General features: G+C 37.3%; 1 protein-coding gene across 4 annotated transcripts; it reads left to right on the plus strand.

Annotated features, from left to right (window-relative positions):
- The first annotated feature begins 4,426 nt into the window (after positions 1 to 4,426).
- Positions 4,427 to 59,693, plus strand: LOC139760799 (uncharacterized). 4 transcript variants are annotated; one of them, XM_071684409.1, is made up of 20 exons: positions 4,427 to 4,558; positions 6,457 to 6,641; positions 9,039 to 9,207; positions 12,349 to 12,569; positions 13,659 to 13,762; positions 15,108 to 15,275; positions 15,576 to 15,959; positions 19,347 to 19,522; positions 20,966 to 21,806; positions 21,991 to 22,084; positions 22,939 to 23,111; positions 28,374 to 28,499; positions 39,002 to 39,232; positions 49,249 to 49,364; positions 50,570 to 50,762; positions 51,278 to 51,507; positions 53,400 to 53,516; positions 54,287 to 54,432; positions 55,511 to 55,654; positions 58,468 to 58,866. In XM_071684409.1, exons 2-20 carry the CDS (start codon positions 6,467 to 6,469, stop codon positions 58,728 to 58,730), a joined length of 4,071 nt encoding a protein of 1,356 aa, XP_071540510.1. In that variant the 5' UTR covers positions 4,427 to 4,558; positions 6,457 to 6,466; the 3' UTR covers positions 58,731 to 58,866. The 4 variants fall into 4 exon arrangements, with proteins under 4 accessions (XP_071540510.1, XP_071540508.1, XP_071540512.1 ...); XM_071684407.1 differs by having other exon boundaries at positions 4,441 to 4,558; positions 6,467 to 6,641; positions 58,468 to 59,693; XM_071684410.1 differs by lacking the exon at positions 4,427 to 4,558 and adding an exon at positions 4,758 to 4,780 and having other exon boundaries at positions 6,467 to 6,641.
- Positions 59,694 to 60,948: the final 1,255 nt, after the last annotated feature.

Here is a 60,948-nt window from a genome sequence, read left to right on the forward strand (position 1 = left end):
CAAAGCAGGATATAAGGCCGTGTATGTACAGCGGAGCTATACATAAGGCAGGTCACATAGAAATGTAGGTACAATTAGTTAAATGAACGAGGCTTACAGGCATGTAAAGCCTGGGTGCTGAAGAACATCTTCAAGGACGTGAGTATCAATAAAGTATTTACAAAGTTCACACAGCGTGGAACATGGAGGACTGAAGCTGAGGATACAGAGGCACTGTATCATCATGTACTGTTGTAGCGTATGCTTATATGATACAGAGATGAAGTACAGGGAAGGGCTGCTGGCCTTATGTATACCCACCGTGGACGGGAGAAGAGTGAGGGGTGACCTGATCAAAACCTTTACGTTTTAGAATTCGCTTGGAGAGGTAGATAGTGTACAGTTCTTCGATGAATGTAAGGATAGAGCAACCAGAGATGAACGACGGCACGAAATTAAGGAAATTAAGAAGTGGATGAATGGGATAGACTGAATGAGAACACAGTAAGTGTGGACAGCATACATTATCTGGAGGCGGTGGATGAATACGCAACCTTTCTCGCATACACCCAAGAGAAAGTGAGTTCTCTGAGGGTTGCTGATAAGCACACTGATCTTGCAGACTCCTCATAGCACACGACTTCCTTGGGGGACTGAGAAACTGACAGGGGTGACCACATTGACTCTCCTGACCCCCAGAGAACTTCCTTTCTCCAATGGTCAAGGGTGAAGTCACAAAACCCTCCCAAACCCCCAGAATACGTAAGTTTTTACAGGGTCTATGGTGACCTGGCTTGAGCAGATGACCTTGTTCATTCTCTAGAATGCGAGAGTTCTCTGGGGATCAGGGTAGGGGAGGATGAACGCATGCTCTTCCTCCATAAGAGGTGAGTCCACCTGGGGCGGGAATGGGTTCGGAGATGATTATACTAACCTTGCTCAACCCCCAGAGGAGGTGCGTCCTCTTCGGGTCAGGGTGAGGGAGGCAGCGGACACTGTGGAACTCGGCCCCCTCATACGGAGTGGATCATATACCTGGCAGGCTAATCACAAGTTGCACGGTAGAGTAGAGAGTGTTCATGGAACAGTCCTGTAAAAGATATATTCATATGTTTATAAGATGATATGACCAAACCAGGCAGACCTCAGGGTCCATCCTGGGATGATTGAAAAGTGGATAGAAAGTATTTGTAGGAGGAAAAGGTTCTTAGGCAACAACGTCCCCATGACAGTGTATGTGTGAAGCATTGCCCTGCGCTGGTATACCATGACAGTGTCAATAATATGTCTACAAGAGACACTGATAACTTCAGTTCCAACAGAGCAACAGTGGGGGGTGGAGCAATAGTGGAAACCAAGCAACAGGAGGGGCCGAGTGTCAACAGTGAGGGCTGCGCGCCAGCATGGGCCTACAGAGAATCTATTTTTTAGTGGCGTGTCGACGGAAACAGTGAGCTGTATCAAGGACGTACGCTGGGTGCACTGCGCTGCATGTAAACTGCACGTACAGGCGGCCTTGACTTGTGGAGTGTGGGTCGTCGCTTAGCAAGGACTGGCGCACGCCCAGATCACCGTGCACGTACAGACCGAATTGACCGGAAGGACATGTGTAACCAGTTGATGCTCCCTTAAGTGAACTTGTACCACCAGACTAGCAGAGCCGCGACTCAGTGTTAAGCTGTGCGGTAGGAATTACAGTATACTGCTTACTTTGAAGTTTAAGTGCATGTGCTAAATTTCCCCTTACAATTGTGAATTAGGGTGTTTTGGCAATTATTAGTGGGTGTGTTAGGATGCATGCCAACATTATTTCTAACACTGTTAGTACACTTAGGTATTAAATGTAAGATTATTCGCGGCCTCTCCTTATCCTTTCGGAAAGTGAGTGGTAATACAGTAGGCGGGGGGGATGAGTATGGGGTATTACTGTGCTTGACGAATACAAAACCCTTACAAAATCGCCGATATTTGAACATTTATTTTTGTATGTACAACTGAAAATTATTTCCTGTGTTTACATTATTTGTGCAAGTTTCATGCAGTTTTATTTCATACAGTTCGTATACCAATTTATCCTAATTGAATAAGATTTTTTTTCTCAGTTGCTTTTTTTTTCATTTATTTCTTTACTATTTGTTATTTTAGCGGATCCTCGGAAATTCTTGGGATTACATGCGTTCAGATCCCTTTTTCCTGCTGGATTAGAACAACCAGGATATCGATGACCCCTACCTTGAACATTACATATCGAGTCTCTCACATCCCATGTTATATTCCATAACCATATGCTTTTGTTTCGTTAGAATATGTTGATGTAAGTAGTGGGAGTGTAGGACGGTTATTCAGCTCATTGTAAAAACAAAAAAAAACTCGTGTTTTTATTATATTAAAGAAATGTTTCCGTAATTATTCTTAGTGAAAATGAGGCACCGCTGGGAGACGTATATTACCCCAGGGCACGGCGGCACATGGTAGAAATGACTGAGGTTATAACATCCACAGAGTCGGCATATGTTAATTCTTAATCTTCCTGCCATTGTTCTGGTTGTTGCCTATCGTGCGTTTAGTCAAAACTGTTTATGTGCAGCGCTTGCCAACCTCTTGAACATGCTCTGTCGATCATACGTCCGCTCGACCATTACCGCTGAACAGATCTGGGTTAGATTCTGAACGGTGTTTTTCGACAAAGTCAACCTGTATGTCAGTCAGTCTTGCAACTTGTGATAACTGTTTGTGTTACAACGGGGAGAGGTTTCCATACGTGTTGCCTCGTTTCTCAGCTTCGTATATGTGTACCGGGTCTTTCCTCTTAAATGTCCACATACGCACATACACACCCCAGGCTAAGTTAGGTAACCGAGTGTGCGTGTTCAAGAGCATTAGTCAGAAGAAATGCTTTAGTCGGTGATGCCATAAAGGGAAGTATGTTTTGAGGCCAGGACGGGTCCGTAAGTGCTTTCCCTGCTGAACTGTGACTGTACATACCCACATTGTATTATTTTGTTAAACTTCATTGTTGTTTAATTTTGTGGCGCACGATAACCTTGAGTTGTTTACACCGAATTCCACAGTATTTACTTCCTAGAATAAGAACTCACAGCTCAAACTGAGGAAGAGCAACGTGACAGTCCGATTTATTGCATTCCCGTATTCTAGCAGGTACCCTCAGAGGTTGCTGTACTGAGCTGATAATGGGGTGATGATAGCGTCGTTTTATGAAGCACAATCATATCTATTCCAAACTACCCCATGGATGCGGAAGCACTGTGGTCTTGGTGCGAGATTCAGTGCTTCATGTGAATCTTAGATATGGTTCTTGTAGTCAATATGAAGTATTTGCAGAGTACCCGAAAAAGTCATTTCGTTTGACTAGGCATTTAGCGAGGACATCGATAGGGATTGCTATCGACCTTGAAATTTTAGGTCAAGACAATGGCTGAGATGCTTAGGCCTGACATTTTGTGAAATTGACTCATTCTTTTAAATTGTTTGACATTCTTTTGTAAGTATAAGGCCTTAAGCGCGTCTTCAACTCAACGGCGCTTACTGTTTTTTATGGACAGGTGTATGTCTGAAGACCGATTCGATGAGACGACTAACATTATGGTACCAAGTGCCCTTCCTAAACCATGGTATATCGCTAGAATGGACGAGTGCCAATGCACTGAGTACTCCGTGAAAGTCATTATTCGTTTGGTCTCAGAGCATCACCTGCGATGCGAGGGACGTGCCTTAGCTCCCGAACGTTGATCCTGGTCACTGAACCGTCCCTAAAAAGAAACAAGGCTGGACACGACCACCTTTAGCTGCAACAGGTCGATCGATTGCACTGACAGATTCCGAGCCTTACTCAATAGGAAGAGCCCATGTTCAGCTGTCTGAGTGGCGCAACATCTTCCAGTCTTTGCTCATTCTTTTTTAGCTATATCTTGCATCAGTCTTTACATTTTTCTTTCAACAAGTCTCAAGAATTTTGATTATATATATTTGATTTATTAGTAAAGTTATGTTGCATTTAGAAAGCATTTCGAGTGAGATGCTTCCCCGAGGTCATGACTGAATTCTCAGATATTATTATATTGTAATATGGATATACTCCCTCCTTATATGCGGGTTTATATAATATAGGAATAAATTTATGTCTGCGTATAATATGAGTATCTGGTTTATACTAAAAATGAAATAAGTTTTATCAATGATTCTAGAAAATGAAAGAAGAGTGTTTGGAAATGAGTGAGTAAAGTACTATACTTTACCATAGGTGACTGTCATCGTGAGTGCATTCGACAATAATTTTATTGTAAAAATTGTATGTAAACAGAATTCATAGTTTGAGACTATCAGTCTCGTGACATCCAGGTTACTCGTCTACGGGTCAGGGAGTGGAGAAATAATGTAAATTTAAAAGTAAATTAGAGTGGTACAGGGACGTGTATTGTTACAAATAATCAAATGCTCTCGCGCATGCGTGCAGCACGTCATTGAGCAAATAGAGACTTTGGTACCGGCCCATCTCTGTTTTGATATTTTATTTTGTCACTGGAGGGCCAGATAACACCCTAGTCTCGTGTAATGCAAGGTAAGACATCAGTGATACCACAAGCTTAGCATGAGCAAAGTGTGACATGAAGAGGGCGGAAACGGGTCGCGGAAGTGGAGGTGTTGGTCTTTGTTTTGGTTCTGACCTCCATAAATGTTGACTAGTATACTACAACACTAGTGCCTTCTACGTATCAACCAGAAGTACACATGTGTTTAAGACGTGTGTCTGGGCTGAGCATCCTTGATAGTTACAATAACAGTGAGAAAATATTGTAATTTGGGGAAAATGTAAGGTGTCATATTTGTGCATAGTTGGTGCATACTGTGTAATGAGTGTATAATGGGTCTCTTGATTGGTGTATAATGGCACCACTGAACCTGTTATGATTATGGAATATAGATACATTCTGGATAAAGTACTGGTTTAACTCCAGCTCTTGTAATACCATTGTAGTATAACTGTTTTGCAATGGTAGAATGTTAGTAGAATGAGAGTGATAGAGCGTTAAGTGGAGCACAAAAATCTCTCTTCTGCTCTCATTTATTTGTCGATAGTGAGTAGGACCGTGATACTAGGGGAAAATTTTGAGTTGTAGAAAATTAAAAGACTAAGAAACGTGTCTAGGAATCAACAAAGCAAGAAAACGTCATTTAACTTTCCTAGGCAGCCATTATTTTCCTTTTTTGGGATGCCACCTGAAAAGCTGTTGAGGGTTATGATACGTATTACATGCTGTTGTTCACCATTGTGGTGGCTCTTATAGACTAAAACATATTCCATTGATGATTGTATCACCCGTGTATGCACAATTTAGGGTGATTGTATGCATTAGTGTCAAAGCTGATGAAATGTATGCATTAGTGTCAAAGCTAATGAAATGTTCTATGCATTAGAGTCAAAGCTAGTGAAATGTGTGTACTGTTAGAGTTTACTGTGGAGAATGATATTAAAGACGTTTAAGTAGGATCACTCTTGTGTGTACATATATATGTAACTTGATAGTGATTAGGCTGTAAGTATCATAGGGAATGTGGAAGATTTGTGTAAATGATGTTCCAGAAGGGTTAAAGTCAAATGTAGAATATATTTTCCTATGTGAAAATAATGAAAGTACTCCTAGCATGTAAAACTGGAAGTAGAGAAGTAAATTGTTCGTACATACCTGTAGTTATTAAAACCAGAATGTAATGTGAACAGAGAGTTATTAGATTTTAATTCCATTCAGCAGGGAGCTGCAAAAGGAGTGTATGTAATTTTTTGTATTGTATAGTATATTTTTTCTGAGTCTAGAATTATATTTGTGTAATGTCTGTTAGTTGAAGTTTCTTTCTCTGTTTATGAATAATTTTAGATTTTACTGAAATGAAACTTAACCTGACCTAACATTGGGCAGATTGAAAAAGTACACCAGATTTAGATGTGCATTATTTGATCTTTTCTCATAACCTGTATTTCTGACAACATGTTTGCATGTAATGTGTAGGCTTCAGGAAGTTGACTTTCAAGGTTTTGTAAAGTATATCTTTCTTAAACAGGTACATATATGTCATTGCTCTTCAATGCATGCAACTGGAATATAATTGTGACTAGTTTTGATGGTGAATAGATTGGTTTTATTTCTCAAACTAATTATAAGTATGTAACATGTAGTTGTAAAGCATGGTAAGAGTAGTATTTGAAAATTTTGCTTTCTGCAAGGAGATGCAATATTGGGAATGTAGCTCACATTCTTAGATTTAAGTATTTTGATGGTTTTTGTAATTGCAAATGCTTCTGTTATTGTAGTCTTATTAGTGCTAGAACACTAAGGAAGCTTTTCTCCAAGTTATTTATGTACATTTCGTCTGCATATTTTTCTTGTCAGAGCTTTTGTGTTGGTACTTTTCATTGTATTCTAGAAGTTGAACCGGATGTTACATAGTAATATGCCTTAGTTGTTTCCAGATGTCTTCAGGTGAAGACCGAACACACCACTGGTTGCTGACTAGTCCGGGGCCAGAAGAAGGTGTAGTAGAAGATGATCCCATGGTGAATGAGGAGCCATCCTCTGTGGGCCAGTGTCCCCATACTTCACAGCAGCTAGATGATCCGCTTGCTCCTAGCACTAGTGATACACCAGGTATAGCTTTCAAGATTCTTTTACATTTAACAATTGGTTATTGTTAGGTACCAGAATACTGTATTCTGTCGGTCTGACAGATACTCTTATTTTATCCAAACCATGTTTCATACTAAATTGTTTAATATATGACTACTAATTTTTCATTAGAATTTATTTTGAAATAGTACATGAATAACTTAGCTTATAAAACTGTACTATGATTTGAAGTAGATAGTTCAGAGCATAAAACATCTGTTGTTAAACTAGTACAGAAATGACAAACCATTGATGTCTCAGTTCATTTTATTTCTCTCACTGGGCTGTTCAAATAGAAGTGAAAAACAAACTTTTACATCCTAGACAGGCCAGAAGAGGTTATAATTGTTGTACAAGAAACTTACTGATGTAGAGACTTCTTAAAGCATCAAGAGTAATTGCACATTTTTTGCCTTCTGAACATTGATACCCCATTTCATTGTTGATCTGTTTGACATGTTGAAACTGATCTGCATACCTCATAAACCTGTGTATTGCTTGAATTAATCCTTTACCTAGGACAGTATTTTGTTCGATTGTATTTTTTTGGCCTATAATCTGTCTGTCAATCAGATTTTTACCTCATATAACAGAGTATGATAACTCGATAAACAATATGGCTTCATATCTTTATCAGTTGCAGCCACCTTCTTCTTGCCAGTCTAGGGGAACCAGACGATTTTGGAAATTATTAACAGATATAAAAGCACTATGTAGAAGCTTATTCTATGACCTCTGGCTTGTATCAGTATGTAATGGAATGTAAAGTATTATATATGCTTAACTTTATATATAGTCCGGTAATGAATCAGAATATCATATTTAGAACATAAGATTTAAAAGGCACATGTTAAATGGCTACTCACTTTGTAATCAGGCAGCTGATTGACTGCAAAAGAAGAACACTACATGCTGTGCTGCTTATGTAAGGCAGCCTTCCAAAATTTATGGCATATATGTACCTGTTAAAGGGTTTAGAACATGCTTTTGAATATCAAAGGATGATATATCACTTGGAACTTGCCTAGAAGTAATAAGAAATCAAACCAAACATTGCACATAATGATTTCAGAACAAGAAAGAATTGAATAATGGTGATCTTAATTATGATTCATTTTATTTCCTCATTAGAAATCCTGTGTCTTAAATTAGTTTATCAGAAGATGATTGCCATTATACACAATACATATGTAAGGTATAACATATAAAAAGAGCAGTACATCTGTAAAATTAATCTTCAAACGTGGAGGAACTTAATATGTGAGCAGACAGCTGAGCGTATGTTAACACTGCCAATAGCAGAAGTTTTGCTCACAGATGGCACCACTCACAGAGATATTGAGCTTTCATGGATGTGAGGGTATTCCTTTGTTGCTGTAGAGGGAAAAGCTTTTTGCAAATCTGTGGGCCAGACTTCCTTTTTACATGAAATGGCTGTGCCAAAGCAGTAATGTAAGCTTCTAGCATGAAGAGGGTTAATAGTGTTCATGAGTACAAACTCTTGTTGTTATTATCGATGACAAGACACTAGTTGTTTTCCTTTACAAAATTACTCTAAGAATTTTTACTTATGTCTTTTGTGATGAAATGGTGCTTGTTGGGATCCAGTGTTTTGTATCATGTCTTTACAAATGTGATAATGAAGTACATAATTTGTAAATCCCTGAAGGGGCATACTATGTTTGATAACCCTGTAGAAGACTTGATTTATATCCATTTTTAGTCTATATCTTTGGACAATGAGATGTTTATACTATTTTCATTTTCATTTGCGAATAGTTCTTTTCATGGGTAACTGAATTGTTTAATGATTAGACATGCTAAAATTTCAGTGATTTGTGACGTGCGTGTGTGTGGTTGGTAGTATATAGAAATTGCTTTACTACATCTTTATGATGATGGGTTATATGAGGCAGCTTAGACTTACATGTTGACGCCAGAAGAAAACATTCTCTTGCCAGAGAAATTTTTGTGCCCTTGCTAATGAAAATTTGCATTTCTGTATGAATACAGAGTTCCAAATATCTGGCCCTGAAGCACAGTGCACATGCACACACTCCTTAACTCTGTTTATGTATATTTGTATCATGGGGATCACTGCTTAAGGGATCATTTGGTTTCTTTATCTATTGGCCGATATATGGTATGCTGAACACAGATTCATACATATTTTGTACTTTTTTCATTGTACTATTATTTGTATGTTCCCTCTGTGTTCTTTATGGACCAATGATTGATTATTTTTTAATATCTTGCTACTGGTTCTTTGTTATTTTTCATCATTATTGTGTATTTTGTTTGTTGTTTAGTCAATTAGTTATTGATAGGTCAGGAAAATTTTTCATATTTTTTGTTTTATTAATTTACTTTTTTATGCAGATGAAGGTATTGTGTCATCACCTGTGAACAGTTTAGATTTGGACAGAGATTCACCATTGGGTGGAGCTCTTGATGATGAAGAAGATGGAGGTCCACCTAGCATAGAGACACAACCCCCAGACCATGTTGATGATTTGGAGGTGTCTGGCATAACTTCCACATGGATAAGGTTTGTTTTAATGTACAGGCATATTATTCATGTAATTGTTCAATTTAATGTTCAGTATGATTTTATGTCCATAAAGAATAGGTTGCTTTCTACTTTTAGCCCATTAAGTATTATGGATGTCCCAGTATGTCCATAAATACTCATCATCCATGTTGACATATTTCTTAGCATGAGAAATCTGGAAAATTTTGTTAACTTTACCTTTCCCACAAAAGGGGAAAAAAAAGATTTGGAGTAGTTGCATAACTTCTGTTACAGTGTTCAATATGCATAGTTACACCCATAATATTTTCCTTTTTGACTCTAGTTTCAGAAAAGATTGGGCAGGTTTTACTCATGCTTAGAAAGCACCAGATGAGGTGGAATGGGATGCCTTAAACCAGCTCATAAGCAGGGTCCAGGGGAGGCATTGTATTCCATGGTGCTACTTTTGGTTCCAGACCCCTATATTTGTTAAGATTATCTTTTACACAAAAGGGAGAAGAGATGGGAGTCATTGCTTAACTTTTATTGTAGAGTTTTTATTTTCTTTACAAGCATACCTTTCTCCTATGTGTTGACCTAGAATGGGTAGTTTCCTTCACTTCCATGTTATTTTTTGATTTCAGTTTTATCCCAGTTCATGACCAGGGTCTGGGAGAGACATCTTGGGCCTTGGTGCTACTTATGATTCCAGGACTTCCTATTTTCTCCTCACTTTAACACCCCCTACTCCCCCATATCCAATTATTTTCTTCGTAATTAGATTTTCTAGTCAGTTGTCCTTGTTTTTATTCTTTGTATATTTTCATGTGCTAAATTTTTGCTAAACTACCTGGTCTACAACAGTATATGAAAAACACAAGCTTGTGACATATTTTTCTCGACTTGGCATGATTGTTGTTGATGTATTCAAGCAGAGAAAAAGAATGCTTTCTGGAAATATTTAAGTTCTTGAAATTTAGGTGCTTAGAAGAATTTAAAGACTTAAGGAATGTTATTGTCCCTTCCTGTAGAGTTCACAAAATCTGATTTATCATGGTAAAATTTAGATGTGGTTAACCTTGATATGAAAACAAGAAATATAAGGTATATATAGCCAGCTGTATTATGATACACCTATATGGATTGTATTAGCGTGATTGATGAATTTCCTTTTTAGCATTACTATAATAATAACCTAGAATAATATAAGTAGATGATTTTTTTTTCATATTGATTGCTGTTTCCTGAGTTTGTGAAGTAGTGCAAAAGAAACTTATGTACTTTATTTTATATTTTTTTTAAACAGCGCTGAGTGTATTGGTGTTTTCTTAAAATGAGTACATGATAATATCACTGTTTTTCATACTTGTTCACCATTTCCTGTGTTAGTAAGGTAGTGTCAGGAACAGATTGAGTAATGGCTTCATATGCTCACAGCCTCTCTCTAGCTGTCATATGTAATGAACTGAAACCTCAGCCAAGTTATCTACAAACAATCCCCATTGACCTTTCCTAGGTTTCCCCATAGTGCCTGTTAAGTCCAGGTTCTGTCCGTTGACAGAACATTGCCCTAGTATACCACTTTGCTCCAGTTTATTCTATTCCTTCATGCTTTATACCCTCATGCATGTTGAAACCCTTAGCACTTAGAACGTTTTTCACTCTGTCCTTCCATATCCAATTTGGTCCTCCCCCTTTTCCTTGACCTCTCCACTTTTTTGTTTTTGATTTATGATTACTTCAGGGCCAATTTCTATGAAAATGTCCTGGTGTTACTGAAGACACTCCTGACTTAAATACCCTTTTTGTCAACCTCTCCTATTCATTCTCTCCAATTCTCCAAACCATCTCAGCACACCTTCAGCTTTTACTAGCTGAATGTAAAAGTTTAAGATAGCTTTAGGAAAAAGGGAAATGACATAAATGAGAAAAGGGTGGGGAAGAGGTTGAATGTTTTAGGTGCACTGAGGAGAGTTTGGAAAAAGAGGTTATTGCATCAAAGAGCAAAGGTTGGTATGTTTGATTGTATAGTAGTCCCAATTGTGCTGCATGGATGTAACATGGGCTGTAAAATGCAAAAGTATGGAATAGTGAATTGGAGTGATGTGGCATACAAGGGACAACTTGAATCGGGACGTATGAAGCAGCTGGGGAAAATGTGGAATGGGTTGTGGGGCCTGGTTATGGATAGGAAGCTGTGGTTTTGGTGCATTATATATGACAACTAGAGAGGGGATGTGTGTAAATGAAACTTTTCTTCCTCTTTTTCTGGCACCACCTCACTAGTGCAGAAATCAGGGAACAAGTGTTAAAAAAGAAATGGAAGAAGGGTAGATGCATTGTAGATTAATTATTTAAGGAAAGTGTGTGGTGTGAGAAAGGTTGATTGTGTAAAGATTGACAGGGTAAGAGAGAGAGAGATGTGGTAGTAAGCAGAGTATGTTTGAGAGAGCTGAACTTGGAGTGCTGAAACCATTTGGATGTATGGAGAGGATGAGTGAGAAGAGACTTAAGTAAGTAGGTATATGCATCAGAAGAGGAAGGAACAAGAAGCCAAGGATGAGATGGGAAAATGGAGTGAAAGATTCTTTGAGTTCTTAGGTCCAATACATGATGGAGGTGTGAAGCATGTGTGGGTTAGAGTGAATTGGAGAAAAGTGATATACATGGGAGACAAGCTGTCAGTACGCGGAACCAGATTATATGAAGCACTCAGGGGAAACCATGGAAAGGTATGTAAGGCTTGGCTGTGGATAGAGGGGTCTGGTTTTGGTGCATTATACATTACAGCTAAAGGAAAGATATTAGCAAATGAGTCCATTTTTTATTTGTTCCTTGTGCTACATTGCCGATGTGGGTAATGGTGAACAAGCATGAGAATATTTATTAATATTATAAATGAATAATAATTGTGATCATGATTCCATTATTGATGTAATGCTTTATTTCCTATGCTTTGCCAAAAGTTACACTGATTGTTTCTCATTACTTTGCTAATTATCAAAGTTAATGTTGATTTTGTATCCGTTGTGTGATATTTTGATAATGTTGATTTTGTATCTTGTGTAATATATATTTTAATTTTTGTAGTCTATCTTATGAATTAAGTGTAGGTTGTACATATCTATACAATTTTTCAGTTTTATGTTAAGAATATTTCATAATACTGTTTGATAGCTCTGGTGGCAGTCACTATGGTAACTCCCATCCTGGACTGGGCTACTCCATACTCAACACTGAGCAGCCTGACACCGCTGACTCCACTGGGCTAAGTGGTGAAATGCCGGGACTAGAGCCAGGTGATTTCGGAGTTGGTTCTGTATATGGCCCCCATCTACCAGGAACTTTGAATAGCCCAGTTCGTGAATCAGGACCTTTGTCATATGGAGATGTTAAAGGTATTCAATTCAGCTTTCTTTCTGTGCATTCTTATTTTGAAATACCTCAACTTTGCAAAATGAAAGATACATTGTAAAGGACTTTCATAGGTGCAATATCATTCATTTACTTGTTTTGCTGATTTCTTGATATACTGATGCACACAACAGAGCTGCCAACCATTATGTTTTTGCTGTAATTATTAGATTTTTTTTTTAAGATAAGTACTGCAGTACAATTTTTCATTGTAAAATATTTTTTTTTTTAAATTCTGGTCCTGTTTATGTATTGTGTATGTAATGTATGGGAAGTTCACAAGGGTGCACTATTCAATATATAGTTTATACTCTTATCACACACGCAGGTACTAATGCAGTGCACAAAATAGCATTCGGACCAGTCAATTTCCAACCATTTCACAGAAATGACTGCATAGATTGTTGCACGGTCAGTCATACTATCAGATCATATCCTTATCTTGTGTATCTTGCCTCGACCATTACTTAATGGGGATAAAATGAATGACTAAACTAAGTGGACAGACATACATTAGGACCTGTGTTAACTTAGTTCAAGGACCAAAAATGAAACACTGACTAGATCCTTTGTTGGTTTTAAAGTGAACATTTGTGGACTATCTCCTTGCAAATAAATGAATGGAGATAACAGCTTAAGCACTGGATATCACAGTTTCCTGTATTGAAAGTGCAGCCTGTATTGTGCGTGGTCGTAAGGTTCATATTGCAAAAATCCCCCCCTTTTTTTTTCTTAAGGTTGGCAGCTTTGACACAGTGAATTTTTGGGGAGCCTGAATTTACTTCCCCACATGTTTCTCACCCGAACATAGATATGCATATTATGAATGTGATGACATGCAGTTCTGTTTTTCACACAGTCTTTGCCTTGTTTTTAAAGCTTTTGAGAGGCTGCTGTCACATGCCACTTACTAATAAAAATATATCGGAATTTTTTTTAGATTATGACAGTTCCGGAACATATTTCTCAGATGTTGAAGATGCTCATTTTGTTATATTCATACAATATTGTTTTTGTTACATAATCTTGTGATGGTAGATTTTTCCATCCCACTTGTATGTTTATAACTTCAGATGAAAATGCTGTTGGTGGCATTTGTGGCCTTCGGAATTTGGGTAACACTTGCTTCATGGCTGCAGGAATCCAGTGCCTGGTAAACACACCACCTATTGCTCAGGTATGTCATTTCACTGTCTTCATTTATGTTTTTGTCTTTTTTGTATACGGAAAAGGATATTTTATATCAACATACATACATAAGCCATGGTCTAGGGGCATTTGTGCATGATAGCTGGAAGATAGATTTTTGCAAAGAAGGCCATTCACATGTGTCTGTCTCTACATATTTAAGGCAGGGTGTCTGTTTCTACATATTTAAGGCAGGGTGTCTGTTTCTACATATTTAAGGCAGGATAGACCCCCTTTTATAGGTTTACTGAAGCTTTAGGGCTATAGTTCAGGAAGGAGCAAGAAATGTTGGACTCCTGTGGAGTGAGAAGTTTCTTAGTTTCTCGGTGAGACTGTACTTCTTTTTGTCCATTGATGATGATACATCTCTGGTGAAGGTGACTTTTCACACTGAGTATAACTTCTTACCAGAGTCAGGCAGCATCAAGCACTACAAAGTCGTCACTAACTCTCCCTATACCTAGGCGAGTTTTACTGGTGGTATACCTCTGTAGTCATTGGCTACATACTTTGTTGAATTCAAGGAATACATTGACAATGCTCTTAGCAGAATAATGAGTGGTATGATATTTACAACTTTTATAACAAGACAAAGAAATTTAATGATGGAAATGTTTAATGTTTATATAAGAAGTAGAACTGAATACTGCAATGTTTTATAGTCGAAAGTTATAAAAGTAAAATAAGTTAGAGATAATTCAGAAACATATTACAAGTAAGATAAGTCAGTATTTGCATAGAAAGAAATATGGTAATATATGCCTGGCAGCAAATAGAGGGTATAGATAATGCTAACATTGTGAATCTGAATGCGCCTCATCCTGTAAGATACAAAATCATCAGATCAAAGATGACACCTTGAAATATAGTAGAAAGGCACCGATTGAAAACATATGATTGCTCAGCAAGGAAGCTAGAATGCTTGATTAATGCAATACCAGAACATAGAAATTTACATGGAGGTCCGGACTAGACTCATGATTGAAGATATTGCAAGATCAGCCTAGGATATGCATTTAAGCTAAGGTAGTAGCCATAAAACACACCATTGTATAACAGGCAAGATATGTGGTGAGTGGAGGAGTCGTTGTCGGTGGAAACAACAACATACAAGAAACAAATGATTTTTCATTTCAGGTGTACCCTCAAGCAGATGGGGTCTGGTTAACAAAAATGTATATCTGACCCAGATAGTAGCACATCTGTGAAGCTGCAAGAAGCCCATATAAAAGGTGTCCTGGAGTTATATGATTAAGTTGTAGAGATATTACATGTATATGTATATGTTTGTAATTTATATGTATTTGTAATGTTTTTATCTAACTTTATTTCAGTACTTCTTCAGCCACCACCACAACAATGTAGATACAAAGGACTCTCTAGCTGGTCAGTTTTCTCAGCTAACTCATAAAATTTGGTGTGGAAAGTATTCATCATTAAGGCCAGCAGATTTTAAAGATGCATTTGGACAACAGTGGAGAGATTTTCGGGATTATAGACAGGTGAGATATTTATTACTTTGGATGAAATTGTTCAGAGAAGGAAAAATGGCAGTTTCTGTGATCATTGGCTCCAGCTATATTACTCCTTGAACAGGCACTTAGATTTCATGATGCATCCGAAAAATGCCATAAGTCCCATTTTGGATTTTTCTGTATTTGTCATTGCTCAGATCATTCATAAACATATGTTCATGACATAGATATTATTCTCTCTTCGGGATGTCGGAGTTATAATTAAGATTGTATTATTTTGATTTTGATACTATTAGCAGTAGCATTAATTGATTGATTTTTTTTCAGCATGACTGTCAAGAGTTTGTCACACTTCTTCTTGAAACTTTGCGTAAGCAAATGTGTCTAACTGATGATGGAGGGGGAGGCATAAATCTGGATGATATGAAGAATCAGAAGTCAAATCATTCTACCTCCAATAACATTGGAATGGCTAGCAGCAGTAGCAGCAGCAGTAGTAGTAGCAGCAGCAGCAGTAGCAGCAGCAGCAGAAGTAGTAACAGTAGTAGCAACAGACCAAGTTGCAGCAGAGGCAGCCATTCATATTCTTCACCATCTTCCCCACAGTCACCTCATTGTCCTACTTCTCCACAGTCACCTCACTGTCCAAACTCTCCACAGTCACTTCATTTACTCAAGCAACCTTTAGAACTTCGCAGCGATTCACATGAGGTAAATTTGGACGTTGTAATTGTTTTGTTAGGAAATGTATGTGTCTCCCAGTTAACAAATGTCTTTCTTGGAAAATTTTAATGAAATTTACTTCTTTTGGCCTCACAGAATATGGGAGATTGATGGTAGGAATGAAAGAGAAAATGTACGACAAGATTAGTTTTGTATATTTCTATGAATTAATTGAGAGAATTTGTATGCTCTTTATACCCCTTGTGAATAGATACAGAACTGAACCAGACATGTATATATTTCTTCAAACTTGTTTGCTGTTTCCCACTAGCAAGGTAGCACCAGGAACAGATGAAATATGCTCTCATTTGCCCACATGCACTCCAGTACCCCAATCTACAGCAAGCCCAGCAGACCTTTCCTTGGTTCCATCATTTCCCTTGACTGCCTTATGTGCTTAGTTTAGCCCTTTGACGACACATAGCTCCAACTCACTCTGTTCCCTGAATGTTGCACTACCTTCTGCATGTTTGGCTTTGATAACTTAAATACATCTTTCACTCCATCCAGTCACTGTCTCCTCAGTTTTCCATTCTCTTTGTTCCCTCCACTTCTTACATGTATATCCTCTTAGTTTTGTACTCTTCCTCTTCATATGCCTAGACCATTTTAACACACCCTTTTCAACTCTAATACATGCTCATCTTAGTACCACTGCTTTTTATTACTCAACATTTCTTATTAAATCAACTCCCCTCACACCACCTGTTGTCCTCAGACATTTCATTTTCAGCATATCCAGTATCTTTTGTACTTTCTGATATAGAGTTCAGACCTTGCATCCATACAGCACCTTTTTGACAGCTGTACTGCACTCTATTGCATGTTCAACCCCCAATAACACAACTTTTTCCTCATCTGCCTTCCATCTTGTCCTTGGTCTCCTTCTCCATGTTCCTTCAACTTTAGATGTGTATATCCTCTTAGTCAGTCTCTTCTTCCTCATCCTCTACCTTTGTCTAAACCATTTCAATTTAACCAATTCAGTTATTTATTTATTTATATATCTTTTTTGATTACCCTAGGATGAATATCTGTGGAAGAGTCCTGGTGTTAACAAATACCGTTTATAAAGTTTCCTGCATTCCATGGCTTCACTACTTTCAGCCTCGGGAAAGTAGACCCCTTTGGAGAGAGAAGTTCTTTGATGAGACTGTATTTCCAGTGATATAGTCATGCTAGAGATAACTTTTTACTCATGATGTAACCTTGGGCAGGTGGAGTCCAGAACACTCCTTGTTCTAAAGTTGTATACACAGCTATGACTTGACAACTGCCCTTCAACCACTTTGTAAAATTTACCCAACCATACAGTCATGTGATACTACATTTCCTGGGATGTATGAATGACACTTTGCCATCTGTGTTCTGACATCACCTATTTCTGCAATGCTACAAGTGCAGATTCAACATATGGCAGGACCTGTCATGCCCAAGATGTAACTATAATTGTGGAGGCAGCTCTTTTTCCTTGACTTGCACTCCGCGGACTCTGGGAAATACATAGCAGCTTACAGAAGACCTGCCCATCTCCATGACCCTTGCATTTATCTCCCACACCACTCCATCCATGAATTTTTAACTGGCATGTTGAAATCATGCAACCTTGATAAAAACCTACCTTCACATGGCACCACTGACCCTCCTCCCTTCCTACTTGTGCACATGCATAACTCTCCTTACATTTTTCCTCCCACACCATATATTCTTAGCACCTTCCACAAAGCATCTGTCATCCCTGGCATGTGCTTTCTCCAAATCCATACAAATTCCTTTCTCTAAGTTATAAAAAAAATTTTTAAGCCAGTCACCACAATCCCATGCACAGATCTTATGGGGTATATTCTACAGACTTCTACCTCTTAATTTGACCATTAATTTTTTTCCATTGTTATTCAATAATGACACTGTGCAGGTAGTCTTCTAGTGCATAGGCACCCCACCTTGTACTATACATTTAGAATTCTCTCTTACCATCCAACAATTCTGATGCCTTTTTTTTTGAGAAGTGCAACTGCAAGACAACATATCATTGGTAGGGTAAGGAAATGGATTAGTTTTTAACCAATAGAAAATTTCAAGTGTTGGTCAGAAGAAGTGGACGTTTTATCAGGAGCAACACCAGGAACAGTATTAGCTTTAATATACAGTATTTTGTTGGAGATTGGGGAGAAAGAAAACTACTCACATATCTTCTGCATTTCGTAGGAGGCAACTAAGAGGGATAGAAACTGGTTTTTGGAAATCTTTCCCACTTGTATTATTTTCTAAAAGAAGGAACAGAGAAGGAAGTCAGTGAGGATCTTTTATCCACTATGGCACAGTCATTTGGTCTGGATGCTATCTTTCTCACGCAGGAAATAGTGAACATATATAAAAAATATTACAGTATTTGTGACATTGATTTCAGACATAGATTGGGAAGTAAAGTGTAATTATGATTAGGTAATCTCCTGATGATATGAGAGTAAGTAAAGTGATTAGAAGACAAAGATAAACTGCAGAAAGAATGTAACCAAATTCATAAATGGGCAGGCCCAGGAAGAACTGGGAGTGTGTCTTGTACCATAGAGTGGACGTGACATTAGATGGAATTGTGTGTTGTGTTAAAGTGAGTTTAGTGTGGACGAGGGGGCTAAGGTCTGGATACACTAAGGAGCTTGTGGAAGGAGAGGTAAGCATCTGTAAGGGCAGAAATGGGTATATTTAGGTATGTGTGAGGCTATAATAGTACTAACAGGGTTGTATGAATGTTATTCTTAGGCCCGGACTGTGAAGGAAAGGAAGAAGGTTGATATATTGGAAATTACATGTGTAGGGCCTATGTTCGGTAAAGGATGAGGTAATCATGAGGATTGACAGTGTTCAATAGAGTTTTGGTAGGAAGTGCTGCCTCTTTTGAGAAAGTTTACCTGGGTGCACTGAAATGGTTTGGGTGTAGGAAGAGGTTGAGTGAAGAAACCCTGACTCTAGAGAATCTTTCAGAATTGGAGGGAGCAAGGGTAGGAGGAGACTCTAAATATGGGAAGATGGAGTTAAGAATGCTTTGGGTCATTAGGGGCAGAACATGTCGGTTGGTGATAGGCATTCATGGTATGGAATGAAATTGATCCATGTGGTATATGGGGGGATAGCATGATAGTAATGGTCTGAACCAAGGTGAAAGAAGTGAACCATGATAAACCACTGACTAGTCTAAGGAACTTTGCTGTGCATTGTTCATTATAACTGACAGCTAGTGGTTGTATGAGGCCATTGTTAGTTTGTTCTTGAGCTGACGTCATTACAACAGGAAAGGTAATTAGGTATAAAGAATTGAATGTAAAGCATCTTCCAGAATTTACCCACACCACAATAATTATTCTTACATTTCAGGAAACAGTTGGTTTAGATAGTGGTGCTGCTTCTCCAAAGAGTAGTGTCTCGAGCAGTTCTGTAGATGCACATCTTATCAACCTTAGATTGCAGCCTATACCTGAAGAAGTCCGTGCCCTTATTCCCAACCGTATGAATGCCTCCTGTGATGATCTATCTCTTGCTGGTACCACAAGGTAATTTTGTATGATAGTGGCATGGTTAGATGTCTGATGAGTTGCCAGTTATGTGGGTACAAATTGAAATTTTCTTGTGCATCATTGTTATTGTTTAAGGCAGTAGATTTTCTGTTTTAAGTCACTTTTGGAAGTACCTCTCTGTAAATATAGAATTGTTCTTTTTGATGGATCCTTTTCATTGCCAAAATTTACTTTATTGCTGAGCCTGTCTATCTACATCTCTGACTCTCATTTGCTCCGGAAACTCCCTCAAGTGGGTGGTCACACCAGAAGTCTCCATATTAGTTGCACCTTCTCAGTGTGAAGAATATCCTCAAAAGATACATCTCGTTTCATTGAAAGATTACTTAGGAGTCAATCCTTCATGAGACCACAGAATGGCTATATAGGCATTCCAAATCACCTGGAAGAATCCTGTAGAAAATGTCTTCGAAATGAAATGAGACAGCTAGTGGGTGCTCATAGTTGAACTTATTTCTTTGCAACTAGTAGTTAGTCTCCAAATTAGGAGGCCACAACCACTAAACACATGCTAAGGGGCACTGTTGAATGCCTCACCTAAGTATAGAAAGCATAACCAGCAAATTAGTTTTGTGTGTATTTATGATGATGTAATGGCTTTCCTCAAACTTTAAGGAATCTCAAACTGTTAACAAGAGGCTTTGATGAATTGATGGACAGTATTGTACTTGTACACTTTGGTTTGTTTGGAAATTCATATTGATTCATCCCAGCAATCTTAAATTGGCCTCAGTGAGTAAATAGAAAAGCTTTGTCATTGCATTTCAGCACACTTCAATTTGTAATGTTCAAAATTTTTGAAATTTCTTGTTTTCTGTGGTACTGTCTTTCATTGTTTTATTGGCAAACTTTGCCAAGATGATTAGTGAAGTATCTACATTGCACTCCATACATCTGTCTTTGTTGTTCGTATCTGTATTGGGTCACTTGACCAGCAACAGTTTAAAACAAAGAGAATTGACCTAAATGCATCAGTATGATTTTAGGTCTGTGTAACATTTATGATAAGGAATACATGCTTATGAATATTAATGTAAAAAGTTACATGATTTAGATCAAACTGTCACAGATTGCTTTTATAAGTAACATATCTCTGCTATGATTCAGATTGCCACTTATTGTTTAGAAAGAATTCTGAACATACAGAACCTGGAGTGGGTAAGGGGACAACATTCAGGTTTTCATCAGACCTGTTGAACACAGCCCCTGATATCAAATGAAACGGCTATTAGTTCATAAGTCTACTACCGTAAGGATGATTCAGTTCACAACTTCATTGCTAGGTAACTATCCAAAAAGTGGATGGTAATATTAAAGTATTTTTATACACCAGTTATTATGAAACTTAAGTAATTATAAGGTAATTTTTTCCAGTTATAATAATACTGACAATGACTAAGATAACTTTTTTTCAACCAGTTGTCACGATGCTGAGAGTGTAACGTCAGACGTATCTGATCCAGCAGAAGTAGGTGGTAGCATCAGTATACGACGTTACAATCAGCTGGGAGGAGGAAGTGACATGTGTGATAGTTCAGACTGTGATATAAGCACCACTCACAATTTGGTGCCTACCAGTTGTCTCCATACATTACACTGTGATAGCTCATCTAGCCTCGAAAAGAATCAGCTGATTGATTCTCTTAGGCAGGAAAAAAATCAACGCTTGATGGCCAATAGACCAGAAAAAACTGAGCCTAGTGATATGGCATTTCCTTGCAGTTCAGTTTCTCATTCATCTCTGGTCAAACTAGAGGATATTATGAAAGAGACAAAAACTTCTAATGTTAATGTTTTAGTTAAAGATAACCCAGCAAATAATGAACTCCTATTTGATTCTGAAAAGTATGCAAGATATGATAAATCGAGGTTAAAAAATAGTGTGGATAACTTGAGTAAATCTGGAATTAAACGTGTTAAAGAAGTAAATTTGCTACATGACAAAAGAGGATGTCAACCAATGGTTATTGGGGGAGAATCTGATGGTGAGGAGATGGATGAAAGGGATGAGATAGCGATAAATAAACGCATGCGTCTGGATGAGAAAAATATTCAGTACGAATTAGAAAAATATCAGGTTGCAACTGCAGAACGTATTGTGGATAGTTCTACATCTACCTCCGGAAGTGAATTACGTGTAGCTCCAGCTCCTTCAGTTACATCTCAAGAACAGCGTCAAGCAGACTTAACCTGGCAGTCTTTTGTTGGTGAAGCCAAGAGTGCTGTTGTTGACACCTTTTATGGACAGTTTAAGAGCTCGGTATGTTTTGGTGGAATTTTCCACAATTCACTTCCTGTGAAAATTCTTTCGTTGCCATCTTCTAATTATGCAGATTTTCATGAATTTTAGAATTCTAACTGTATAATTCAAATTGGTAGCCAAATATATATGTACAGTGTGTAGTTATTAATTTCAGTAATATTAATCTAATATTTTTGCACAGCTTGTGTGCTCAGTTTGTGGACACACATCAATCAAGTATGACCCATTTGGAACTCTTTCTGTGCCTCTTCCATATGCCAATCAGATTCAGATACGTGAGTATTATTTCAGTCTGTTAACCTTTGTTCATTTGGCAGCAGCCAAACTTATCTTTTTTCATCACCCTGATTAACTAATTGGCTTCTCCTTTATGTGTGTCAAAGTAATATGGTATTCTTTTGATGTGAAATAGTAATAATATTGATGATCATTACTTTGTAATATATCTTTCTATTTTCTTTGTGAAAAAAAGTCCCTTTCTACCAACTTGAACACTATGCATGTTGATTTGAGGTGCTACTTTCAGTGCATACACGCATCTTTCTTGTTAATAGTCTCTTCCTTTTTTTCTTTTATCTTTCGTCATATCTCACTCAGATATACTCTGCGTGTTGAGGGTTTTTAGCATGACCATTCTTTCATCATTCATACCAAGTTAATTTTTAATGCTGTTAAAAGGAGATATTCCTTGTCACTTGATCCTTTACTGTTCCATCTTCCCATTGTTTTCTAGTTTTTTCCAAATGCTGAAGGTGTATTTTACTCCCTATAGCGATGGAGTATTTGTCATACTGGTTTACTTAAAACATAATTTACTGTTTAGGGTACTACAGTGTATGTAGATTCCCCTTTCGAATACTGTTCTGTCACAGATACCTACTTCCCATATTCTTCTTCTTATTCATAGTCTTCTTCAGTACCTGTTTTTTTTCTCACAATGTACATACTTTAAGCCCATTGATAGCAGCTACCCTAAGATATTTGATATAAGAAATATAGTTTATCTCCCGGATCAACGTTCTATGTGGCTTTCTTCCATAACTTTCTGTGAAATTATGTGGCACTTATTTGATTATAATACACACCTTTGTATTGCATGCAACTCATAATTTGTTTAATTTACTTCCAGCTGTGACATATGTTCCAAGTTGTGGTGGCGTTCCCACACGCTATCTCATTACTCTCTGCAAGGTGTCTTATGTGAGTGATCTCAAAGCTGCTCTCTGCAGGATGATTGGGTTAAATTCAGCGGAACACCTTGTAACAGCTGAGGTTTTTGACAACCACATCGCTCGCATTGTGGTAGGAACTAATTCTTTTAATCTAACAGAATAATAGGTAGCTCTTAGAAATTATTTTTGATTCATGCTCGAAAATTTTTCATGTCTGGAGTGCTTTTCAGAACCATCAAGGTAAAAGTTTTTAAGAAATTAAAGAAAATCTTAGAGCATTTTGGAGAGAAACTTAGCTTGTTAATGTAATTGAAGGAAATTATAAACACCTGCATCGAGATATTTAAGATATACTGCAATTGGTATTCAGAGTAAGCATTAGGAGGAGATAGGACTGTTGAGTGAATCAACTTCAGTGTGATGAAACGGTTGGAGTTGAATTTGTGTTGAAATGTTGCGAGGGGATTATGGTTTGGTTGGTGTGATGATTTCTTACAGACCATCAAAAATGGAAAATGTTAGGGCTTTAGTCCCTCCATTGTCTATGTAGGATGAATAAGTCACTTCATGGGGAGGAGAGGGTGTTTCACTTTCATGGCTGGAATAAGATGGTAAAAGAAATTATTAAGTTTAAGAAAGGAATAGTGGAAGTTAAGAGACAAATGTTTACCTAGATGACATCCTGATTTGGAGATTTAAGGTCCATGAGATCTTCATTAGGTATATTATATAAGAATAAGCACAAACTTGTCCTATGAAACAGAAATGTAGATGTTGATTATTTGATATATGAAAATTAGTGGAAAAATCATTGAACAGTTGGTTGTTGGTCAGTTTACGAAAGTGATGGAGAAAGATAACTAAATGTTGGTGAAATCAACTGTTAAAAAGATGCAGGTCCACAGGTAGATTGAGGTTCATAGGAGAAGCCAATTATGCTGCTTTCTGAGTCTTTGCAGATACTGGAAGCAGCGCAAGACAGAACCCTAGAGATTCTCTTTGTCATATGACCTCAGGTCATATTCAGATTGAATTCTATTCAAATTGGATTGATGAGTATGATAGTCAGAGATTTATATGATATATGAAAAGTAAAAGAAAAAGTGTGAAGAGATGAGGAAAAAATATGATAGTTGCATGGTTCATGTTGAAGTAACATATTAAGACTAGCCACCTTGTTTTGATACAAAGTAAAACCAGCACTGTGACAGCATTGAAGATGCCTCAATCATGGATTGAGTCTGCTGGAACCAAATATACATTCTCCCTGTAAATCTTCTGGTGTGTTTTTCCCAGCTAATTGGTTTTCAGGATTTCATGACTTCTGTAATTCATTGTGTGAGAGACTGTTATGGTGCCAAACACTTTTTCAGCTTGAGGTTAGGAACCCATTGTTGAAGTGTTGGGTTATGGAATTACACATATGGATTTTCCCAAGTACTTTTATATTCTGAAATTTGGAGAATATGTGACAAAGGTCCATCTTCATAGTGTCTCTATTTCTACTCAGAGGCAGTGTCTCCTTTCTAGAATTTTTTTCACTTGTGTTTTAAAGATTCATATCTTTTTTTGTCTGCTCCTGACACTGCCTTGCTGGAGGGGGTGGGTGATGCTATTTCATGTGTGGTGGGGTGACGACAGGAATGCATGAAGGCAGCAAGTATGGATATGTACATCTGTATATATGTATATGTGCGTGTGTGGGTGTTTATGTGTATGTGGATGCCTCGGGCCATTCCTTGTTTGTTCCTTGCGCTACCTCACTGAAGCGGGAGACAGCGGTTAAGTATAATAAATGAAATAACTATCTTTATGAAATCTCAGAATGTTTCTGTTTAGGATTCTTTTTGGGCTCATTTTGGGATAAAAACAGCTAGTATTACTACTGCTTTTGCAAGGGTGTCCTTTGAGGAAACTTTTCATTGCCACTGACTTGGGATAAGCTTCTTAGGTCATTCTTGAGAAGACCTTCCCATTGCAACCTAGTGGAAGCTGACAGAAGTTCTGGACATGTAACAGTTAGAGAAGTTTTGTGGCACTACCATCTCATCATCAACTTCAGAAACTATAGATTTTAATGGCCCTTGGTATTGGAAAAAGAGGAAGCAGGACCCAAAATGTCCAGACTTAGGAACCTCATTTTTGATGACTTGTCATTTGTTAAGATTACTTTAACTCCCAGTTTCTGGCATACATTGAAACAAGTGAGTTTCAAAGTACTCCAGTTTTGATTGTTTCTTGAAAGACTTTTCGTGAGGAATATCATGCCTTATATTTTCCTGGCACTACCTCTCTGAAGCAGGGGATAACAGTGCCGTTTCCTGTGGGAAGGGATAGCGCCAGGAATGGATGAAGGCAAGCAAGGATGACTATGTACATGTGGATATATGTATATGTCTGTGTATGTTTATGTATATTTGTATATGGTGATATGTATATGGGTGTTTATGTATTTATATGTGTATTAAGTGGATTGGCCATTCTTTGTCTGTTTCCTGGTGCTACCTCGCTGATACAGGAAACAGCAATTAATAGTGATAATGATAATAATAGCAATAATGGTTTGGTCACATGGAGAGAATGAGTGAGGAAAGATTGACAAAGAGGATATATGTGTCAGAGGTGGATGGAGTGAGGAGAAGTGGGAGACCAAATTGGAGGTGGAAAGATGGAGTGAAAAAGAATTTGAGTGATCGGGGCCTGAACATGCAGGAGGGTGAAAGGCGTGCAAGGAATAGAGTGAATTGGAACGATGTGGTATACCGGTTCGATGTGCTGTCAATGGATTGAACTAGGGCATGTGAAGCATCTGGGGTAAACCATGGAAAGTTTTGTGGGGCCTGCATGTGGAAAGGGAGCTGTGGTTTCAGTGCATTATACATGACAGCTAGAGACTGAGTGTGAACGAATGTGGCCTTTGTTGTCTTTTCCTAGCGCTACCTCACGCACATGCAGGGGGAGGTGGTTGTCATTTCATGAGTGGTGGGGTGGCGACGGGAATGAATAAGGGCAGACAGTATGATTTATGTACATGTGTATATATGTATATGTCTGTGTGTGTATATATATATGTATACGTTGAGGTGTATAGGTATGTATATGTGCTGTGTGTGGATGTGTATGTATATACATGTGTATGTGGGTGGGTTTGGCCATTCTTTCATCTGTTTCCTTGCGCTACCTTGCTAACGCGGGAGACAGCGACAAAGTATAATAGATATAAATGTAATGATAATAATGCTAATAATAATAATAATGCTAATAATTCAGTGGTGGCAAATGGAACCATATTGGAAGCACAGAATGCTCTTTCAGGAGCACCATAAGGATTGTAGTAGTCTTAATACTTTTTGTGATAATGATCTCAGATATAGATAAGAAAGTGAAGGAATTATAGTCAGGTGACTTCATTGATGATACAAATAAGGCGAGTAAGTGAATATGACAACAGAATCAGAAGTAGACAAAAAAAGCTACAAAATGATGTGAACATGATCTATAAATGGGTAGAAGAAAACTCAGTGAAATTTGAAGTATTTTGAACAACTGAATCATGGAAAAAGTAACAATTTATCAGTGTCTCTATGCATAGGCCTAACAGGGAAATATGACGAGTGAAGAAATTGCCAAGGATTTAGGAGTTATCATAGGTAAGACTATAATTCAAGAGGTACATCTGTGAAATAGTTTTGTCAAGCCGGATAATAAGCAATATGTTAATGAGAATTTCATGGATAAAACCTGATGTGTGACAGCCTTATTTTAAACAGTAATCATTATAGTTTATATTGCAAGAGGTCACAGTGATGCATGTGATTTAGTACTGTTTATGCAAAAGACCATGGGAAAATGAAACACGATAAGTTCCCAAGTGCACTTTCATGTAGTGATCACATTGTCTGGGGAGATACAAGAATGAGATAGAAGACATAGAACAATCAGTTGATGTACAAGGAAGAGATGCATCTGATGCCTATTCCCTTCAGGAACGGGAATGGCCATGGCAAAAGAGTCTCAGTAACCCGTGAACTGTATTGTTGCTTCTTATCCTTGAGTGCCTCACTTTAACAGGCCACATGGGGCAAGAGCAACTGTTGCACTGTGTTTCTAGAGGCTCCTACCTATTGATCCACCTACTACTCCTACATAATGCATCCTCATAATGTTCCTACCAACTACTTGTACTTGCTATTTCTACCTGTTGCTCTTGTCTGATGTTCCTTTCAGCCAGGAAAATTTCTTTCTGGATGAAAAGAAATTTTTTTTTATTCAAGTTGGCCTTTCTGAGGGACCTTTTTCTGGAGGAGTTGACAAATGAGATCTTTAATTTTCTTGAAACAGTTTTGTTAAAAGGTACCTTACACTACATGTAGATCCACTTTGCCTCTACGGTTTGCCACCCTGGAGGCAGAAGGTCAGTAATGTGCTTTATGATAACCTTTAAAGAAACTGTTCTTGCTACAGTGTTCTTGGTTGAAAATTTTCTTCCTCTTCCATACTGATATGATCTTAAAACTCATGGAACAAAACAACCACTGTGAGATATGGGTTTTGAGAAATGAAAAACTTTTTCTCTTGGGGGCAGTGTCCTATGAGCAAATACTCAGGTTGCTGTGATCTGTCTTACCTTTCAGTCTTTTTTGAAAATATTTTTTCAACCAGTGGTAACCACCATTAGCGTGATGTCCACTTCCTGAGAATAATAAGGCGATCAGTATGACAATCAGCATGATGATGGTATCATTGTTGAGTGGTGGTTACTGATTGGCAGGAGGGTAGACCAGCCAAAGCTGCAGCTGCTAAATGGGTGGTTAGGGAGCCGTGAGAGGCTTTTATCTCACCAGAAGGTAGGGGGTTAGAGTTTCTAAAACCTAGGGACCTTTAGGGATTCTTTCAAAGCTTTTGTGATACTGCCCTAAAGAGATACAGTTTTTCATTCATCAAAATTTACTTGATTCTTTGGTATGCATCGTTTATTTCTTTTTTTTAAGAAAAACAATCAGCACACACAAGAGCAGTGCCTAATATATTTGTTAAAAAGTCCCAGTGGTAACATTGCCTGATTGAAGCAGGTGTTTACTGTATGGGGAAAATGTCTTTAGAAATGAATTGCCCAAGCATTGAAGTTAATATATACACAAGAAAGTAGTAGATAAAATAGGAAATGGTAATGGAAATTGGATAAGAGAAGCAGTTTGAGATGAAATGGAAAATGACTGTATATGGAGAGATCTGAGTTGATGATTAGAATAAAGGCAGACCACCATGGGGCTGCAGTGTCAATGTGACCAATTGAAAGTACTCTTACAAAATATTCAACATGTTTATGCATACTGTGAGAAGCTAAGGTTTATGTATATATTACCTCTTTCATATGATTTTATATTTACAGGAGGATGGCTACATGACCAAATTCCTCAACTATAACCTACGTAGTATATATGCTTTCCATTTTACGCCTTCGCCACCCACAGTTGAAGAAGCTTCCCAGGTTACTACACCGTCTTCTTCAGTTGAGGTGAGGAGGTATTTTGTTCAGAGTGGTTTGGTAAGATTTTTATCTTAATATCTTTGTTTTGATACAGTAACTTCTTAAGCCCCTTTTTGTAATGCATTCATTGTATTTTAAACTAGGGCAAAGACATAATGGCACCATAGCAAGGTAACACTGTTGACTTCACAGAAATGGTAATATCAAAGTGAATTAGTGGGGTTGGGTTTTAGTAAGCATTTTTGGATTATGTGCTTATTGACAGGTGTGCCAAGGAGAGGTTATTTGATGTAAACTTTTTAAGAGAATTGGCAAACGAAATGTCTGCTCATTTTCTGATGGAGTCAGGTGTGAAAGTTTATGGCTGTTTTAGGAAGAGAGGGAATGTCATTGTGAAGTGAGTGATGAAGATGAGTTGGCTGGGAAATGAGGGCTATGTAGGCATACCAAGAAAGACTGAGTGAAGAATAGCATGGGCAAGAGTAAGATGGAAGTAGGAGAGTAGAAAAAGAGTTAAGGTGTTTAGGGAATCAGGATATACGTGTTCAGTTGAAGAGTGTGGAATGTGGATGTATGATCGAAGGTAGCTAGTTGTGGAATGTGGTGTCAGACTACTTGTGAAATTCAGAGAAATGGGCGATGTATAGACAGTATCTATAGTGAAGGAGTGTGATTAATGGGGGGGGGGGGAGAACAAAGAAAGCACCAGGATATCAGGATAGATGTGCAAGAGATAAATAGATGGCACGTAAGAGATAAGGTTAGAAAGTTTCTTTAAACTTTTGAGAAAATAAGAAAATGTTTTTTAGGGAGGTGAATTGTGAGAATTTGAGAATAAGTAGAAACGACAGTGAGGGGAATGGATGAGGAAATGATAATAGGCAAAGTAGAAATGAAATTGGGATAGTTAGCATTCTGAAGGACTCTTGAGTGTGTTGAATGATAATATGGTAGGTGTGGCATTTTTAGGACCAGAGAGCATACAGACTTAGAGGAGGTAGTGAGAGTCTTGTGGTAAATGAATCATGGTAGAGTGTTAATTGAGAGAATGGTAGGATGCACATCTGAATGGGGAAAAGAAGTGTGGATTTGGGAGAGATAGAGTATGTCTGAGAAATACGTGGATACATAAAGAGGGATAGGGTTGTGAGAGAAACCTTGCAGAAGTGTTATGAATATCTAGGGTTAGTGAAAAGTTACTAAATGCATTCGAGTTTTTATGGGAAGAGTATGGCATGTGTTTAAGTAGGAAAAGGGGAAGGTGAATGGTTCCTGGTTAAGGTTGGTCTTTGTCAGAGATACATGATGTCTCTATGGTTGTTTGATTTTATGGTTGGGCTGGTTGGGGATTTAAATACAAGAGAATTAAAGCAGTGGGTGGGTTGGTGGTATGCTGAGAGTGGGTGGCTAGGGATGGTGAATCATTTGCTATTTGTTGGTAGCATGTTTCTGAGAGAAACTGCAGAAGATGGGTACAGAGTTTAGGAGTATGTGAAGTGAGAAAGTCGAGGGTACGTGTGAACAGAAGTACCGCAATGAATTGCAACATTCTGTGGGGTAGAAGGGTGACCAGATAGTTTGATTGTTAAGTTTGAATCGGGATGTCCTGGAGGAAGTGTAGCAGTTGTTAATTTTGAATAAGGATGTTGATCAACTTTATATCCTTAGATCGTGCTGTCTTACATTTTATCAGCACCATCAGCCAAGCTAGTGGAAAGTATTCACAGGCCAACCTTGGTCAAGTGTGTAGGTTTGACTCGTGGTTGCGACACTCAGTTCACAGTCAACCAACCTGTTCTTCCTCCCTTAATGGTTGGTTGATAAAATGGGTACCTGTCTTAGGCTATGGTATATACATAGATATATTCCCTGCGTGTCGTAGAAGGCGACTAAAAGGGGGGGGAGCGGGTGGCTGGAAATCCTCCCCTCTCGTTTTTTTTAATTTTCCAAAAGAAGGAACAGAGAAGGGGGCCAGGTGAGGATATTCCCTCTAAGGCCCAGTCCTCTGTTCTTAACGCTACCTCGCTAATGCGGGAAATGGCGAATAGTATGAAAAGAAAAGAAAAAAAAAATTCGCACAAACAAGATGATCTTGATTAGAGCACTGTCTGTGCCATTTCAGCTATCATTAAAGAAGAAATTCTTTGCACACATTGCAGACCTCGTAAAGGAAGGGAACATGCTTAGACAAACCACTCACCTTCATTAGAGCTTATGGAAAAATTTCAGATTCTAAATGATACCATCATCAACTTAATCACTAAAGGGAAAACAGCAAACTAGCACACCTTTGTGACATGATGGAACACAAAACCAACAGCTACCAATTGTGGCAAACAATACAGAAAATCCACGCTTCCCATAACAACTTTGTTCACACGTGAAACTCTTCTAGCCCAGACCTGCAATGTTGCATTTCCTAAAGCACACACAAATATGCTAATGAAATGCTTTTCAAATATTGGGCACAAATCAACCACACCCCTTTACTGAAGTCATGAAAGATAGAAACAAAATCCAACCCAAAATACCTGCTCACCTATCCCTCACTCCCATTGATACTTACTGCTCATTTAAAACCTTAAACCCTTAAATGCTTCAGATATAGATATACACCATGGGAGTGACTCCTATAGACAAACAGCTGCATTGAGTTATGTGCCTGCAAGGGCTAGATGGTTTCTGAGTCGTCATTGCATGATGATTTTCTCCTCACAGTCCTTCACCCTCTCACTGTGATAGAGACAACACATACTCTTGAGTTTCTGTTTTCTTTGAAGGAAATTGAGTGGCTTTAGCTGAGTTAAAATGACCAGGCAGAAGATGATCCTGAATTACTTGATGATGACGACCTGTCAGCAGATCTGTGGGGAATGATTTTATGAACATTGACTCTTTCAGCATGGAAGGTTGACCAAGATGAAGCAAAAGGTGTTTCTAATTCAAGTGGAGTTGTTATTTCCATTGCCACCTGACTGTGATAATACTGTGTATGACTGGTGCAGATGGTAATTTTACAAGCTTTTGTAATTCGACTTTACCAGTTATAGGGACTCTATTGCCATGGCCACCCACTCGAGGGAGTTTCCAGAGGGAAAGGGCATCATAGATGTAGTAGATAGATAGATTTATAATTTTCATTTTACGAAGTACTTATCAGTGAATCACAGTGAGTATGATAAGAAAAGATTCATTATGTAGAATAGAACTATTAATTAAAAATCACTTTTCATGCATAGGTAGAATGAATGATAAAGTGTGCTGTGGCCACTTGACACTCAGGCTATACTCCTGTAGTTTGTAGCATGTTGTGCTGACACAACTACCAAAAATTCCGTGCATTAGAGTCTTAATTGTGGACTAAGTATACTTTTCAAGTGATGTTCCTTATTTTATTATGAATATCTTTTAAAGCTGGAAGGTTGAATACATTTTTTATATAACTTGACAAGTGTGAGATTCTCGTGGATGGAAAGGAAACCTGTATGAGGTTGCAGCAGACCCATACTGCATATTAGACTTCTGCATCAAATGCTTGGACTCAGTTGCAGTGCAAACACTTAAGAGATATCTTCAGGCACATGAACACAGCTCCAGTCAAATTGATTTTAAATTATTCAACATAAAGAACAAAACTAGAATGATTCTTATCGTGAAGTGTTACAAATTAGTGTGGGGATGTTGATGATATGTTGATTGGTGGACCATGTTCCCTGGAGTTCATGCATGGTAACAAGGTTGTTAGGGGTCAGACTTGTTGGGTCATTGGTTGGGTGTTTGCCTGAGGTTTACACACCTGGGAAAGTCTGATGGAGTTAGAGAGTGAGGTCATTTGGGGTGTGGTAGAGAATGATTGTAGAGTCTTAGCTTGCCCAGTATTTTGATGATTTATGAATGAATTATATTTTCCTTTGTACATGGCTTCCATTATCTGTAGATTTGTAGGGTTGTGGCAATGTTTTAGTATTATGCTATTTTCAGTAAGATTTTGACAAGTGAGATTCATGTTATATTGTTGGGAGCAGGGGGCTGGAAATCTTCCCCTCCAGTTTTTACTTTTCCAAAAGAAGAACAGAGAAAGGGGCCAAGTGAGGATTTTCCTTCAAAGGCTTGGTTCTCTGTTCTTGATGCTACCTTGCTAATGCAGGAAATGGCAAACATGTATGAAAAAATATACATACATGCACATATACATATACATATCAACATATACATATCAACATATACACATCAACATATGCACATATACATGCATATACCTAACATAAACACTTGAACATATGCATACATATACATAAACATACACAGACATACACTTATGTACACATGTTCATATTCTTACTTGCTTGCCTTCATTCATTCCTGGTGCCACTCTGCCCCACTGGAAACAGCATTGCTACCTTCTGCATCAGTGAGGTAGCACCAGAAAACAGACAAAAAGGCCACATTAGTTCATGCTTAGTCTTCAGCTGTTTTGTGCAATGCACCAAAACCACAGTTCCCTATCCACCTCCAGGTCCTACAGACCTTTCTATGGTTTACCCCAGACATTTCACATGCCCTGGTTCAGTCTATTGACAGCACGTTGACCTTGGTATACTACATTGTTCCAATTCACTCTGTTCCTTGCATACTTCTTACCCTCCTGCATGTTCAGGCCTTGATTTCTTAAAATCTTTTTCACTCCATCATTCCACCTCCAATTTGGTCTCCTGCTTCTCTTTGTTCCCTTGACCTCTAACGCATATATCTTTTATTTCATACTTTCCTCACTTATTCTCTCCATATGTTCAAATCACTTGAACACACCCTCTTCTGCTCTCTCAACCACACCCTTTTTATTACCACACCTCTCTTACCCTTTCATTGCTCACTTGATGAAACCACCTCACACCACATATTGTCCTCATACTTTTATTTCCAACACATCCTCCCTCCTCTATACAATCCTATCTGTAGTGAATGCCTCGCAACCATATAGTATTGTTGGAACTACTTTTCCTTCAAACATACCCATTTTCGCTCTTCAAAATAACGTTCTCTCTTTCCACACATTCTTCATCACTCCCAGAACCTTCGCCCCCTCCCCCACCCAGTATACATAAATACATATTTCATGTCTTTCTGCAGTTTCCCACATTAGAGATAGCATCAGGAGGAGATGAATAAGTCATTGAGGAAATCACCATTTGGCCCCACTCTAGCTTCCTCCTTTTGGAAAGTAGTAATACAAGGTGGATCATTTCCATTTTTCCCTCTCTCACTTCCATTAGTTGACATGGAGGAGTTTTGATTTACTATACTTGCTGGTATTTCCCACCTTTGCTATATAGAATAATTTTATGAATTTTTCAGACATTAGGAATTTCAAACAAATTTACAAAGATAATTCCAAGCAGCATGATTATCCTTTTGTCACATTGGGCCAGAGAGCCAGAGTTTTATCCTGTTGTGACATGTCCACCCATGCCTAAAGCCTACAGAGCTGTAGGGGCCAAATGTCTTTCTTCAGTCCTGGCCCAATTTCACTGTTGCACAACACTGTTGGGTTTTGTAGCCTTTTTAAATTTCCAGCAGTTTGTCTTGTTTGAAATACAGTGAGAATGGCATTGAAAGATAAGAATAATGTTAGTGCTGCAGGAAGAGAAAAATGTACTTTATGCCTGAATAACAAATTAAAGATATCAAAAACTGAAAAAGTGTATGAGATAATTCTGTTGTGGCAGAGTTTGGCTGTAGCAGAACAACTGGTAGTGACATCAAGCACACAAAACTTAAAAATAGGTTTATTTTGGAGAAGAAAGGGATCCCTGCCTGTAACTTCAGCAGTAGAAGATTTAATCTGGTACATAGGCAGGATAACTGAATAATGTTTAAATGGTATTTGTAATGTTTTTAGGGTTGAGTTGCAGTCAGCAGCTGAAAGGTTAACTACATATTTGGCTGTTCTATTTTTTATGGCAGACATTGGTTGGTTATATTGTTTCCTTATCTGGCACATGATAGTTAATCAAAAAGTGTTAGTAGTCCCGTATTGTTGATATTGCTAATGTAAAACCTTTCTGTAAGAGTGAAATCAGTGATTGCTTAATCCTTAAACCCTTAAATGCTGTGTAACTTACAGAAAGTTCATTGAACTAGGGAAAAATAAGCAGTCTTCAGATTTTTTCCCCACTTTTGAATGAGAGAAATACATGTAAAAGCAAAGAATATGTGAAGAAGATGAGACAAAACATCTTATGTGGCCATGGTATGATGGTGAAGTTAAAGCATTGATCTCCTGGGGAATGGTGGACAGTAATTGGAGGGTTTTTGAGGGTGTATATCGTTGACTTCTTTTTTCCCCCTATATGAAATGAAAGAAATACATGCCAGTGATACTAGTACATACAAAAAAGTGAGCTAACAAAATTTATATGGCTGTAATGTAATGCTGAATTTTATATGTATAGGAGAGGAAGAATACTTCCCATGTATTCCCTGCATGTCATGAAAGGCAACTAAAAGGGGAGGGAGCAGGGGGCTGGAAATCCTCCCCTCCAGTGTTTACTTTTCCAAGAGAAGGAACTAGGAAGGGGGCCAAGTGAGGATTTTCCCTCTAAGGCTCAGTCCTATGTTGTTAATGCTACCTCTCTAATGTGGGAAATGGCAAATGTGTAGGAAAAAAAAATTCCCAGGAAAATTGTGGAGGAAGAGTTTTAAAGGATGTGCTGCTTTCAAATATTCTGTGTTGTAATAAAATGACAACAATAAATCTGAAAGTAATGGACATGAATAAAAAAAGATGGCTAATATGTTTTATATAGTTGTAGTGTAATGCTGAAGTTGACTTGTAGATCCACCTGGAAAGCCATCGAAAAATGGCTGTGGAGAATGGGCTTCATATTTTAAGGCGTCACTTGAACTCCCACTTACACAGCCTCCATTGGGAAGAAACCATCAAGTGTTCATATTGGCATGCAGTTCAAAAAAGTCCATGAAGATCATTGCAACATATATGACTCCATGCATATACTAGATAAATACTTATGGTACCCCAGAGTGAATGGGGTGCATATGACCAGCACTCAGTGCGTAACTGTTTATCATGGTTAATAATTTATGATCTTTTTTTGTCATTTCTTTTTATATGCTTATGTTCATAAGTGATTGCACTAAAATATTATATGTAGCAAGTAGTATATCTTCTTCAAATATCACCATTACAGTGAGTTTATTGAGATGCAAACTACTACTACTACTATATATCATGTAGATATATATATATATATATATGGTAATTACCAATTTGACACTTTTTTGTTCTTGCATGTTTGGGAGAATGTGTGGAAGGAGAAAGTTGAGGGTAAATGTGAATAAAAGCAAGGTTATTAAGTTTATCAGTGAAGAGAGATTAGAAAATAGGAGTGTGAGTTTGAATAGAAAGAACCTGGAAGTGACATGTTTCAGTTACCTGGGAGAGGATATAGCAATGAATAGAACCATGTGAGCTGAAGTATGCCACAGGGTTCTGTGGTGAGTGGGCTGAGGCTGTAGGTGCATTAATAAGAGTGTGGAAGGAGAGGTCGCTGATTGTGAGGGCAAAGATGGGTATGATGGATGGTGTTGTATGGATGTGAAAAGTGGGTCGTAGATTAAAAATTTGGAATGGTTTATGTGTTGGAAATTATATTTTTGAGGACAATATGTGGTGTGAGGAAGGTCAATAAGTAAAAATTGGTGAGAGGTATGGTAATAAAACTGTTATGTATCAGAGAATTAAAGGGGGTGTATTGAAATGGCATACATAGAAGATTAGTGAGGAAAGGATGATGAAAAGAATCTACTTGTCAGAAGTGAAGGGAACAGGAAAAGGGAAAAACTGAGGAGGAAGTGATAGGATGGGGTGAAAAAGGCATTGAGTGTTCATGGCCTGAATATGCATGAGGGTGTGAGGCTTGCATGGGATTCAGAAAATTGGAGCAAATGCAGTATTGAGGGGGCAATATACTCTCATTGGGCAGGAACCAAGGAATATGAAGTGGTCTGTGGGAACCATGAAAAAGTTTGTGGCACCTGCTCATGGATATGGGGCCTGTAATTTTGTGTATTATGCACAACAGCTAGAGTGGATGTGGTGAATGTGGCCAGTCTTCATCTGTTTCCAGCACTACCTTGATACTATGGGAGATGTGAACATGTACAAAGAAATATGTTGTATCTTGTGTGCTTTTCTTTGTTAATGATTTCTCTGTCATTAGATACACCATATCTTAGACTTTTGCCAAAATCACCATTATGAAGTGAGTTTGTTGATCTTTGTCATTTTCATTTCCACATTTTCTAGTAATGTAGAATATTTGTTTATCTTTTTTTTAAGCATTTTTTTTTTTTCCATGAAAGGGGTTGTACAATTCAAACCATAAAACTTGCTTATGGACTTAGAAATGGATTTTTTTATGAGTTTTTAGACCTTAGTTTGGTAGAAGTTTATTGGAACTTTAGGAGGAGCCTTTGAAAACACTGAATTAGAGTTGCCTTCTGCCAGTGGCCTGTAAAAGGTGAGGCACAAAAGGCTTTTTGTAAGAAGCAGCCGCAGAGTTTGCCAGTTTTGGACTTTTGTCATGGCTACCCCATTGAGGGCATTCCTGAGGAATGGGCGTCAGAGATATAGATAGATAGATTTTAAAGAATTGTTTGTATATTTGTCCACACTGCATTGTCCACAGATGAGTGTTGATATGACATGAGCATCAGTCAGTCATATAATGAAAGAGACCAGGCTTTATTGTAGGCATTACTGGAGAATATATAGGCATCTAGAGATGAACATTTGATGCTGTCATCAGTCTTGCAAGAAGAGGAAATTGGTACTGTAAGTCTGATGTTATGATAATTTCCTGGATTCCTAGAGTGTTAATATAGTAGGTTATCCAAGAAGGTTGGTTTACAAGAGAAATGTGAGAGGAGTGGTTTCATAATCACAGTATCACAGTTAGGAATTTCCAAGAATAACCTGTATGCACTTATGGAGGAAATAAAACCTGTTAACCTTAATCTTGATTCAATATCAGAAATAAAGTTGTGAGTTTGAGAGAGATTTCATACTTAGAGTGCTGTAAATGTATTGATACTCCTCCAACCTGACTTAAGTCTGGATGTTTTTAGTAAGAGGTTTGTCAAGTTGACATTGCAGTTAAGTGGTTAATGATTGCTTAACTGTCATTAATGAGAATGAAATGAGTTATTTGCTGAAAAAAGATTTGCATAGTAATATTACCAGCACTTATTTTTAAATCAACATGGTCTGAATATTGAACAAGATACAGTCCACTTACTTTTTTTTTCCAAGCATAAAAGAGTTTACACTGTCAGCCAGTAAGACAGCCATTTAAGATGTTTATTATTAGTTTACCCTTGGCATCATTTTCCTTTTTTATTTCAGTTCCCATTCTTTTTTTAGCATTTACATTTTCATTTGGCTAAAGATTTTTGTGCCTTTCATTTTTTATTCCAGTAATGTTAGCATCATAAACAGTATCCCAGCTTCATAAACGGTATCGGCTACTTCCCCAACAATTCCCTAGATTATGGATATGCCAAATTTTTGGCAATCAAGATGGATTCATTGTAGTTGAAAATTAAAGCAGTAGGAAATTGACAAGATTTGCTGTTAATATTTTTAAGAATTTTTTTTTCCTTATAACTTTGTGTACCTTTCAGAGGTATTATATTTACATAATGGGTGAGCAATTTTTCAATAAAAACTCATGAAAGTTTTATGTCTGTATATAAATTTAGATGTCTTATAACCATTTTATGATAAAATTAGAGGACATTTTTATGAAATTATAGCCACTTCTTTTATAGATAGCTGTATGTAGTCAGAAGACTCCTATGACATTTTAGGGAGGAAAATTAGGAAGACTCAACTTATAAGTCCAGCAGTAAACATTTGTATGCATTTGTGGTGTGAACTCACCTTTCACCATATTTTATAACTTATAAGGTCATATTTCTGTTCTAGACATCCTTGGTCAACCACCAATAAGAATAAGTACATGCAGCTGCCTCATTTATCACACATCAGTCACACATAAATTTCAGTATTAGAGGTAATAGATTTTGTATGCTATATTTACTTACATCTTCACACATGATTGTAGGATGATTTAGTGCCATAAGCAGTTTTTCTTAGCATCATTGACTCAACTGCACCATTCTTACAAAAAATGTCTTTGTTTATAGGATGGCTGGAAAGGGCAACATAATGTTTACTTTGCCTCTCATAGGGTGTTAGACCATGTTCCAGATGAGAAAAACATCTTGAAAGCCAAATTGCTCTTGCCAAGCGAGTGAAATAGAGCCTTTGGGATAGAATTGCTTGACTGTTCATGCAGAAGGAATCTGCAGAGTACATGCTCTGCATACTATGGTTTGATTTGTTTCTTAAGTTTCTCTTAATCCTGTCAATAGAATTTTTTTTCTCTGTTAGCACTAATAGTGAATAACTTTAGATATTAAGTAGGTACATACAGCCTGATTTTCAGGTATTGGGTGGTACATCAGAGAAGCTAGGAAGTAATCACAGTGAAACCCACATTGGTGCAAGTGGTGGTATTAGCAGCACTGGTATTGGTGGGGGTAGCAGTGGCGGAAATGGAGGTAGCAGCAGTAGCCAATGGCGTCCATGCAACATCTGCCTAGAGGAAATGTGTCAGACAGAGTTGAAAACCCACCACACATGTGAAGATTGCCTGCTCTGTGATGGCTGTATTGAGGTAGGTTGCAGCGGTAGATTATAACTTAGTAGGAAAGGGAGAGCACTGATAATAACTCAAAAGCCAGCCCTGGTATTGTTCAAATAGGAATTGTAAGCTTTTACTTTATTTATCTGGATATGTATACTTCTCTCCATATCCTTCTTTGTTTTGGATATTATTGTTAGCACATGTGGACTTTCCAAAATTATACGAAATTTTATCTAGCTTTACAGTAACATGTTAAGAAATAAAGCCGTATCAGAAAAATGCTGTTCTGACTCGTTTGTTTATGCATATGGTGTGGTAGTTTTTGAAACATATGTATTTTTTATTTTTGCATTATTTGTCTGTAATGTCTAGTTGTTGCTTGGTGTAGCCAAACAGAATGCATGATAGATGACTGAATTTCCAAGTGATTCTTTGAATAGTAGATATTGTAGACTAATGTTAATGTACCTTTTGGAATTTTGTAACTGAAAAGTATGTGATGCTACCAGTGTATATATGCACCAGGTTCTACTTAAAACTTTAATAGTCACAAATAGTTCGCATTAGTGATGGTAGGTTTCACTATATGTTTCTGTTGTTTGCCACAATTTAAATGATTTTAGTTTATCAGTCATGTAAAAGCTACAGTTAACAGAATCACTCTGATGTGGCAAAAAGCATTGTACAGTGAGCTGTACTGTAATCAACAATCAAAAAGTATGATTCCTAGTTGCATGTTATTGATATATGTACTGGTAATTATCATGGCATGCATACTGGCTGTGCACAAAAAATCTCTAGTTTTTATTTTATGATAGAAAGGCAATTGGTTATCAAACCCAATAATCACTGGAAGGAAGTCTGAGATATATGTATAAAACTCATGGAAAAGAAACACACAAGAAGACTCATTCTCAATAAAAGTCTTGTAAGTAGTAGATTATGGAGATCATAGATTATATGATAATATTCTTGCAGTAACTTTAGGCTTAGGCACAAGAAAACCCTTTGTGTAGATCATGAGTTTCATGGAAAATAAAGACATAAAAATTGTTCTCAATAAGGGACTTGAGAAGAATTGTTCTCATTAAGGGACTTTGAAGAACAGTAGAGTATGGAGGCCAAAAAGTCATTCAATAGTAGCTTTGCAGTAACTGTAGTTCTAGCTTTTGGTCTTTTTCTAAATAAAAGGTCAAAAGAATGTTAAGTGTCTTTTCTAGCAGCCTTAGATACATATTATTCATGAATACAAGCGCATGTATTGGGTTGCAATTACAAGAGAGTCTTACAGATAGCACAAAAGGTGATATATGTCAGTACAGGTTGAGGTTGAATAGGAAGAATTCTCCAGTTTTACTTACTTTCATAGACTGATGTGAACCTTCTGTTAAAAGGACTTACGTAACCTGCATGCTAGCAAGGTTTATCAACTGGTAAAGACTCGAAATGTTCTTCATTGTTCAAGAAACTGTGTAAGCCATAGAAAATATTTTGTTTTTAATTTGGTAGTGACAGTACATTGCTGTGAGCTGGAATGTAAGGGAAATGGAAGCATTTATTGAGAAGATACGAGATAAATTCATATCTTTCTTTATGTTCCTGTAGGTCCTTCTAGCTGGAGAGAAGGCATCTCAAATACTTTTTTAGATTGTGTTATTTCTTTGCATAATACACAACCGTAGAGAAAGTTGTTGCGTTCAGTTTATTTAGGTTTTGGAGAAATACAATCAGAAAACCAAACTAACCACGTAAGGCTTAGAAGGGTAGTATTGCATCATCGAGAGGTTAGGTTGTGATAGTAAGTTAGCATTTGAGAAGGAATTTGGTGTAGGTGGACAGCTTATATACCTGATATGCAAATGTGGTCAGTGTTATTAATTTGAATGCACTGATAATTGTAGAGGTCATAGATGACTCGGCAATACAGGGATTTTAAACCACTGGTTATTAATGTTAGGCATGGAAATTTTGCCCTATTGTATTTTGATGGATGTTCTGCGATTGAAATTCAGAAATTGGATTTTTGTGTTACATGTGGTTTGGTAATTCTGGTTCCTTCTCTACTGTATCAGGTTGGTTGATAAACATGAAAAGCACAAATATCATTAGCTTGGTTAATGAATAACACACAGTTTCTTGTCATTTATATGTATGTATATAAGATCCTAGAAGAATATGTGTACAGCAAAGCTACGTAAAGCATGCCTAATGTGTATGGAATGTAACCCAACCCATCCTAACACAAATGGTACGGGAAACCTTTACATTTCTTAATAATTCATTTAACCATATTCATGGAAAATACCATTTTATATCCCAAAAATGCTGAAAGCTTTGGAGCCTCAGGGGTCATGTCATCCCCCACCAAGCTTCCAGTTTTTTCAATACACCTGTCACATCCATGTCAATACATTCATTCCATGTCAGGGTTACTCATGTCTGAGTTTTGCCAGTAAATATCAGATTTCGGAACTCTAGGGGAAGTAGTTAGAATTACATTCCATTCCAAGAACCAGGTGTTTCCTTGGTTGCAACCATGTTAATTTGAGGAAGATGCATCTTGACCTTAGATTTTTGTATCTCTTATGATAGGCTTTGACACTATAGCAGATATGAGGCTGAATTCAAATGGCAATTGAAATGAAATCAAGGACAAGCAATTGGAATATCTCAATCGAAAGATGTTACCTTATTTGGTATTGGGGGGATGTTAGGGTTAGATTATAAGGACAACTTTGAGGCCTGGAATCATAGTTTTGGGACCTTAGATGTTTCTCTCAGTCCTTGGTTTTGGGCATACAGGGCAATGCTTTTCACCTGTGTTGGCACTAACTGCACATGAGTGAAATCTATTTTGTGTTTTCTGAAACTTGTCAGAAAATAGAATTTCCAGTAATGAAAAAACAAATGGAGCCTATGCATAGAATGGGATAGGTATGATACTTAAGAAGAAAATAATATAATGTAGGTTTACTCAGATGGACAAAAGTAATTGTTTGTGTAATATAGTGAACCCTTTGTAGTTGAGAATAGTATGGGCTTATGAAGTATAAATAGTGGAAAAAAGTTTTGGAGAGAAAGAATGAAAAAAAGTGTTTGCAGCATTTGTGGATTGGGAAAAAGCATGAAATTAAATGAATAGGAAAGTTCTGACTCTTAATGATGTGATGGAAGACCTTGGAATGCTGTTAAGAGCTATTGTATTGGAAGTAGTGCATGTGTAAAAGTGAGAATGAGTGAGTTATTTGGTATAGAGGTGTGCCAAGGTTGTGTTGTGATGACCCCATATTTGCTTTTGTGTATGAGAGTAAAGTGGGTGATAACAGAGTCCTATTTGGTCATGGTACAACGGAATGGAAATTGCCACTGTTACTGCATGTAGATGATGCTGTGCTATTAGCTGAAGCAGAGGAGGAAATAGAATGGTGGGTGCCTTGATGATTTACACAGAAGAATGCTGAAAGTGATTACAAGTAAAAGTAAGATAAGATCTTGAAAGGGATGGGGATCTCAATTTGATAACGGTCAGCTTAGGAAAGAAGTGGAAGTTCTAAATGAGTTTAGATATTTGAGAGTTGGATAGGTCATTGTGATATCAGTCTGCTTGATGATCCATAGGAAGATGTGGATAGATTTAGATATTTAGGAGTAGGAGGTGGAGGGAATGAGAAGTGGGAGACCAAATTAGAGGTGAAAGGATGAAGTGAAAAAGATTTTGAGCGATCCTGAACATACAAGAGGGTGAAAGGCTTGCAAGGAATAGAGTGAATTGAAACAATGTGGTATACTGCGGTCGACGTGCTGTCAGTGGATTGAACCAGGGCATGTGAAGCATCTGGGGTAAACCATTGAAAGTTTTGTGGGGCCTGGATGTGGAAAGGAAGCTGTGGTTTCGGTGCATTACACATAACAGCTAGAGACAGAGTGTGAACAAATGTGGCCTTTGTTGTCTTTTCCTAGTGCTACCTCACACTCATGCGGGGTGGGAGGGTGGTGCTGTTTCTTGTGTAGCGGGGTGGCGATGGGAATGGATGAAGGCAGCAAGTATGAATTATGTACATGTGTTTTTATGTATATGTCTGTGTATGTATATGTATGTATACATTGAAATGTATAGGTATGTATATGTGTGTGTGTGGGCGTTTATGTATATGCATGTGTATGTAGGTGGGTTGGGCCATTCTTTTGTCTGTTTCCTTGCGCTGACTCGCTAACATGGGAGACAGCGACTAAGTTTAATAAGAAAAAAAAGTTGTTTGAAGGAGTGCTTTTCCCATATCTTATGTATATATTTTAAACCCAATGTGAAGGTGAGCCAGAAATAAGATCAGTTGAGGTGGACAACATGATTGCTGGAGATGGAATTAGGAAAGATTAAAGAATGAAGATGTGAGAGAGGGAAGCAGAAAAACCAAAGGAAGGACGTTTAAAAAGCAAAAAACGTGCTACACCATCAAATACTTTGGGATGTCGAGGGCCATAACAAAAGTTTCGACAAAATCCCAGAGAGAGGAGGACTGGGGGTGAATTACATAGATGAGATCACCAGTAGACCTTAGCATAGGAAAATCTGCATTGGAAATAAGAAAGTATTTTGAATGTTTGAAAAAGTTTGGATAATTTGAAAGATTTAGGAGATCACTGAGGTGAGATCAGTGAGGAAGTGAAAGTTCAGGAAATTTTCAAAGACTGGACATTGCATAGGTAAGAGCAGTGGGTCAGTAGTTGAAAGGGTTAGAGTCATCTTTTTTTAGGGATGCCCTATGGCGTACTTCCAAGTGGAAGGAATAGTCCAGGATTTTAGACAGAAGCTTAATGTATGAGCAAGGATCAGAGGCAGCTTAGAGGCACATTCCTGTAGGACTCATGGAGTTATACCATTTAGGCCACATGCCTTGTCCACTTGGAATTGGGAGAGCATTTGGAAGACTACCTTAGGAAAATGTAGGAGATGGCATAGGTTTTGTGGGAGGAGATTGGGTTGGAGGATTAGATGCAGAATCATCCAAAATTGAATTAAGGAAAATTAGATATTGAAAAGAACAGCTTTATCTGTTGGATATTTAGCTATAGATTGATCAGGTCAGAAGAGAGGGAGAAAGGTTGAATTACAGAAGATGATTTGATGCTAGTGGCAGTCTCAAAAAAAATTCAGAGGCATTTGACATACTTTTTGGAAGTGCATGAAAGGAGACAGTTAAGAGTGCATGTGGAATAAAGTAAGATGATGACATGCAACAGGGAGATGAGACAGGATAGGTCGAAAATAAGTATGAAAAAGGGAGGACTTGGAGGAGATGGAGTGCTTTAGATACTGGGGAGTGGATTTGGCAGTGGATTGAATTGTGGATGGTGAATGAATGATAGACTGAGATCTCCAGTGCAATGAGGAATGTTGTTTGTTTTGGCATAGATGGATATGTTTGATGGTATAGTAGTCCCAACAATGCTGTATGTGAGTTTTGGGGCCATGAGCACTTTAAAACAGGAGAGGATGGACAGGTTGGATATGAAATGCCTGATAGGTATGGTAGTCAGCAGGGTATGATTGAGAAAGCTATTCAGGGTGTGTGGAGATGATGTAGACATTGTGAGGGTGAGCAAAGAGAGACTGACATAAAAGACATTTATATGTTTGTTAACAATTAAGGCTTATTATATTAGAGGACAGATTTTCTACTTACTCCAAAACTTAAGATATATTTCCTCTTTTCTAATTTCTTGCTCATTTAACCCTCTTTCTGTTTTATATATGATCTAGCCTTGATGTGGACATCTTGCCATCCTCAGCATTAAGAAATACTACATGTTTCATTAATATTCACAAGGATTTGGTGTATGTCATGAATATCAATATTAATTTTAAAATGTTAAGTCACTCTACTATCAACATAATGGAAATGTGGCTGCCATCTGCCAGTGCTCTTTTTTTTTTTTTTTTTATATCAGTTTGAAGAATTCAGTAAATAGGTAGTTTGCCAGAATATATTTGATTACACTTTATTATTATATTGAGAATTTTTCAGTAGAGAATTTCTTCACAAATAATTTTCACTTTACCTTAAAATGCACTTGGCCTTGGGTTCCAGCATCAGGACTGCCTTACTGTGCTGCTTCCACTCTCAGATAAGAGGCAGATGCATTTTCCCTCTTTTCATTTCTCTTATTCAAGCTAGCTTTTTCAGATTGTATTATTGATTTTGTGATGACTACATGAGTTCTTTTATTTATTATTTTGTGAAGTTATGGTGAAGATAATTTGGTTACTAAGTGGTTGTTTGGAATATAGCAACTTGTCCTCATGGTTCAGGTGATCATATTTTATTAGAAATTTTAGTTCATATGGTATCTTGGAATGTACCCTTATGACACTTCTGAAGGTTACTGTAAATCCTCATGTTACAAAAAAAGAAATGCAGAATTAAGGTATTATAAGTCCATTAAAGATGACGTAACATTCAAATTGGGATTAATAATTCCCACCTTACTTCTCTGTAGAGCAGCAGCACATGCCATCCCTCTAGCCCATTTGATCATGGTAATTGGGAATACCTATACTGTACCTTTTCCTCCCATTTCCTTAGTTGTTGACATTGCAGCATTGTTTTATTATAAGACTGGATAATTCCGTTACAATAACATCATCCCACCAGGTTCTTCATTCTCTTATGCTGCAGAGAATCAAGATAGGTAAAAGTATGAAGTGCTTTATAAAAGTTATCTTTCAAGTACTGGGATCCAAGAATTTGTCTTCAAATCTTGCATTTTACCTAGATTCATTAGATTTTACTCTTAGATATGATGATTTAAAAGTTACTGGTACTTATGAAGTTGTTAGGTCTCGTAATGAAAGGATACCATTTGTTTTGGCCAATATTATTAGCATGCTTTGAAATTTATTAGTATCAGTATAATTCACCTAACTCTATATTGTGTCTCATGGTTGTAAGTTTAGAAGAATATACAGGATACTGACTCAGTATAAAGATGCTTTAGCTATTCTTTCAAATCAAATTTAAGTTTGTTTTGCTGTACTGCATTGTACTAGCAAATTATATATATTTTTATCATGTATGTTTGCAATTTCCCACATTAGTGAGGTAGCACCAGAAACAGATGAAACAATGGCCTTAATCACTTACATCTATTGTCATGCTTTCTTATATAATGCACCAAAACCACAACACCCTATCCATAATCAGGCCCCACAGGCTTTTCTGTGGTTTTCCTTGACCTCTTCATAAGCCCTGGTTCCACCCATAAATAGCACATTGTTCCCTGTTTACCACAGTGCTCATATTTGTACTGTCCCATGCAGGCCATGCACCCTCCTACATGTTCAGGCCCCGAACCTCCAAAGCATCTTTCTCTTGGTATGAAGGCCTTTTTATTCAAGATTCCCAAATTATACATGCCATGATATGGTCATTAGAAAAGTGTCCCTTTATACACTGAACTGTTATATCATTGAACTTGCTGGTGATCGAGTTCCTGTGAGTCTTGCATTCTGTTTATTATCCCTTGTTAAAGGTGGATCAATGGTGGCAGACCATTATTTCCATTTGATTTATATCCAAAGGCTTAGAGTAAGCTGTACAGATTTTTAGGGTTGAAATCAGGGTGTTCAGATACGTTCCCTTACCTGTTGAACTGTAGAGCCCTTATTAAGAATGATGTACTTATAGACTTGCAGTGAGGTATTGGTAGTTGTTCCCTAGTGCAAATTTATTTGCATGTTTCTGGGATTTTATGACCTTATACCCAAAGGAAGGGGTTTTTACCTTTTTTTCTGCAAGTGGCCAGAGTAATGATGTTAATATTAGCTAATTGTTAGATTTGAGTATGTTGGTTTGGTTATTGGCAGCCTCATATTACTCTTTAAGTGAAATGATAGATGTAGCTAGAATCTTTCGCCATGGGGGTTGCACTGCAAGTGAAGAGTCACCTTCAGTAATGCTGTTTCATTAGTAAAGAGCCTCTCACTTCAAAGGAGTCCACATTTTCTGGCTACTAGAAGCATTGCTGCCTTGGTCAGCAGGAGTCTCAGAAAAGAGGACCTGGGTAACATGAGGACTTTTCTTAGAGAGATGTTCAGGGATGGGGGGAAAAAAAGAATATATTTATTTACTTATTTATGTATTATACTTTGTTGCTGTCTCCCGCTTTAGCGAGGTAGCGAAAGGAAACAGACAAAAGAATGGCCCAACCCACCCACATACACATATATAAACACACATGTCCACACATGCACATATACATACCCATACATTTCAACATATTTATATATATATATATATATATATATATATATATATATATATATATATATATATATATATATATATATATATTATCCCTGGGGATAGGGGATTAAGAATACTTCCCACGTATTCCCTGCGTGTCGTAGAAGGCGACTAAAAGGGGAGGGAGCGGGGGGCTGGAAATCCTCCCCTCTCTTTTTTTTTTTTTTTTTTTTTCCAAAAGAAGGAACAGAGGGGGCCAGGTGAGGATATTCCAAAAAAAGGCCCAGTCCTCTGTTCTTAGCACTACCTCGCTAACGCGGGTAATGGCGAATAGTTTAAAAGAAAGAAAGAAATATATATATATGTACGTATACATTTATGCACATGTATGAATATGTACATGTGCATATATGTATATGTCTTTGTATGTATATGTTGAAGTGTATAGGTATGTATAAGTGAGTGTGTGGGCATTTATGTATATACATGTGTATGTGGGTGGGTTGTGTCGTTCTCTTGTCTGTTTCCTTGCGCTACCTCGCTAACGCAGGAGATAGCAACTAAGTATAATGGGCCCCCTTCTCTTGAACGCTCTCAACTGTCACACAGCCTCTTGAATTTACTTATGGTGTCTGCACTAAACATGTCCCAAGTTAATCTTTTCCATTTGGTGTGAAGAAGGTTGATTAAGTTGGAATTAATAGGATAAACAAGAGATGTAATAAGAACAGCATGGTTGAAAGAACTGAAGACAGAATGCTGAAATGATTTAGAGGTTTGCACATCTGGAGAGGATGAGTAAAGATAATTTGACATAGGGATCATATTAGTCAGAAGTGTAAGGGACAGTGAGAAGAGAGGAGACTGAATTGGAGATGGGAGGGTTGAGTGAAAAAAGTTTTGAGTGCTAAGGGCCTGAACTTGCAGGAAAGTGTGAGGTGTGCACAGGAGAGAGAGAATTGGAGTGATTTTGTACACTGGGATGAATGTGCTGTCAATGGACTTAGACAGGGCATGTGAGATGTTCTGGGGAAAACATGGAAAACCCTGTGGCCTGGTTGTGGATGAGCAGAGATAACATCAGACATGTTGGAGAAATTACTGTAAAGAGATAGTTTAAGCATTAATATGTACAGGTGGATGATTGCCATGAAAATGTTAACCAGGTCTGGGATATTGTGGATGAAAATGCTTGTGGAATGGTTCAGAATTGGATGTCATGGAAGTATTTTAAATTTGAAGGTGGTATGATGGAGACATGGTCACTCATGATCGACCAACTCATTGTGCAAAGATGAAAAGTAAGAAGTGTGAAAGCTTGTTTCAATTTTAATACACTGGGCATGCGTTGTGGATGTGTGAATGATTTGAATGGTTATATGCGTGATCCATTCATTGGATATGTGAATGGAGGTAAAAATGAACATTAGAAGCATACTTTCATTGCTGCTTTACATTATGTGTGCACTTAAATTGAAATAATCAAAATATTAAATTTCAAAATAAGTTTTAATCATTAGAGTTGCAGTTATAAACCATTGAATTGCAAACATTGCTCTCCTTCGCTTTTTATCATAGGAAGATCATTAAAAGCCTCAGTATATCACAATACCTTGAATCCATGATGAAAGTGAATCTAAAACAAAATAATACGTGTAACTAAGATGTGGAAATACGGCTGATTTTGTTTATTTGTCATTTTGATAGCCTGTAATTTGTTAGTTATTCCGTAGTTCTTTTCTCATTGTTATTGGTTATCATACTATTTTAAGTTGTGTATTGTGTAAGTACATGCTCTTACAGATGTCGTGTAAACATCATGGAGGGGAGAGTTTACCATGTCCTGTGTGTCAAGCCTCCCTCACACCAGCTGACCTTATACCTGTGGAGAAGAGGAAAATTGATAAGCCAAAGGCCAGGTAAGGAACATGAATTTTTCTTGTAGAGAATAATGAGAAACTGAAATTTACATAGTTTGTAGAGAAAGAAACAGTTGATTTTGGTGTATACTTATTGAGAAATAGATGGGGTTAAACTAGAATCTATGTGTGGGAGAAGAACATGTTGGTACGAGCTCATTCAATATGTTTTTGAGTTGTAGGTATCAACATTTTTTTCTTTTGATAATTAATTGTCTCCCATTTTAGCAAGGCAGCATCAGGGATGTATGAAGTGCCTCATTTATATATCTCCACTTTCTAGCTTTGATATTTAATGTACTAAAACCAGCACCAACCATGCACAACCGGGCCCCACAGCTTCTTCATGGTTGACCTGGATCACTTCACATACCTTGCTTCAACCCATTAAGAGCACATCGCCCTTCTTCTACTGCATTGATCCTATTCATTCTATTCCTAGCATGCTTATGTTCCAAAAGATCTGAAAATTGAAAACAAAGTTCCTTTGGAGCTTTGCTTTGGAAGTGCATTTGTACACAGCTTAAGATATGTAGTAATAAAGGAAATGCCAAAGTAAAAGGAGCAGAGTGAGAATAGCTGATGAAGCAAAGGCAAAAGTTATGACAAAAGAACTTCTGAACCCTTTCACTGCATATTAAGTTTCATGGATATTCCCTGAATTGTCATATTTCCTTGAAAATTCCTTTCTAAATTGAACCATTCTGTTGTACTTCTAGGTTTAAATGACTATCAAGTTTCCTTGTCTGGGATTAGAATTTCTCAAAGATAGTATGTAGCAATGAGTTTTAAGTTTCTTGGCAAGATTTTATTCTTTCAGCACAGGAACAGATAAACAAATGGCCTCACATGGTGACATCCACATGCTTGCTGTAATTTATATTACATCAAAACCATAACTCGCCACCCTTTTCTCAATAAATTGTTTTTTCTTTCCTCTCCTGGATATTTTTTCATCTTATTTTTTTATTTCCTTTGAACATTTTCTTTATTATTTCCTCTCAATCATTTCTTTTCTTTTAAATCTTTTTGCTTGTACTTTAGACTGTAGCATTAATAATGAACTTAATCTCTTGAAATACAATTGCTGCTTGTTAATTGGAATTTAAATTTATTTCTGAAATAGTTTTTCTTTAAAGACAACTATGATTAGAATGATGCATTGACTAAGTGTCGTTAGAATTCTGAAAAGTATACTTTTTCAGACTTTTACGAGTACCACTGGTTTTTCGAGTGGATCAAGAGAGTGACAACAACAACAAAAGATGTATGCAACTATTAGGGCATCCTGGACTCCTTCCACTTCCATCTCGTTTATGTACAGGGTCACTTACACGCACCCTGGCATCCAGAATACCTCCTGGAACTAACTACTCACTGTTACTTGTTGATGGAAGAGTAAGTATATAAAATGGTCGTGGAGATGTTATTATGTTTTATGTATATGTGCAAGTGTTACTGGGCTCCACCAGTAAGAGATTACACCATGAGTGAAATAGATTACAAATTTATCCCTGGGGATAGGGGAGAAAGAATGCTTCCCACGTCTTCCCTACATGCTGTAGAAGACAGCTAAAAGGAGTGGGAGCTTGTGGGCTAGAAATCCTCCCTTCCTATTTTGCTTTTCCAGAAGAAGGAATAGAGATGTGGGCCAAGTGAGGATTTTTCCCTCTGAGGCTCAGTCATCTGTTCTTGATGCTACCTCACCAACTGGAAATGGCAAATATGTATGATGAAATAAAGATATATATATATATATATATATATATATATATATATATATATATATATATATATATATATATATATATACACATGCATGCTTACATTCATAGATGTAACCATACATATACAATGAACAAATGTCACCCTTATCATGTATACCTTTACTAAATGCTTATTTTCATCTCCAGGGTTATAATTGTTCCCGTTGCCTCTTCTCTTCTCACTGTCGTGGTTGTGAAGCATTAAGTGGTTCAGAGGTTATCCTTCAGGCTGGTGATACCCTCTGTGTACGCTTCACAAGTCTCACTCCTGATCAGTGCCACCTCTTAGCATCAACTGCAGACCATCCCTCTTTGAATGATATGCGGCAAAATGTACCACTCACTCTATATGACTGCTTACGAGCCTTCACACAGAGGTATTTTAATCATTAGATATTTTGTTATACGGGGATCATGGTTGTTGAACTATAGGTGGACTATAAGATGAACTACTTCAAAGATATGTGGAGTTGTGAACCTCATCAAAGAAATGAAGAGTTGCATAATTATGATAAGAGATGTAGTGAAAGTATGAGAAGTGAGTGAATTGATTTGATTAGTTCATGTGTTGACTTAGTATTTTTTGTAAGGCAAGAGTTAGTTGTTGGTAATCTGATTACCTTGGAAATTTTTTTTTTTCATATCTAGTAATTCATTCTATGCTGGAGGTGTTATGATTATTTTTTTTTCCATGCTTGCCTTCTCCCACCTTATTGAGATAGTGCAACGAAATGAAAACTGAATTTGTTACTTCAGGATCTAAAAAATATAGTGCAACGAAATGAAAACTGAATTTGTTACTTCAGGATCTATGATTTCCTTGCTACTGATTACAGGGCAGCCAAGGAGCTGCAGCAACCCTGTAAAAGGGGTCCTAGGGTTATATGATTAAAAATGTTGTATGTATTGCATCTTCTGGACGTTGCTATGAATATCTATGGTACTTGAAAATTTATTAAATATGGGTAAATCAGATAATGATAGATAAGAGAACAGTCCTTGTGCTTATATATGCTACTAAGAGCAACCACTTTGAACATTGTAGATTTTTACTCTCTATCTTTGTCTCTGATGCCCGTTCCTTTCAGGGACTTCCATAAGGGAATGGTCTGGCAAAAGAGTCTCCATAGCTGGTGAACTCCATTCGTAGCCCTTAGTGCCTCACCCGTAATGAGCCACTGGCAAAGGGCAACTCTTGTGCAGATCTTTATCTAAGAGCATTGAAATTATAGAAAAAACATATTTCAACATTCCACAATTTGTTTTTTCCTCTTATTTATCTGTTGTTTCATGTGTTGAATTTAAAAAACTGTGATTTGGCAAGGTTCTTGTTTATGACAAACATGTTGAGGCAATTCTCAGGGGTGAGCACATGGCTTGGGAGGGAGTATGCCAGCTTAGTAACCTTTTCTGTAGATCCACTGCCAACTACTTCAGAAAACATAAGGGTCATGTGCTTATGATAAGTAGACATGCAAGACAAATTTTATATTATTCATTTACCTATACCCATGTTTTAGGAGTTGTCTCATAATCCAGCTCATAACATAATTTAGCAAGGGTAGGCTCATTATAGGGCTTTTTCTGTAATCTAATATTTTGTAATGTGTTGTCTGACAAAACATTGTTGATGTTGATATAAAAAAAAAGTCATGATTCATTGAGGTCATTTATATTATAATTTGTGTCTAGTGTAAAACAAATAGAATTTTAATAGGTTTGGCTACCATCTTGAATATATGAACATCACATGTTGATCAGTATTCATGACAATAAATATGGAGATCATTAGGTGATGGAGAAACGTGAGGTTAGAGCAGACACTTTATTCTAAACATTTCAACACAAAGATCTTATGATAAAACATCAAGAATAAAGTGTCTGCTCTAGCCTTGTGTTTCTCCATTACCTCATAGTCACCAAAGTATGTATTTGCTTACATTTAGTGTGTCAGTAGAGGATAAAAATATATAGATATTTTTTTGATGTTTAATTTTCATTTATTATGAATGGTTTATTAAGCATAGAATTTTCATGGTTTTTCTTTACTGTATTTATGAAAGATCTTATACATATCAGATTACTTTTTAAATTTTCATTTACATTTAGTGTGTCAGTAGAGGATTAAAAATATATAGATATTTTTTTGATGTTTAATTTTCATTTATTATGAATGGTTTATTAAGCATAGAATTTTCATGGTTTTTCTTTACTGTATTTATGAAAGATCTTATACATATCAGATTACTTTTTAAATTTTCATTTACAGTGAGACATTGGAAGAAACAGATTCTTGGTTCTGCCCAAAATGTGAGCAGAAACAACAAGCTACAAAAACAATTTCTGTTTGGCGTTACCCCCCCTACCTCATCATACATTTAGAACGGTTAGTAATGGTTTTTATGTACCTTACCATGACCAACTCTCTTGTTAGATTCAGTATATTACTCTTATAAGCCCATAAGTTGTAAGAATAGCAATATATTTAGTTATCTTTGCATTTGTTTTTGATTATTTTATTGAAACATTTTGGGGTTTTGTTATTAATCCATTTAAAGATTGTTGTAGAGAAACCAAAAATTTAGATGGAAATATTGAAAATATATATGAATCAGTGATTCATTAGCTGATATGTAAATTGTGAAACTCTGTGTAAATATGCAAGTACAGTGATAGTGATTCACATTGGGAATAGAGATAAGGAGAAAGGGGGCTAGATATGTGGGAGGGAAGGGAATAACAAAGGGGGAAGTAAGAAAAAAGAGAATTTCGTTAATAATTGAAACTGGTGGTGTAGATGGAGTTGTGTGTTAGATCCTGAAGGGAGGAGATGAAACTACCCAATGATGTTAAGCAGAAAGTGTGTGTAGAAAGGAAAGAGAATGTGTAGACCAGATTCTTGCATATAGACAAGCAGTAAAGAAAGTTATGGGAAAAAAAGGTGTATGCAACATATTAATGGATTCAGAAAAGGCATACGAAAAATGAATATGAAAACTCTCTGGGAAGTTCTGCCCTAATATGGTGTGAATGAAAGACATGTATATTATTGAAAGCTTTCGTATGAGTAAGTGGTGGTTTGAAATACATTTGAGATTGTATTGATTAGATATACTCTTCAAACAATCTATTTTGTCTGATGTTTTGTTTCTTCAGGTTTTTGTTTCATGGTACAATGAGCACAAAATTGGATGACAAGGTGATCTTTCCTCTTGATGGCTTAGATTTATCAGACTATGTGGCAAGTGAGACCAGCACTAGTCAGTTGTACAACCTGTATGCCTGTGTTTGTCACATGGGAGGTAAGTGACATGGCCTTTGTACTTTCATATTCTACCTCAAAATTATGTTGCACTTGTTATATATTTTGTACGGCTGCATTCCTCTTAAAATTCTTATTGGAGTTTCTTTAGATTCTCATTCATTCTTTACTTTTTTGTAGCTGAGAGTCACTTTAATGTGTGCCAAAGAGTATCTGTATATATCTTTTAACTGTAGTACTATCTCTCTTTTACACAAGTTGGATCAAGTGCAAATAGCTTGTCATTACATTCACACTCCTTTTTAACACATGTTCAGTATATTAAGGTGAAATATGAGTGCTTCCTCCATTTGCACACTGAATTGATATTTCGTAGATCAAAGTCTTTCACTGAAATATACAAACACAATATGGTTCATCACACCTGATATACGTATATATGTACGTTTTTATATATGTTGAAATGGTTTGGACCTATGGACTGAATATGTGAGGAAAGTTTGACAAAGAGGAAATATGTGTCAGAGATGGAGGGAACAAGAAGAAGCAGGAGACCAAATTGGAGGTGGAAGGATGGAGTGAAAATTTTAAGCAATTGGTGCCTGAACATACAGGAGGGTGAAAGGCATGCAAAGAATAGAGTGAATTGGAACGATGTGCTATACTGGGGTCAATGTGCTGTCAGTGGATTGAACCAGGGCATGTGGGGGTGCTATTTCATGTGTGACGGGGTGGTGATGGGAATGGATGAAGGCAGCAAGTATGAATATGTACACGTGGATATATTTATATGTCTGTGTATGTAAAAAAAAAAAAAAAAAAAAAAAGTATATGTATGTATACGTTGAAATGCATAGTTATGTATATGTGCATGTGTGGGCGTTTATGCACATACTTGTGTATGTGGGTGGGTTTGGGCCATTCTTTTGTCTGTTTCCTTGCACTACCTTGCTAACGCGGGAGACGGCAATTAAGTATGATAGATGAAATAAGATATATATTTATATTTATGAATAGATAATATCAAATTGTTATTTAAAAAAATAAAATAAGATATATATATTTATATTTATGAATAGATAATGTCAGAGTGTTATTTAAACAATATTTTATTGCAGTTGCACAGGCAGGACACTACACTGCCTTTGCACGTAGCCCAGTGACTGGAGAATGGCACTATTTTAACGATGATTCAGTAACACGACAGAAGCCCCGGGAGGAGGAATATTCCACAGCATATCTTCTTTTCTATCATAGACAAGGTAATTTCTACTTTTCCATATATGTCCTTACAGAGGTAATGATACTATCTATGTATGTACTGTATATCATAGAAGGCAAGGAAGAGGTGTGGGAGCAAAATGCTGAAAATCTTTCCCATTTTTATTATCACTTTGTAAAAGTAGAAGCAGAAGAAAGGGTTGGGCAATTACTTTTTCTCCAAGGCTCATATGTATGGTCTTGCCAGTACTGTGGAAGAGGCAGACAGGTGGGAAAAAGAGTTACTGTATCAGTATCATCATCATTTCATCAATCTCTGTGAATAGGGTAAGAAGAATACTGCCAATGTATTTTCAACATGTCACAAAAGGTGACAAAGAGAAGTTGGAGCAGTGGCTTGGAAATCTTCCCCTTCTCTATTGTTACTTGCTAAAAGTGGGAACAGAGGAAGAATTTATCTCAAAGGCTGTCGTCTGTTCCTTTTGGCATCTCACTTACCGGCAGACAGTTATGAATTTTAATTTTTTTCCCAGGCAGTATGAAAAAATTAATTTTATCCACTTATTTTCTATGAATTGTATAAGGCAATCAATAGGTGAAAGAATGGGACTGAGAATCCTTTGTTCTCGTATCATCTCTATTAAAAAGTATGAACGGAAGAAAGAACCAAGCAGAAATAATTTTCTTGTATGGTTAGTCTTCTCTTTCTGATGCTGCAACTTAGATTGGGAAAAATATAACAGCTAATGTGGGAAACAACAAACACGTATGAAAAGATATATTTCTTGTATACATGTTTGCCATTTCCTGCATTAGCTAGGTGGCGTTAAGAACATAGGACTGAGCCTTAGAGGGAAAATCCTCACTTGACCACCTTCTCTGTTCCTTCTTTTGGAAAAGTAAAAACTGGAGGGGAGGATTTCCAAACCCCTCTCCCTCCCCTTTTAGTTGCCATTTACGACATGCAGGGACTACATAGGAAGTATTCTATTTCCCCTATCCCCAGTGTGTGTGTTTGCTGTTTCTTGTGTTTATAAGTCACAGCTTGGAACAGAAAAAGCCTTCATAGCTCACCTAGTCTCTAGCTGTCCTGTGTAATGCACTAAAACCACAGCCCCTTAATCCCAAAAAATTTCTTATGTATCCCTCAGCTGCTTCATATGTTTGGTTAAGACCTTTGACTGCAAGTCGCCCCCTGTATACTATGTCACTCCGTTTCACTCTTTCCTGTGTCACCGAGGTAGCCCCAGGAAACAGACGAAGAATGGCCCATCCACTCATATACACTTATGTATATATACTTAAATACCCATACACGCTCATATACATATATATACCTATCAACATATCCACATATACATGCACATACACATACACATGTACATATTCATATTTGCTTGCCTTCATCCATTCCTGTCACTACCCCGCCCCACAGGAAACAGTATTGCTAGCCCTGCTTCAGTGTGGCTGTGCCAAGAAAACAGACAAAAAAGGCCACATTCATTCACACTCAGTCTCTATTCTCTCATGTGTAATGCATCGAAACCTTATCCCCTTATCCACATCCAGGCCCCACAGACCTTTCCATGATTTACACCAGACATTTCACATGCCCTGGTTCAGTCAATTGACAGAACGTCGACCCCAGTATACCACATCATTCCAATTCAATCTATTCCTTGCATGCCTCTCACCCTTCTGTATGTTCAGGTCCCAATCACTCAAAATCTTTTCCACTCCATTCTTCCACCTCCAATTTGATCTCCCACTTCTTCCCTCCACCTCTGACACATATATCCTCTTTGTCAATCTTTCCTCATTCATTCTCTCCATATGTCCTAACCATTTCACAACACACTCTTCTGTTCTCTCAACTACACTTTTTATTTCCACACATCTCTCTTTACTCTTTCATACTTACTCAATCAAACCACCTCACACCTCATATTGTCCTCAGACATTTCATTTCCAATACATCCACCCTCCTCTGTACAACCTTATCCATAGCCCTTGCCTCGCAACCATATGATATTATTGGAACTACTGTTCCTTCAAACATGCATATTTTTGCTCTCCAAGATAATGTTCTTTCCTTCCAAACATTCTTCATTGCTCCCAAAACCTTCACCCCCTCTCCCACCCTGTGACTCACTTCCACTTCCATGGTTTGTTTCACTGCTAAGTCCACTCCTAGATATCTAAAACACTTCACTTCCTCTGATTTTTCTCTGTTCAAACTTATATCCCAATTAACTTGTCCCTCAACCCTGCTGAACCTAATAAATGTGAACAAGATCAAGGCTATTAGGTATATTATCAACAAACAACAGCTGACTCACCTCCCAGGACCCCCTATCCCAAACAAACTGCATACCTTCTCTCTGTAAGATCTTTGTATTCACCTCCCATGCTGCCCCATCCGCAAACAAATTAAACAACCATGGTGACATTGCATACCCTTGCTTCAAACCTGCTCGCCTGGAACCACTTACCTCTCTCTTTGTATACTTGCACACATGCCTTGCTCTCATGTTAAAAACTCTTGACTGTTTCTGACAGCTTTCATTCTACACAATGTACCTGTGACCTTCCATGGAGCATGTCTATCAGCTTTGTCATATGCCTTTTCCAGATCCATAAACACCACATACTGGTCTCTCTGTTTCTCTAAGTATTCACACACGACCTTCAAGATAATCACCTCATCCACGCATTCTCTGCCATAAATGTTTCCATTGAATGAATAGATAATGAACAGATGCACTAAATATTGTAGTGTTACATTGAATAGCATTAGCTTAAGGATTTTTTTATAGTTTTCTTGGAAAAAACATATATAATGTGATTTTTTCAGGTACAAAATTTGACTTAAACCTGCCACAGCATTTTGCCTTTGTTGATACTGGAATACCTAAACATATGGGAGCATGTGAAGAAGAGATGGGATGCAGCAGTGGCACCAGCAACAGTAACTTCATGGGGCCTTTGCCATCTTTGACTGATAATGGTGTTGAAGTTGTTGAAGAGGGTTCAGGCCAACCCCCTGTATTCCAGATAAATAAGATAATCGACAATCTTAGTGAAGCCTGTGAGAAAGATAGTTCTCTGGAAGAATGAGACTAATATATGACAGCACCAGCAGTTTTATGGTGCTGTAATAAGTTGAAATTGTACAAGCAAGTATCATGGTGCCAGGAGAAGGTAACTCTCATGTCACTCGTATATTACTTTGTTGAAATTTGTTACTGGAGTAGTTGATATCAGGGAGTTCATATTTAATGTCCATAACATATTTGGAACATTTGATTCAGAAATTGGAATAAGTATGGTTTATTTGAAAACAATTCTAAGTCGTCGAATGTCATTTGTATATAATCTTTGGAAAAAAAAAAATAGCACATGCAATAGGGTCCACTTTTAGAATGCACTAAACTTGATAGATTTTGTTTATGGTGAAGAGTAGTGTTGGAAATTTTATATAATTTGGGTCATACGTAATCGTCCTTAGCACGTGGGTAACAGTCTTCACTGAACTGCCTGGTACAACTTCATATCTACTGACAAGGTAAGAGAGTTACCTTCTTTGTTCTCTTCTATGGTTGACCAGTCAGTATAGTGGTTTGCTCTTCTGTGATAGTAATAGAGTAATAATGTTCAACTTAATGGAATATGTTGCTGGTGTAAAATTCGATGTAGATCTCAACATCAGTGCACATATTTCTTAAACAAAAATGATATTTGCATGTAACGAGAATCTGATGAAGGTGCGGGACAAATTAAGATTTTCTTAAGGGATGATTATATTTTGAACCAAATTTCCTTGATAAGTTGTACTCTTGTCTTTCACATCTGTATGGAGGAGCTTTAATTAAGCATGTATTGAGATTTATTTATTGCGGATTTTATAATATGAATTAGGTATGAAAATGGTAGTGTTAATATTTGAACTCGAGTCTGGTCGTGTATAACAAGATCTTGGTTTGAGTGTCCCCAGCACAGTAAAGTGATGTGCAGAGTGGTCTGTTCAACAAAATACTGAGTGCTAACTTTTACTGTAAGTAAAACTTTTTATATATAGTACTTGCTTGTGTTTTTATTGCAGACCTCAGTAAATTTGTACTGTAATTTTCGTACCTTCTCTTAAAATGGTAAGAAGAATGTGTTTTACAAAATATGAAAGCTAATGGTGTATATATATATTTTTTTTTATCAAGTAGTCCCTCATGAAGTGTTTCCAATGCATAACTAGTTTTAATCCACTTCAGGTCTTAGTTTTATGATTGTTCAGTATAGTGGTTATATTTTGGCTTATTCATTAGAGGTCTAGCTACCCACATATGTTGGATTATGTTCCAAGTACAATTTGCTTTTACTTGCTCTTTGTCTTAGTTAGCAGTTTCTAGTGTGAGTGTTTACTCAATGAGGATGCAAACTTTAGGATAGATTTTCAGCAGATGTAAATATGTACCTGGTGAACTACGATCTCAATCCAGCTTATTAGATTTTTACATGGTTCAGCCAGCCTCTGGCAAAGCAGATGTGAAGGTTTCATCTTTTCACTTGAAAGGACTCCAAAATGTGACTACTGTAATAAGTTTGTGGCCTCATTCTCACATGTGCAGTGTTAAATGTTGCACAGTCATCTCAGGGAATTTTTGCCCACAGCTGCCCCTACTCCACTAGAGACCTCATACTATACTTCTTTCAAATCATTTACATGTCGGTGCTCAAAGCCCCTTCTGTATGCCTTGCCTATACTATCATATAAGGATTATATCCTGTGGAATTGTTTAGTATTCAACAGAAACTTTAACTGCAGTTCCCATGTTAAAGTGATTGAAATAGTCTTGTTAATTATGCTTTTAGCTTATTTTCATTCTCTTTTCATTACTGTATCCATTTTGCCAAACCTCTCTCTCTCATATATCATACAAGGTGTCAGAAAATGCCAACTAATTTGGGCTGGTTAACATGGTTTAAAGTGAACTATTTTAAGCCGTATGGGAAATCATGCATGTGCTGGCTTCAAGACTTTCTATCCAGGTTTGTTTGAACATAGTTAAAATTAGAGGAGTTTGGTATAATGCAGTAAAGCAGCCTCCACGATAAATATTGAATACCTTTGTTTAACCATCTTGACACCATTTAAAAAAAAACTTAACTTACTGGCAACGGAAAGCATCAAGGGAAATAGTATTTTCACTTTCAGGTCATCCCTTAGAAAGCCTTAATTCATGTGCTTTTCCTTGTACAAGTGGTGAAGTAACTTGTTGCCTGGTTACATCCCATATTTATTTTTAGATAACTTGAAGATGAACAGTTTTTGGCCACTTCA

This window comes from Panulirus ornatus, chromosome 38 (assembly GCF_036320965.1).
Source record: "Panulirus ornatus isolate Po-2019 chromosome 38, ASM3632096v1, whole genome shotgun sequence".
Classification (NCBI taxonomy): Eukaryota; Metazoa; Arthropoda; class Malacostraca; order Decapoda; family Palinuridae; genus Panulirus; species Panulirus ornatus.

Bases quoted from the DNA above. Each gene is read 5' to 3' on its own strand.
- LOC139760799 (XM_071684409.1), top strand. From the start codon at position 6,467: ATGTCTTCAGGTGAAGACCGAACACACCACTGGTTGCTGACTAGTCCG. The intron at 28,500-39,001 runs GTGAGGAGGTAT...CCTGATTTTCAG, and splicing joins CACCGTCTTCTTCAGTTGAG to GTATTGGGTGGTACATCAGA. The intron at 39,233-49,248 runs GTAGGTTGCAGC...ATGCTCTTACAG, and splicing joins TCTGTGATGGCTGTATTGAG to ATGTCGTGTAAACATCATGG.